General features: G+C 39.4%; 1 protein-coding gene across 1 annotated transcript; it reads right to left on the bottom strand.

Annotated features, from left to right (window-relative positions):
- Nucleotides 1-20,815: 20,815 nt before the first annotated feature.
- Nucleotides 20,816-48,785, bottom strand: LOC308667265 (uncharacterized protein; the record flags this gene model as incomplete). The annotated part of the gene is made up of 3 exons (XM_081326409.1): nucleotides 20,816-21,117; nucleotides 47,864-48,569; nucleotides 48,687-48,785. The coding sequence occupies 3 exons, from the start codon at nucleotides 48,783-48,785 to the stop codon at nucleotides 20,906-20,908; spliced, it is 1,017 nt and encodes a 338-aa protein (XP_081182535.1). The 3' UTR covers nucleotides 20,816-20,905.
- Between the last annotated feature and the right edge of the window lie 23,304 nt (nucleotides 48,786-72,089).

The following is a 72,089-nucleotide window of genomic DNA, read 5'->3' as shown; positions in this document are numbered from 1 at the left end:
GTTTCCAGCATGCACATTCTTGAACACTACTACTGTGTTGTTGTGGAATGGAGAATTAAAGGTTCAAGAAAAATGGGAAGTGCAGTTTCACCAAATGCCACTGTGGTAGCCTTAATTAGTTCAGCACCTATGAATGACTTGCAGGGATGTGGGTAATCCAGGGTAATTTGAAAATTAGAGGTCATTTAGACAGTCTTAGTATAGTTCATTCCTTATTAGAATCCACCTGTCTGGTTAACAGTTAAAAGAGAATGCAATTATTGATGGGAGTTTGTAATTATTTGAATATTAGGTCATGGATTTGCACAGCTTCTATTTGTAAAAATAGGTTTGAGCTGACCTGAGTTACATATACTCATTCATTCATTCATTCATTCATTCATTTTCAAATCATCTTGACTCCTGGCAAGTGTTAGTACCACTTTATACTACACTAGTGAGACCACACTTGGAATACTGCATCCAGTTTGGGTGACCACAGTTCAAAAAAAAAAAAGATGTGCAGAGAAGAGCAACAAAGATGATTAAGTGGGCTACAAGCTAAAGTATACAATAAAAAGTGGCAGGAACTGGGTATGTCTAGTCTAATCAAGAGAAGTACAAGGGTTATATGACAGCAGTCTTCTAGTACAGGGGTGCCCAATCCCTGGTCCATGGACCAGTACTGGGCCATGGCATGCCAGCAACTGATCCGTACAAACAAAAAAAGCCCCATCCACAGGCAGCACACAAAAACACACACTCTCTGGTTTGTGGAAAAATCTCTCTCCACAGAACCGGTCCCTGGTGCCCAAAGGTTTGGGGCCTTCCATTCTAGTGTACTTAAGAGGCTGTCACAGTGAAGAGGGAATTGACTTATTCTTCAAGGCCCTTGATGACGGGAGCAGAAGGATGATATGATGATGATAACTTTATTGTCACTTTGAATGTACACCAATCGGCATACATCAAAATGAAATTTCGTTGCATACAGCTCTCAAAGGGTCGCCACCTCCGATATATACTTCTTGTTCGTGGCCTGCTCAAATTTCACATTGTCCATTTTAGTCTCTAGGGAGTGAACGATGGCAAACAGGACAGATGGAAATGGGGCTCCATGTGGATTAGCCCTCAAATTCGCTTGTGTTCTGACAACCTCGCCTTCTTTCCTTTTTCTGATCCTGACTCTTCCACCCTTTCCTTAAAGAGGCCTTGCTTCTTTTCGCCCCTGGAGCACGCTGCTGCCGCCGCCACCAACTTCTCCAAAAGCCTCTCTCTCTTCCTCTGGGCCTGCCGACAGCCTCATCCAGTTCCTTTGCTCCATAAGCTCCAGGTCCTCTCTGCCTCCTCTGGAAACAGCCCTGATTTGCAATACAATCCATCACTGGGCCAGCAGTCAGATCTTGCTGCTGGTAGAACAAATTCAAACAGCGCCAACGACTTTTAACGGTCTCACCAACAGTTTCAAAACAACTAGAAACTCACCAGGCCAGCAAAGATTGTCGGTCGTATGTTGTATGTTACCTTAGTTCCACCATGTTGCTCAAACACATTAAAATCTTCCTGATCATGTGGCCTATAGCCCTTACTATCCCTCCCAAAACTATTCACCTTCAAGAGCCAATGCAGCCGCAGCCATTCCAGGCACCGCCATCTATGAGGAATGAGTAGAAGATCATTAAAGAGAGACCCAAAGTGAAATTAAGGAAATATATCCCGACAGCAAGAATAAATAGTAGAATGGCTTGCCTTGAGAAGTTGTGGATGCTCCATCACTGGAGGTTTTTTTTTAAAAAAAAAACAGACTGTAGAACCATTTCTCTGGAATGGAATAGGGTCTCTTGCTTAAGCATAGGATTGGACTACAAGAAATCCCAGATCCTTTCCTATCCCATTACTCAATATTCTAAGTGTCTGCAGTTTCCTTGTTCAGATTTTTTGGAAGTGATTTTTTTCATTGCCCCCTTCTTCCTAAAGCTGAGAGAAAATGACTGGCCCAAGGTCACCCATCTGGCTTCATGCTTAAGGCGAAGGACTAGAATTCTCAAGTTTCAAACCTTGTACTTTAGGCAACCGGCAACCCTATCCACTACATACATATCTAAGCATAATGCTGTGAATGGTTGTTTCATAGCACCCTCTAACAGTAGCCCCCCCAGCTACAGAAGGCATTTTATTCTGGAGAATAAAATAAAGGAATGAAGGGAAAGTCCTATGTCAGACATGTCAAACACAAGGCCCGGGGGCTGGATCTGGCCCGCGAAGTGGTTTCATGCGGCCCATGAAGCCATCCTGGAAACAGTGAGGGAACGGCCCCCACTGCCTTGGTCCTGGCCCAGAGACCCTCCTCCTGCCAGAGACCCTCAGATCTGACCCACTCCTGCCCAGGCCCCCATAGGCACCCTTGATGTGAACGATGTAGAGTTGGCCACGCCCACCTAGTAGGCCATACGGACTCTAGCCATGCCCACCCAGTAGGCCACGCCCATCCTGGCCATACCCACCCGGCCCCCTGAGGGCAACCACAATGCTGATGAGGCCCTCAGTGAAATTGAGTTTGACACCCCTGTTTATGTCATCACACCAATCTCTTTGGAAGAAATAGAGTTAAAGAACTAATGATTTGATACATGTTTATAAGACAGATTGTGGCCCTGTAATTCCCCCCCACACACATTAATTTATATAGTAGATTGCATTTGAGGAAGCCTCATATCAGGGGTCTTCAAACTTGGCCCTTTTATGACTTGTGGACTTCAACTCCCAGAATTCCTCAGCCGGCGTGCCTGGCTGAGGAATTCTGGGAGTTGAAGTCCACAAGTCATAAAAGGGCCAAGTTTGAAGACACCCTGTCTTATATCTTTTTATATTGAACAGTTGGAATAATCTACTTGTTACTGAGCTTCCATTGTCTAAGGGAAATGGGAGATTTCCTTTGAGGATAGTATATTTTTTTTAGATTTCAAACCTTCATATTTATAGCTTTTGAGTAACGAGCTGCAAAATTGCTGTGTCAATTCATCAGCCACCAAAACCATTGACTCCTCTTCATGTAAAATTTTCAGAAATGGAGCTACGTAGTTTCCTTGGCAATAGGCAACTAGCTTGTCACTGCCTTTTTTTCACAATTCCCTCCCCCCCCCGCCTTTTCAGTATCTCCAATGTCATGGCGGTCTACTGATCAGATCTGGATCTCCTGATCTTTTTCCTAGATCAACTCTGCCACCTCATTTGAAGATGAAATACATCCTAATAGCCCCCGTTGAAGTGACGATTTTCAGGTCAGGATAACTTTGGTTTAGAGTAAAATTCTTGTAGACATCAAACTTTAGTAGATCTCTGGCCTTGGAAAACTGCATCTTCAGTAATATGTAGTAAATGAAGATATAACAAGAAAGTCTGGGTTTTCTTTTAAATCTAAAGACATCCTGGAGTTAAACTTTTAGTTCTTAGTGATACTATTTTCGTTGGCAACATTATACGGTAATTTTTTCCATTATCAGCTCCTCGGATATTTATTTATTTATTTACATGGCCCATCTAGCCACTAATATTGGGATTTTCCAAAAATGTTCCCAACCAAGGACTGTATAGCCAATCCTGTTTACCTTCTGAGATCTCCCAAGTTTTTGTAATGCTTCATGAGTAGAAATTGCTCATAAAAATCAAAAGTTGGGGGGAAAAAAGAAGTTTAATACAAACCATCCCTGAAGCCCACATATCATACTTTTACACAGGATGGCATTGTTCAGAAACTTGCACAGAAGGTTTCGTGTTTCTTTCTTTAAAAAAAAAACTAACTCAGAAAGAAGGTTGCTTTTCTTTTCCATCATGAATCATAGTTATTTTTGAAAAGTGGTGGCGGTGTGGAATCAAGTTGACCCCATTTATTCTAGTTAATGTGACCCATCATTACTTCAAACACTAGAATCACGGAGAGGTAACGAAGTGAAAAAGAAAGCAGAAACAGGAAGTGGGCATGGAGCTCTGAGAGCATCTTTTTCTATGACAAGGGAGAGATCACAGTTAAGACTAGAGCTTTCACTTTTATTTTATTTTTTATTTTAATTCCATTTATATCCCACCCTTCTCCGAAGACTCAGGGTGGCTTACAAGCTTAGCAGTAGCCTTCATTCTATGTATATGCCTGCTTATTAGGGCTTTCACCACCCCCCAAGCGGCATTATTACAAAGTCAGCTTAATTGCCCCCAACAATCTGGGTCCTCATTTTACCTACCACGGAAGGATGGAAGGCTGAGTCAACCTTGAGCCTGGTGGGATGCGAACCTGTACTAATCGCAGGTAGATGGTGTTACTTAAGGAGGCATTAGCCCACTGCTCCACCAAGGCTCTTTTGAACCACAGAACACTATAAAGGGGATCTGTTCTCACCTGTGGGGGAAATGGACATTTCCTTTCCTGTTACTGAGACAACCAATGTATGCCAAACCTGATTTGGTTGATTATGCTCTAGTGACCAAAGAGACGAACAGCATCTGCTCTCTATTTTAAGTCAAGTCAAGTCAAGTAAGTTTATTACCATCATAGACCAGAGACCAGAACAAGTTAAAAACACTCAATGACAAGAAGCAACAGATGGCAACCAATCAAAGAGAGAAGCAACCTAGAACTAAGGAGAAATTTCCTGACAGTGAGAACAATTAACCAGTGGAACAACCTGCCTCCAGAAGTTGTGGGTGCTCCAACACTGGAGGTTTTTAAGAAGAGACTGGACAGCCATTTGTCTGAAATTGTACAGGGTTTCCTGCCCTAGCAGAGGTTCGGACTAGAAGGCCTCCAAGGTCCCTTCCAACTCTGTTATTCTATTCTATTCTATTCTATTCTATTCTATTCTATTCTATTCTATTCTATTCTATTCTATTCTATTCTATTCTATTCTATTCTATTCTATTCTATTCTATTCTATTCTATTCTATTCTATTCTATTCTTTCCAGTTAAAAATTCTAGAATAAAATAATAAATAACAGATAAAGTCTATATTAAATTCACAATTTGGCATGCAATCTGTCAGTTGCATGTGAGCAAAACACAGCACGGCCTAACTATACTATAATATCAATACTTAAACTGTGAGTGCCATAGTCATTAAATACTAAAATGCAAAAAAGTACTAATGCAAAAAGGTTTCCTGCATTAGTTGTGCAAAATAGCTATGGTGGATTAATCATGTGTCTCCAGTGAATCCCCAGTGCTGCTGCACAGAATCTAGCCATCTGCATGGTAATCACAGTTTGTTTATCCTTAAGCAGCCAGTAGAGATGAACAGTGTCAGAATGACCAGGATACCTATTGATTAATGGGAGATTATGTGGGTTTTTTAATATCTCTATTAGAAGAATAGAATAGAGCAGAGTAGAGTAGAGTAGAGTAGAGTAGAGTAGAGTAGAGTAGAGTAGAGTAGAGTAGAGTAGAATAGAATAGAATAGAATAGAATAGAATAGAATAGAATAGAATAGAATAGAATAGAATAGAATAGAATAGAATAGAATAGAATAGAATAGAATAGAATAGAATAGGACCTTGGAGGTCTTCTAGTCCAGCTCTCCATTCAAGCAGGAGACCCTATACCCATTTCAGACAAGTGACTGTCCAGTCTCTTCTTAAAAACCTCCAGTCATGGAGCACCCACAATTTCTGAAGGCAAGCTGTTCCCCTGGTTAATTGTCCTCATTGTCAGGAAGTTTCTCCTTAATTCCAGGTTGCTTCTCTCTTTGATCAGTTTCCAACCATTGTTTCTTGTCCTGCCCTCTGGTGCTTTGGAGAATAATTTGAACCTCTCATTGAAGGAGTATGTCTCCAGTGGTCTGCACCTTTCCTGAGCCACAAGAATAGAGTCTTTCAGTTCAGTGATATCTTTTTATACTTGTCATGCAGGATGACTAATGGTAGTGCATGGCACTGTGCAAGCAAAAATGCTTTCTGGTGGTTCACCATCTAAAATTGGCTAAAACAAACTGGCAGGAGTAAATTTTAAGTCCTGTACTTTAAGATCAGGTTTCCAGCAACAGTTTTAAGACACCCACCATGGGTCAAATATTTGCAACTTGAACGTATGCTTTAGATCCCCAAAGATCTTTGCCTAGCATAAAATTATATTTTTCTGGGAGCCAAAATTATATTTACATGAAGCCAAAGGCATGCTCCCAGTAACAGATGTACATTCTGGGGCAAAAAAATGCTGTTTTTTATTTCCAGAATGTATGATAATTTTATTTATTGCCTAAAGTTATTTTTTTTTGTGTGAAATCTCTTTATTGTGTTTACCTTTTTTTAAAAAAAATGTGGATAAAGTCTGAAGAAGGTACATATAATTGCTCTCTAAAGAAATCAGCAGGCTGCTGTGCTTCTCTTGAAATAGTGCTGCAACATTTCTATTTTATTCAGATTACTATTATTTAAAAAATACAACTAGGCAAATATTTTCTACCATTTCTACTGTCTCTTAATGTGGTTGCATTTAGAGAAAATAATATTAAGGATGCTTTGCAGTCCATGATTTGCTTAGTAGCTAGATATCTAATGCTTGCTTTTTTTTCATATAAGGTATTGTTATTATGGTAGGGACGCGGTGGCTCAGTGGGTTAGGACGCTGAGCTTGTCGATCAGAAGGTTGGCAGTTTGGTGGGTCGAATCCCAAGTGCCATGTAACTGAGTGAGCGCCTGTTACTTGTCCCAGCTTCTGCCAACCTAGCAGTTTGAAAGCACGTAAAAAAATGCAAGTAGAAAAATAGGGACCACTCCAGTGGGAAGGTAACAGTGTTCCATGCGCCTTTGGCATCTAGTCATGCCGGCCACATGACCACGGAGACGTCCTCAGACAAGCGCTGGCTCTTCGGCTTTGAAACGGAGATGAGCACCGGCCCCTAGAATTGGAAACGACTAGAATGCATGTGCGGGGGAACCTTTACCTTGACCTTATTGTTATTATACCTTGTGAGAATTTGCCAATTAAAGCTAAGAATTAAGATGAAGACTATTAAACATTAGAATCTCATAAGATTAAGATAACTTTAAAAATGTTAATGAAGATAATGTCTCCTCTATCCCAAGATATTTGACCTTTACTTATTGACATGTGCAGGGGAACCTTTACCTTTTACCTTATTGACAGGATATTATATAAAACACTTCCATATACTGTAGACATCTATACGATCTGTCTTTCCAGAAAGTCAAGCAAGTAAGTCAAGCCATTCCATTGACAGGTAGTTGAGCAGAATTCAAACCATTAAACTCTTATGAAGTAAGTGATTCCACCTTTTTTTCAGCCAACAATCTTATTTATAATGTTGAGATCATGTTCAAACATCCTACCAGAATAGTCCTAAGGTGACATTAGAGAATCAAGGAAACTAATCAAGGAGAGAAGCAACCTAGGACTAAGGAGAAATTTCCTGACAATTAGAACAATGAATCAGTGGAACAACCTGCCTCCAGAAGTTGTGGGTACTCCAACAGTGGAGGTTTTCAAGAAGAGACTGGTCAGCCATTTGTCTGAAATGGTATAGGGTTTCCTGCCTGAGTAGGGGGCTGGACTAGATGACCTCCAAGGTCCCTTCCAACTCTGTTATGCTGTTACTGTGTAGAATGGCCCCACAGCAAGATAGATGGCAAATAAATTTAACAAATAAATAAATAAACCCATATGAATTAGAACATAAGCTATTGATTCAAGGGTCATGTGTCTAAATCTTGGACTGGCAATCTAAATAAAAAAAAGTCACAAATTCCACTTCCATAAGCATCAGCAGTCCAGCATTAATTCTTATTGAATAGAATCAATGGCTTTAACGCAAGAATAAAGTTGGGAATAACAAGAGCATTCCGTTAAAAATCCTTTGTCAACCAATTTGTCCATTTTCATAAGTGTGCATATGGTATTTGGGACTCACATTTTTATTTTATTTTTTAAGAAAAAAAAACATCAAACATCCCTACCTCAGTAAATGTACGTTTGTCCCTGCAATAAAATTTATTAAAATGGAAATCAGGAACTGGGATAATTATCAGGCTATTGTAGCTGAACAAAAATGAAAACTGCTAAATCTTTTTAATCCATTTTTTTTAAAAAAAATAAAGATACACAAATTTATCTGTGTTAACTTTTAAGTAATGACTATATATATTCATTACTTAAAATATATCAGAGTGGATTTCAGACGTCCAAATTTCTATGCTTATTATGAAACACTGGAGGTTTTTAAGAAGAGATTGGACAACCATTTGTCTGAAATGGCATAGGGTTTCCTGCCTGAGCAGGGGGTTGGACTAGAAGACCTCCAAGGTCCCTTCCAACTCTGTTATTCTATTATTCTATTGTGTTATTCTGAGGTTTTCCATTTAGGAAATACGGTATGGTTGTTAAGAAAGGTGAAAATCAAAATCTGGGTTGAGGCCCCAGTGGGATACTGTGAGATATTAAAAGCTCTTTATTCCTACCAGACACTATTAAAAAATAAAACCTTTGAAGCCATCAACAATCCTTTATAGAGTGCTAATTTTAAAATCTTGGTGAAATGGCCAAACGCTCTCCCTTGTTCTCCTTTTGCTTCTATTTTTATCATACTACATCTGCTGCTGTGTTTTATAAACCAAAGATCAACTGGAAATTATACAGACTGAAGGGTTTCCATCGTTCCAACAATCCTAGTAATTTAGAGCAGATAATTAACGAGTTAACATCTTCCAAATGTGCTTGACTTCTTCGCCCACAGATCTTTAGATCATCTTAGTACAGAAATCAAAGCTCAGGTGGACAACCTTTGGATTCATCTAAAGCAGTCAACTCTAAATGACATAATTTCACTGAACAAAACAAACTTACTAGCCTTTAATTGGTTCGAAAATAATTTGGGGAAATAAGATCTTCAACAAGAGGTTTTAGGAGCTGAAACTGAATTCAAATATGAAAACCAGCATCCTCCTCCTCAACCCAAATTAAAGGGGAAAAAAATACTTAAACTATTCCATCAGTGGTGTATGATTTCTTTCATTTTTGTTGGAACAGTTCTGAAGATTAAAAAAAAAGAAGTTATTTCCACATATTGTAGTCAAGTGAATTCATTTTCAGCAGCTTTCCGGTCAAGCTAAACTTAAAACTTTCTCAAGCATATGGTCTAAGGCAGGGGTAGGCAACCCCGGCTCTTTTATGACTCATGGACTTCAACTCCCAGAATTCCTGAGTCAGCATAGCTGACTCAGGAATTCTGGGAGTTGAAGTCCATGGGTCATAAAAGAGCCGAGGTTGCCTACCCCTGGCCTAAGGTGTTGTCTCTTATATTATTTAAGGAAACCACAATTGTTTTATGCCAAATGAATATATTTATGTGTGGGAGGAATGCTAAGGCAATAATAATTTATTTTCTTTCCTGAAATGCTATTCTCACCTCTTTTCAACCATTTTATTGTACTGTTTAGTGTTATGGTAAAAAAAAATCATAAATACACAGTATGTGTGAACGTGTGTATGTTACAAACGAGCAAAATTAATTTGATCACTCGAGTAACATTTAAGTGCGCCATCGACTCCTGAGATAACGATTTCTAAGCATAATTAAATTCCAAAATACATAATTGTCTTTAGAGCTAACTCACTGAAATAATATAGTCACCATTTGTTTGCTATCCGAACTAGTGATTTCTGTCTTAAGATCCTTAGTAAACCTATAGTGTCTTCTATCTAACCTTTTTTTCTTTTCTTGAGTAGATCCATTTTTGCCTATGATTCCATAAATGGATGTTCTTGGTGTTTTCATCTAATTGCTAAACAGGCAACCATGCCTCACTCGACTGATTATTCATGAGTAATCCATATTTTGGCATCATACTGCAAACATTGGCAAATACCAGCATTTTTTCATTATGTTTTGGCCATCTGCAGGCAGCATTTACTTTATACATGTTGAGTATTATTTACAATGGTTTACTCTTGTGTCATAATTAAAACAAAATTAATGATTCAAATGCCAGACTGAGAAAGAGCAGCCTGATTTGATTATGGCAACTAAATTACAAAGCAGAACCCCTAAGCCAACATTCCAATCTGAATTGTCACATCCTGTACTCTGAGTTAGTTCAGAGAAGGCTGTCCTTCGGTAACCATTTTTAGACAACTTTAAAATGTACAGTACTTTGTATGAGTAGAGTCTCATGACTAGAAACTTAAGTTAGACACATTCGTAACATAATCTTTCTCAAAAGATTCTGAAAGAACAAAGGTGTGAAAAATAATCAGGAAAAGAAATAGAACAACCTGTCTCTTAAGGGATAGTAACCACTGGAGCCTATCAACTTTGGCATATAGTTTGTTAGAATCTGTCTGGGTTTGAACAAAAGGTCTTCTCAAACTGATTTAAACAACCATTCTTGTCATAGGATTCTACCACTGCTCAAGAGAAGTATGCAAATTAAAACCATAACCCTTATGAAGTCATTTCAATTTTCACAGGATAAGTGAGTTAAAGAATCAAGATCACGTGAAGTGTTAATACCACTTTACAATGCCTTGGAAAGGCCACACTTGGAATACTGCATCCAGTTTTGATCACCACAATGTAAAAAAGATGTTGAGACTCTAGAAAGAGTACAGAGAAGAGCAACAAAGAGGATCAGGGGACTGGAGGCTAACACATACAAGGAACGATTGCTGGAATTGGGTGTGTCTACTCCAATGAAGAGGAGGATGAGGGGGGACATGATAGCAGTCTTCTAATATCTCAGGGGCTGCCACTGAGGGCAGTCAAGCTATTCTCCAAAGTGCCTCCAAAGCAACAGATGGAAACTAACTAAAGAGAGAAGCAACCTAGAACTAAGGAGAAACTTCTTGACAGAACAATTAATCAGTGGAACAACCTGCCTCCAGAAGGTGTGAATGCTCCAACACTGGAAGTTTTTAAGAAGAGACTGGATAGCCATTTGACCGAAATGGTATAGGAGTTCCTGCCTGTGCAGGGGGCTGGACTAGATGACCTCTAAGGTCCATTCCAAATTATTATTATTATTATTATTATTATTATTATTATTATTATTATTATTATTATTATTATTATTATTATTATTATTATTATATAACTTTTATTCACTAAACATGAAACTCAGTCAACTGAACACTCAAATTGACTGGCCAGCATCCTAGGTATCAACCAGATATCTCCTTAAAATGTAAGATGTTCCGAGTAGCACAGTTTTTTGTAGCTTTGCTGGAGTTATTGCAGGAAGCTGCAATTTCTTGATGCATTTTGCAAATGTTTTCCCCTTCCAAATTATTATTATTATTATTATTATTATTATTATTATTATTATTATTATTATTATTATTATTATTATTATTATTATTATTATTATTATTATTATTATTATTATTATTATCATTATTTTGCTGCAACAGTTACATTGTCCCACAGAATAACAGCAACATTTAGCCCTAGTTCAACATTTAGCCCTAGTTCAACTATGCCCATAGGTTTTTTTCATTCTTGCTTCCTCTGACCTCTTACGTGATCCAGCTCACGAGAATCAGTTAGCTTTCAATTTTTAATCTATTATGTAAGAGCAAAAGTAGCATTTTTCCCTATAGAACTTTTTTCCCCCTATTCCAGGACTGATTCAAAGTGTGTGCAATATCTTTTTGTTATATCACCCATTGATTTGGAGCTGGAATTGAATGGACAGCAGAGACACACGTTAAAAATATTTTAGGAGACAAGGTTGAGCTTGATACGCCCCTTCTTTGGTGCTCTCTAGTCAACCAGGGGGGAAAAAAAGGGAGAGAGAATGTCCCCATTTTATCAAGGTCTTCACATCTTTTTTATGTTTTTGGAAAAGGTCAGATTAGAATGCCTAAGGAGATTCTCAGTCATAATTGTCCCAAAGATGCTTTTTCAGGAGGCAACTGGACTTTCTTGTTTTTTCTTTGCAGATGTTTCACTTCTCATCCAAGAAGGTTCTTCCATTCCCCACATCTGGTCAGAGTTGTAGATGTTTCTGGGATGAGAAGCAAAACATCTTCAAAGAAAAACGAGAAAGTCCAGTTGCCTCATGAAAAAGCAACTCTGGGTCAGATTAAAATGCTTAGTTTAAAGTATTTAGAAGATAATCAGTTAAGTCGTGTCAAAATTAGCCAGCCAAGAATTCAACTCTAAGGTTTCTTTGTCTCTTTAGAGACTCAAGTGCTTAACTGTCCATGATAGATTTTAGATAGAGAATTACAAGGAAATAATAGGCTATAGTATAAATGGGGAGGAGGAAAAGTGATCTAGTTCTATACTATTGCCTACAAAACCCCATGGATGGATCACCAAGATACAAACATAGCTTGAAGGAGACTGTTCCTAGTTTGGTGGCCATCGAGAACTTCACGAACATTGTGAGTTTTTGTAATTTTGCCACATAGTTTATTCACTGGTGATTTTCTATGATGCCTTCTTTGAGAAGACATTGAATTATAGATTGGATTCTATCATTGAAATTAATAATGGTTCCATACTAAAACTATCTAAAACTCAAATACTTTGGCCACCTAATGAGGAGGAAGGACTCACTGGAGAAGAGCCTAATGCTGGGAAAGGTTGAGGGCAAGAGAAGAAGGGGACGACAGAGAACGAGGTGGCTGGATGGAGTCACTGAAGCAGTAGGCGTGAGCCTAAATGGACTCCAGAAGATGGTAGAGGACAGGAAGGCCTGGAGGAACATTGTCCATAGGGTCGCGATGGGTCGGACACGACTTCACAACCAACAACAACAACAACTAAAACTATACCAAGCTGGTTTGAACTGGTTCTGTCATTTTACAATGACCTGGCAGATTAAAAACACAGAGAAAATAGATATATTTGAAGAATTACTTAACAAGGATAACTGCTCAGCTGGAATCGGACAAAGGTAGTAGAACCTTATTTGAAGTATTTAGGTAGAAATAAAATAATTACCTTTTGAAATTTCCATAACAAAAGCCTATGTTGCAGATTTCATATTGTTCAGGATACTGGACCTTTGATTTTCAAGAGTCTTCCAAATCTTTAACTCTGTGATTCTATAATAAATCCATCTTCTATGCTGATCTTCTTGGCTTAATTTTTGGACCCTGATGTTTCTTGGACATTTTCTATGAATATTTCAAGATTTTTTTCCCCCTAACATATCAGTCTGTCTAATAGGATACACAGTTTTCTTTATCTCATAGATATCTCTGAACTATTTTTTAAGGGAATGCTTAAATCATAATGTAATAAAGGTCACAGAAACATTTTTGAGATTTAAGAAAGCTAATTTTTAACAACCTTCCCTAAAGAAATGCTCCTAGGTACTTCAAACTATAATACTTACTAGATTTGACGTTTTATAACATGGGCTGGGGATGGAAGGAATTTTAATCAAATAATATCTTGGAAGACACCTCTTTTGGGGATGCTGTTTGAAGAACTGTCCTTGTACACATTTTTGTTTTGTTTTGTTTGATTTTCCAGACAATGCTTCATTCGGGTGGGGGTATTGAATATAACAAGTTATCCATAAAGGCTTTAATATTGTGGAGATCCTGACATCCATTATTCTGTGCTGGAAGATAGAAAACATATTTGTGAGGGAAAAACCAATCTAGGCACAGCTGTTTCCTTCTCAAATTGTTGGAACTCATTTATCATCCCGGCCTTCAACATTATGGAAAAGAAAATTAGCACAACCTAAATAAAATTAATTCCTTAATAACAATTAGCACTTTCTTCTTTCAATGATGAGTATATCCATGCAGATGTATTTTTCCTTTCTGGCAACAGTTTTCAAAAGAAGGAGGAGGAGGAGGAGGAGGAGGAGGAGGAGGAGGAGGAGGAGGAGGAGGAGAAGAAGAAGAAGAAGAAGAAGAAGAAGAAGAAGAAGAAGAAGAAGAAGAAGAAGAAGAAGAAAGAGAGAAAGAAAGAAAAAAAGAAAGAGAGAGAGAGAGAGAGAGAGAGAGAGAGAGAGAGAGAGAGAGAGAGAGAGAGAGAGAGAGACCTACAAGTTTCTCAGGATTTGTTTATGAAAGTAGGATATTTGTGATAAGAAAAACTGATTTTCCATCTATGTTGATTACATGTGTATTATTTGAATGTGTATTACCCATTATTTGGAATGGGTAAATTTTCTTAGCATAAGTTAGTTTGCAGATTTGATTTTTGCAAAGCATGTCATGGCTACCCTAAAAGGAACATCCCCAACTGTTGTTTTTTTTGCAAAAATTGGAATGGCCACCAGATGTCAGCAAAAAGACTAGAGTTTTCTCTATCTTCTAACTGCCACCCAGTGGTCATTACAATATTTGCAACTCGAGTACAGTAAACTTATAAGATTGCAAGCAGTGGTTTAGCAGAAGACAAACTGATGAAGATATGCTTTATGAGCTATATTAGCTTTTTAAAGGACTTTTATTATTAAAAAAACAAACAAACATCAACATCTGACTTCTCTCCATTACTTTCAACAGATGGCTGCAAAGCAATGCACTCTGTACCATCCATCATTCTAACTTACATCTGCAGGGATTGTGTGGAAGCTAGAGATCTTTGGGAATTGAGGACATCAAATTTAGCAAGATCCCTTATAATTAATGTGACTTATATTCCAGTCTGATAAGTGCTGTTGTCAGTGGCCAAGATCATTTATTTGGAGTAGTGGAGAAGTAGTATCTCTTTCTTCCATTTACCTGAACAGATGGTCAGCACTCCAGATGACAAATTATCCAGCTTTGGGAATATGAAAACCCGTCTAAAGCCATTCCACTCAATCCATTAGAAGAATGGAATTTCAATCTTTAAAAGAAGGAGGAAGAGGAGAAGGATATATTTTAAGATTCTTCCCCAAATTCTCATGCATTTTTTAACATTCTCTGTTTTTACTCTACATTTTATGCATACTTTTCCTGCACACATAACAAAAGGTATCAAAACCTACATTTTCCAGGGAAACACTCTTTTAATGAATTCCTTGTTTGTGCATGCAACTTGAAGAGTACATTCTATTTGAGACTTTAAAACAGAATTATATTTTGGTTAGGAATAATAGGAGCCAATTATGAGAAAGATTGCAGATATCAAGTACTACATATATTAACAGCAGCAAGAATTGTATTTGCCCAACATTGGAAAAATGAAAACTTATACCAACTGAAGAAGTATTAATTAAGAAAATTCTAGAGTGTGCAGAAATGGATAGATTGACTTTAAAGATTAAAGAGAAAAAAGACTCAGTGTATTTTAGAACATGGGATAATTTCTATCAATGGCTAGAAAAATGAGTCAGAGAGAAAGGAATGTGATATGTAATTTTGAATATATATTCAAAATTGGTGGAGCAGTGGGCTAATGCCTCCTTAAGTAACACCAGCTGCCTGCAATTAGTGCAGGTTCGAGTCCCACCAGGCTCAAGGTTGACTCAGCCTTCCATCCTTCTGAGGTAGGTAAAATGAGGACCCAGATTGTTGGGGGCAATAAGCTGACTTTGTAAAAATGCCGCTGGGGTGGTGGTGGCAAAAGCCCTAATAAGCAGGCATATACATAGAATGAAGGCTATTGCTAAGCACGTTGATTTGTGCTTCTTAGATTGTAAGCCGCCCTGAGTCTTCGGAGAAGGGCGGGATATAAATGGGATTTTTTTTAAAAAGGCTATTGAGTGATTAATTAACATTCTGTTTGTGAGAATTAACTATATTTATTATTGTTAGTTAAATCCATGTACCCAGACACTATGGTGTTTGCTAAATATTGAAAATGTTTCTTGGAAAAACACTAACCCTAACCCCAACCCTAACCCAAATCCCAATCCTAATCCCGACCCCACCTTATCCCTAATCCTATAAAAACTAATCTATCTATCTATCTATCTATCTATCTATCTATCTATCTATCTATCTATCTATCTATCTATCTATCTTTATATATCTATATCTATCTATATATTATATCTATATCTACCTATATATTATATATTATATCTATATCTATCTATATCTATATCTATCTATGATAGATAGATAGATAGATAGATAGATAGATAGATAGATAGATAGATAGATAGATAGATAGATAGATGAGTACATTGTATTTGGATCAAATGCTGTAAAATTGCAAAAAATGGTGTCAGCCCTTCCAAGTAAACCAGACAGGAGACATGGTTAGATGACCCAGTTCTGCTTTATTATAAGGCTACTGTACATTAATGGAATCTTGCAAGTCCAGAGCTGCAAACGTCCCACCAAATCTTTTAACTGCCTGAGCAATCCAGGTGGGGCCTTCTTATGTTTCTTTCTCTGACCATTAACCCACTAAGGGTTCCTCCCTCTCTTGTCTGTTTCCTATGCAACCATCTCTTCCCTTCATCCCCCAAGGCCACCCACTCAATGCATTACAATTTGGATGCATCTCAGTGTAAAATAGATATGGGGGAAAAAAGATAGTCTAGCAATCTCGACAAAAATAGATGTTAGTAGTCTTGATTCTGTTGAACTGTCCACACTAAAGAACCTTGGATTTTTTGGAGGTAAAGGGAGATATGAAGGGGGCATTGCTCATAAATTCAATCCCGTAAAAGGTGGGATTATTTGGTTGTTTAATTCTCTTTTCCTTTTAAGCATTCTAATTTTAGGCAAGGCATAACTGGGTCCACCGCTGTACTTTGATTTTGTACCCATAGCTGAATGTATCCAGCTGGTGAAATGGCAGACTCATTATTTTAATTCGCATAGAAATTCAAGAAAACCTCTAAACAAAATAGTCTAGATATTATCCGTGTCTGGAATTAGGTCAAATGTAAAGTTACCCATTGTTGATTTCCTTGTTCGTGGAAGGACATAGACAATTGGAAGTTAATGGAGACAAAATCATCAGCCCAGAATTCCCACTGGATCAAATTAAAGATTATAACACACAATTCTGCTTGTTGAAGAATAAATTGACGATGGCAAGTTTATGTAGTTCAAGCCATCAGTGTAGAAGCCTCTCCGGATCAAATTAGCGATTGCAAATCGGAATAAATATTTATGCAAAAATAAGGCAATGCACATTCACCAGATGTGTTTCAACCTGCTGAGGTTTTTAACCAGCATTAAATTTCATGTAAAATGAATCCGAATAAGAACAAGCAGATTGAATCAGAGTCTTCTATCCCTCGAAAACTGAGACAAGCAAAGGACTTATTTTACATAACCTTGCAAAATAAATGTACAGTACCTATCCAATCTACCATTCTGAATTTTCCCTAAGGTCTAACTCTGTGCCTAAAGAAACATTTATTTGGATCTCCACTTTTCTGCTAATACTGGGTTCCCCAAGGTTCTGCTATGATTAGAGATACTTGAAATAGTTCATCCAAAAACAATTTAGTGCCTTTCCAGTTTTGCTGGCATTTACATGCAATAGTAAGCATTCAATAAAAAAACAAAAACAAAACACATCCTATCTCTCACAAAACTACAGCCTGTCCTGATTGGAAATAAATCAGGAAAGGGTATGCCCCCCTCCCATATGCACATTCCTGACCAATAAAATAATTTTGGATAGATGCCGATTCCATTACAGGGTGTGTGTTTTTTAAAGTAATCATAAATAAAGTTTGCAACCGCCGGTGAGAGATTGCCGGCGGGTGACACCCAGGGATAGGGCCTTCTCAGTGGGGGCGCCTGCCCTTTGGAACCAGCTGCCGGTGGAGCTGAGGACTGCCCCCGACCTCCGATCATTCCGCCGGGGCCTGAAGACCTGGCTCTTTGAGCTCTCGGGCCCAGGCTGAGGAGATATTTATTTTAATTGGGGTTTTTAATAGTACAGGGTCGATTTAATATTTTTTAATTTGGTTTTTTTTTAACTTTTGTATGGTGGATTTTTTAATTTCCTGTAAACCGCCCTGAGTCCTCAGGGAATAGGGCGGTATATAAATGTAACTAAATAAATAAATAAATAAACTATGCAAAGATGGGGAAATAGCTAGAAGTGCGCTTCCACTTCCAATCTATGTGGTGCTCTCTGAGCTTGGTGATTTTCTTGTAGACATTTCATTATCCAGCTAGGTTACATCATCACTGTCATCACTTGTGGGAGTGTTCTTGTTAATTCTTTGATTGTGATCTTGTTGCTTCTTGATGATTGGACTAGGTCAGGGGTGTCAAACTGCTGGCCTGCGGGCAGGTTTCATCATACTGAAGCCACGCCCACCCTATTGCCTGCAATACAAAATGAGTCGTGATACATCGCAACACATCACGTGACGCGGTGAGTTTGACACCCATGGTCTAGGTCAGACATGTCAAACACAAGGCCCGGGGGCTGGATCCGACCCGCGAAGTGGTTTCATGTGGCCCATGAAGCCATCCTGGAAACAGTGCGGGAATGGCCCCCACTGCCTTGGCCCTGGCCCAGAGACCCTCCTTCTGCCAGAGACCCTCAGATCTGTCCCACTCCTGCCCAGGCCCCCATAGGCACCCTTGATGCGAACGATCTAGAGCTGGCCACGCCCACCCAGTAGGCCACGCCCACCCTGGCTATACCCACCCGGCCCCCTGAGGGCAACCACAATGCTGATGCGGCCCTCAATGAAATTGAGTTTGACACCCCTGGTCTAGGTGGTTAATCCTGATGTTAAATCTCTGCTCATCTGAACAACATGTGAATCATCTCGGTGATGATTTAAGGACATAATTTCACCAGGACTGACAGGTGGTGATCATCTGTTTCAGTTCCTGTAAACCAGGGGTCTTCAAACTTGGCCCTTTTATGACTTGTGGACCTCAACTCCCAGAATTCCTTAGCCAGTGTGCCTGGCTGAGGAATTCTGGGAGTTGAAAACCACAAGTCATTGAAGGTCCAGGTCTGAAGACCCCTGCTGTAAACTCACATATGAATGATGTGAAGATGATCCAGACATCTTGACTTCTCATCTTTGAAAAAATAATAATAATGAAAGTCTTCATCAAAGTAGAAGTCAAGGTGTTTGGATCATCTTCACATCATTCATATGTGAGTTTACAGCAAGGGTCTTCAGACTTGGACCTTTTATGACTTGTGGACTTCAACTCTCAAACTTTGTATGTGAGTTTACAGGAGCTGAAACATATGATTTTAGTCTTTGGTGATGTGTCCAAAATATTAAAGCTCATCTTCATTATTGGTGTTTCTAGTTAGCACAGTTTTGCTTTATCTGATGTTTAATTATGTGTTCTTCTTGCTGATCCATTTTTTTCCAGCACCGTAATTCAAAGACTTTTTTTAAAAAAGAATAAAACCTTTCTGATGATCCGTGTTTCATAGCATACAATCATAACAAGATTAGTAACCACAGTTATAGTCTTGCCTTGCATGGAGAATGTACAATTCTAAGATAAAAGTATATTATATAAACTGAAGAAAGGTAAGGGGGGAAAAAGCAGAGAATATCTGAAAAGGGGTCAAAGAAATAAGGAAGACAGCAAAATTATCATATACTAATATATGAATGCAAAATATACATGAGAGATTTACAATTTTGTAACAGTCTAACTGGAATTAACTAGGACACCAAGGAACAAAGATTATTTTTTTACAAGTACTTATAAAATGTTCAAGTCCTGAGGTCCAGATTCATTCAACATTGTTTCTAGTTTAAAAACTGGATTTTTAATTCAAGTCCAGGACCATCAAAACTTCAAATGTACATTGTTCCTCCTCTTTTTTCTTTAATCTCCATTGGCATAAGAAGACCACAGTATATGTTGATGAGTTTGAACAGCTAAATGACAAAATGGGTAGTTGAACCAAAATATTTTCTAGTGACCCAGACAGATAAGGAATCATTCTTTTGTAAATAAATACTCCAAAACTGGGACAATGAGCTTCAAATGTTATAGAGAAAGGATCTTCAAACTTAGCCCTTTTATGACTTGTGGACTTCAACTCCCAGAATTCCTCAGCCAGTGTGCCACAACATGTCACATGACATTATGAGTTTGACACCCCTGCTCCAAAAGAATGCAAATGACCAACTGTCTGCAAGGAATATAAATCCTTATATCTCCCACCATCCAGTCACAGCTGAAGAAACTTCTTGGTTGAGAAGTGAAACGTCTTCAAAGAAAAGCAAGAAAGTCCAGTTGGCTCTTGAAAAAGCACCTTTGAGTCATCTATGGACTGTTTACTCAAGGATTATTCTCTATCTAATACTTTCATGTGTAAGGTGTGTAATCCTATGTAATCAAGCTTAACCCTTAGTGGCTTTATGGACATAATTTTGTATAGTTTCTGGTAGTAATTCAGAAGCTGTTCTACTTGCCTTAGATTTGATCTCCATATGTGGTCTCTCCCCTACATTTCCTGTGTATATTCCATCCTTCTTCCAAGTGGTGTCTTGGCCTAGAAGTGGAGCTTTCCCCTCATAATCAGGAGGCTGTGAGTTAGATGCTAGTGGTAGATATTTCTCTGTCTGGGCAAAATAAGTAATTAATCTGCTGCGAACTCCATGTAGGCATCAGGAAGGGAATCTGGCCAGGAAATGCTCAGCTCCATTCAGTCACCACAACTCCATCCCAATGCAAGGAATTACAGGGTCATTAAAAATAATAATAAAAAAACCCATCCTTTCCTGTCTAAGTCCAGACAGGGTCAGGCATTGTAAACAATTGACCAAACAAACAAAAATGTCAATGTCAATGTAAGTAGAGAAGTTACACACCCAATTTATCAGATTTTTTTTTTTTTTTGAGATGGAGAAAATCTATTTTACCATAATGATCAGCTATAATCACTGAGTGATTTAGAGTGATGTAGAAATGAAATGCCATATAGCATAACAAAACCAAGACATGGAGAACAGTCATAGTACAATCAGTGAAAATTGTCTCGTTTCTCTCTTTGGTGTGCAAAAGGGGAGAGGAACAGAAAAAAATATACATTTTTTTCTTTCTGAGCCAGTCCCTATTCTTTCTTTCTTTCTTTCTTTCTTTCTTTCTTTCTTTCTTTCTTTCTTTCTTTCTTTCTTTCTTTCTTTCTTTCTTTCTTTCTTTCTTTCTTTCTTTCTTTCTTTCTTTCTCTTTCTTTCTCTTTCTTTCTTTCTTTCTTTCTTTCTTTCTCTTTCTTTCCTTCCTTCCTTCCTTCCTTCCTTCCTTCCTTCCTTCCTTCCTTCCTTCCTTCCTTCCTTCCTTCCTTTCTTTCTTTCTTTCTTTCTTTCTTTCTTTCTTTCTTTCTTTCTTTCTTTCTTTCTCTCTCTCTCTCTCTCTCTCTCTCTCTCTTTTTCTTTCCTTTTCTCTCTCCTTCCTCTTATCCTCCTCTTTCTCTTTCTCCTTCCCCCCACCTCTCTCTCACTCTCTCTCATACACACACAGCTTGCATTAAGAGGTCAAAATATAAACGATACCTGACATTGTAATGATACCACACAATATTATTTAATTGCATCATGTATTTATAGAAGAAAATTAGACAATTACAATTTATCCCTTATGTTTGTCTTCCTCTTTTTTTGTCAATCTTTTCACTGTTAGCCGGTGGGTAAAAATGAGTTAGGACATTAAGATGAAGCAGCATTTAGCAATAACATTACACATATTAGGCAAAGTAAATAAAATGGAGCACAGTTATTTGCAGGTATGCAATAGAGTATATTGACAAAGCAGATAACACAACTGTAATCAGCCATAAATACTTAGTATATTAGTAAATTGATAGCACCAGTGCCCACAAAATGCAAGTGATTCAAGAGAAATTTATGGATTTGAACTATCATATACTGCTGCTTTAAAAAATAATATTTAATAATTTAGCAACATTCTCAAAGGCTTGTCTTTACTTTTATTCTAACTCTTCATGATAAAGTTCTGCAGATGTGAGAGAAAGCTGGAAATGTAGTTCTTTTAATGTACTATACATAATTGTATATGGGTTCAGGGCAAACCGCAGAGCATATAAAATAGTTGAGGAATCTTCAGCAACAGAGGTGAAGCAATGTCATCATCTTAACTTATTTATTACTTGGTGTTGTAGCAAATGCAGGAAGAAAAGAAAGAAATCCAATAGCTTTGTTATGTCAACAGCCAAAGGTATCTCTAAAATTGTGTTGCAATAGCCCACAGCTGAATTGCTTTTCATTTTAGATTCAGTATAGTATTTGTTGACTAAAGATACAAAGAAGATCAGGTTTTAGAGTCATAATTGACATCAACAACCATAGGCAGAAACAAAAACCAAACCCTTTTCTATTGTGTTAGTTAAAAAAAAATATTCTAGAATGGGAGACGTTTTGAACGATGATGCTTCCATTTTGACTAATCCTCAAACTTGTTACTGTAAAATATAGTTAATTAGTGGGTAACAGCAGTTGCTTAAAAAAAATCAATATCTTATCACACTGTCCTTCTCTGTCACAAAATACTTTTTTAAAATACACTAAAGCACACTGAGCAATCCCATTAACTGTGAGTCTATAACTTCCTAATCTCATCAGCAAAGCTAAAATACTTGATTACCACTATGATTATTGGAATCTAAGTTCCCATTCTATTAAGTTAGATTTAATTCCATCAAAACATACTTACAGAATCTGGCAGGAAGCTCTGCTGAAACAAATTAAACTTTCTTATGAAGGAAGATGAACAAGCTTGCGCTGTTGGTCAATGTTAAAAACTACCCAGTTGTCTCGGATAGAAGTATGGAATAATGGTGATGCTAAATACCTGTGTAACCTCAATGAATTTTAGCTTTTTCTTCCTGCTTTGTTTCTCTCTTATGAAGTAGTTGCCTGGAAGTTGTCTATGTTATGAGCAGATAGCATGGCTACTAACGTCTTGTCTTCTTGACAAACATAGAGCCTTGGTGGAGCAGTGGGCTAATGCCTCCTTAAGTAACACCAGCTGCCTACAATTAGTGCAGATTCGCATCCCACCAGGCTCAAGGTTGACTCAGCCTTCCATCCTTCCAAGGTAGGTAAAATGAGGACCCAGATTGTTGGGGGCAATTAAGCTGACTTTGTAATAATGCCGCTTGGGGGTGTGTGTGAAAGCCCTAATAAGCAGGCATATACATAGAATGAAGGCTACTGCTAAGCTTGTAAGCCGCCCTGAGTCTTCGGAGAAGGGCGGGATATAAATGGAATTAAAAATAAAAATAGAAATATTTCTGAATATTTGACCTAACAAGGAATTCAAAGTTCTGTTTGTTTATTTCAGCTTTAATACCCATCCAGAATAGAGAGGTCCAACAACGTTAGGGTTTGTTTGTATTTCTTTAAACTTACATCTTCTCAATAAAGTATCCATGCAAACATTAAACAATTATCGATAGAAAATTTGCTTAAAAGATTACTTCTCAAGTTTTTGCAGGTGTTTTCCTCCTGCAATAGAGAAGAAGACAAGATGGCAGGAGTAGCCAAACTAGCAGGAGTAGCCAACACCTCAGAAAACAAATTCAGGATCCAAAAAGATCTTGACCAACTTGAACAATGGGCCCTGGCCAACAAAATGAGTTTCAATATGGAGAAAAGCAAAGTCTTACATTTAGGCACTAATACCGATTGGGCGAGACCTGGCTTCAAAACAATAACTGTGAGAGGAACCTTGGAGTCCTAGTGGACGATCACTTGACTATAAGCCAGCAATGTGCAGTAGCAACCAAAAAAGTTAATACAATCCTGGCTTGTATAAACAGAGGCACAGAATCAAGATAATTATTACCACTTTATAAAGCCCTAGTAAGACCACACCTGGAATACTGCAGCCAATTTTGGTCACCATATCACAAAAAAAATGTTGAGAGTTTGGGGGGGGGAAAAATCAGAGAACAGCAACTAAGATGATCAAAGGTCTGGAGACTAAAACATAAGAATTGCTACGGAACTTGGGTTTGGCTAGTCTAAAGAAAAGAAGAAATAGGGGAGACATGATCGCAGTGTTCCAGTATCTGAGGGGCTGCCTGCCACAAGGCAGAGGGAGCCAGGTTGTTCACCAAAGCATCAGAGGGATGGATGAGAAACGATGGTTGGAAACTGATCAAAGAGAGAAGCAACCTGGAATTAAGGAGAAATTTGCTAACGGTGAGGACAATCAACCAGTGGAACAGCTTGCCTCCAGAAATCATGGGTGCTCCATCGCTGGAGACTTAAGAACAGACTAGAGATTCACCTGTCTGAGACAGTATAGGTTCTCCTGCTTGAGCAGGGGGTTGGACTAGAAGACCTCCAAGGTCCCGTCCAGCTTCTATTCTATTCTATTCTATTCTATTCTATTCTATTCTATTCTATTCTATTCTATTCTATTCTATTCTATTCTATTCTATTCTATTCTATTCTATTCTATTCTATTCTATTCAGATGTAATTGATGCAAGGAAGAGAAGGCTAGGCTTGAGTAGAAGAAAGAGGACTTGGTTTGACTTATTTGAGATGATCGTTATCAGCTCCTTCTGATGACTTCATGGACACATACATATTATTCTCTTGACACGGCTTGTTGACCCTTGCCTCCTTCCAGGACCTCCTTTTCAACTTTCCAATCTAATCTACAGTTTATAATTACCTGATGGTTTCATAAGGTAGGTTTGACCCTGCTTAGGTTCTGTTATATCAGCCAAGGTTGGAAGTTCCTGGTTATTTCTGGACCAAAGAAAGTTAATGTTTATTATCACCATCGCCATAACCAATTTAGCACTAAAAAGTGATCTCGGAGAAATAATTCAAAACCTGTATTTAATGTCGCTTTGTGTGTAGGCTGGATGACAAATGACAGCTAACCTCAGGCCCCATTAGATATGACACCTTCAGTATTTTTACAAGGAAGTTCCTATCATGAAAAAAATAATAACAGGGAGTGCGCTTCTTATAAGAGTAAAAAGACATATTTCAGACTTTTCCTTGACTTTCTATCTAACAGTCTCTCTCCCATTTGCTCCCCTTATTTTATTTTATTTTTTTTATTTTTATTTTTTGCCCAGCAAGGATTCTTTTCTTATAAGAGAAGATAAAAAAAAGCCAGAAAATTGTTTTAGGAAAGGGTTCTGTAGTTTTCATTAGTTCAAACCATCTTTCTTATCCGAATTGGCTCCTGGTTCTCATTTCTACAGCAGCCTTCTGTGTGAGTTGCCCTCTGGAAATTTTGACCTCAGATTCGAAAAAACCAACCACCAATCCTGGATAAATGATTTGGACATTTCCTGTTTAAACCAAGCAGAACAATTACTGCCTTGTCCCCTGAAATCGTCCCCAAATGTCAAGCTATTTATGTCCAGAATCTCACTGAGAAAAGATGAACCTTGGAACATTACTTTTCTTCAAACTGAAGGTACAAATAACTTGACATCTGACCCAGTTTGAAACCAACACAGAGGAACGGCTTAGGAGCTATTCAAGTGCAATTATTATAACAAATCTGGTTTAGAAGCATCCCTGCTTCAGACAGGAAGGCGGTGCAGAGAGTGGTAAGGATGGCTGAAAAGATCATTGGCAGTTCCCTCCCCTCCCATCCAGGACATAGCACAGAAGCGTTGCTTGAGCAGGGTCCGTAAGATTATCTGGGTCACTACTCATCCTCTTCACAACCTGTTTTTCCCTTCTACCTTCTGGGAGGAGGCTTTGTGGTTTCTGAAGCAGAACATCCAGATTCAGTCACAATATTGTTCCATACAGCAGGGGTCCCCAACCCCCAGTCTGTGGATCAGTACTGGGCCAAGGCATGCCAGCAACTGGTCCACACAAACAAGCAAAGTCCCATCTGTGAGATGCAGGCAGCATACAAAACAACACCTCCTCCGGTCCACAGAAAAACCTCTTTCCACGGTACTGGTCCCTGGTGCCCCAAAAGTTGGGGACTTCTGCCATACAGTATTAACTTTGTGAATCCTCAAGCTTCCTCCTTCTGTTATGTATTCAAGATGGACAGTGATTAATATTTATATGTAAGGCTGTAGGTTTATAAATATGTTGTATATAGCATGTTTAAATGTGTGTTCTTTATGTGTACCCTTTTGAGAGCAAGCAACAAAATTTCATTTTTAATGTGTGCCAATGTGCTCACAGTAAAAAAAAAAGACAATGAAGGTTATCTATCTATTCTACAGGGACGCGGTGGCTCAGTGGGTTAGGATGCTGAGCTTGTCGATCAGATGGTCGGCAGTTTGGCGGGTCGAATCCCGAGTGCCGCATAACAGAGTGAGCACCTGTTACTCGTCCCAGCTTCTGCCAACCTAGCAGATCGAAAGCATGTAAAAATGCAAGTAGAAAAATAGGGACCACTACGGTGGGAAGGTAACAGTGTTCCGTCCGCCTTTGGCGTCTAGTCATGCCAGCCACATGACCACGGAGATGTCCTCGGACAAGCGCTGGCTCTTTGGCTTTGAAACAGAAACGACTAGCACGCATGTGCGGGGGAACCTTTACCTTTACCTTTACTATCTATTCTACAAGGCAATCAAACCGGTCAGTCCTAGAGGAGATCAACCCTGACTGCTCTTTAGAAGGCCAGATCCTGAAGCTAAAACTCAAATACTTTGGCCACCTAATGAGAAGGAAGGACTCACTGGAGAAGAGCCTAAGGCTGGGAAAGATTGAGGGCAATAGAAGAAGGGGACGACAGAGAATGAGGTGGCTGGATGGAGTCACTGAAGCAGTAAGCGTGAGCTTAAATGGACTCCAGAAGATGGTAGAGGACAGGAAGGCCTGGAGGAACATTGTCCATAGGGTCGCAATGAGTCGGACATGACTTGGCAGCTAACAACAACAATCTATTCTACCTTTTGGCACACAGGAGCTTTTTTTGATCGGTGGTACTAAATAATATCTAGGAATGTGAACATGTGAATGCATTCTTTTAAATGCCTTTTTGTGCATCTGACTGTAATCCCTGATATACGTATAGACATCTAATTGTGCTCCTTGAATACACGTATGCAATTTAGATATTCTGATATATTGTAATCACTTAAAACAACGCTGGATAAGCGTGAAGCCTCATCGTTGTATGCAATCTTTTAATTTTAATATGGAGTCAAGGTTTTTATTTGAAAGTGTTAAACAAACTTTTCCTTGGGTGAGAAACCGTGATTACCTCTCAGGGGTCTTCAAACTTGGCAACGTTAAGACTGGCTGAGGCATTCTGGGACTTGAAGTCCACAAGTCTTAACGTTGCCAAGTTTGAAGACCACCGTCTTAAGTCATAAGTTGCAACCTTGATTACTCTACTACTTACAGCCACTACCTTTAGTGGCTTCGACTTATTTAACCTTCTCAGTCTTGCATCTTTCCTTCTTCTTCTTTTTTTTTTTTTACTGCTAAGCTGGTTTTTGGCTCTTTTTGCTGCTGAATGATGGTTTTGCACTTTTATTTGCAGCAGAAGGTCCCAGTTATTATTATTTTTTTAATATTCTGTGGGCTTCTAACATCTTCAGAGCTTTCCAACTTTATTTGTTCATGTTCTATCTTTTTCCCCCCCTCTGGACAAACTTTGGGGAACATAGAGTTGCATAAGGAAGACATCTGTCAGCTTATGGGGCTAGTTGAGATGAAAAGCAGAGTCTAACAATAAATGCACATTAAAAGTTGCTATCTTAAGAAGGTTAATAATAATAATAATAATAATAATAATAAAACAACTTCAAGGAACCCCCTAAAGGCTCAAACTAGTTTGTGCTGACACATTTTAATGTTGTGATACAGAGGGGCCTTTAATGATACAAGAGGCATTAAGGAACCTCAGGGGACCAGTGAATCATGACTTTTTATTCTTGCCATCAAATGTTGCATAATAAGAGTAACTATTCTGTAAAATGTAATAATATCCATACTGGACTTGAGGGGAAAAATCCAGAAGCAATGTTTTTTATTATTATTATTAACAAAATCTGCAAGCTTTCAAAGGTCTTGGGAGATCAAAGGGTTAAAAGGATGGCTTCTCTCATTGTTAGAGATAGGTTTAGGGTAGGGTAGGCAACCTTGGCTCTTTTAGGACTCGTGGACCAACTCCCAGAATTCCTGAGTCAGCCATGCTGACTCAGGAATTCTGGGAGTTGAAGTCCACAAGTCCTAAAAGAGCCAAGGTTGCCTACCCCTGGTTTTGGTTCTCCCCTTTCTCCAAGACCTAAAATTGCCTGATATGAGTATCTCTCTTAATTTAATTCCCAGAAACATATTTGCAAGTTAGGTAGGTCCGACAGGCTGATCCAAAGACAGTTTCCATGGCTGAGAGTGGTTTTGAACTTAGGACACTGCATTTGACCCAGGCAGGGAGAAAGAGTGATTTTACAGCCAAGTATATGAAGTCACATCCTTCAATGGAATGTTGGAAGTCTAGAGACATATTAGAAGTTTAAGGTTGAAGCTTTTGAGCCCACGTTTTGTGTGCTGTCATGATCCTGTGAATAAATTCTTCACTTTTGTTGCTGTAGCCCGACAACATTTGCTAGATTTTATCTCTGCCATCAGCATGCAAGGAACCCAACTAACACAATCTTTTGACACTGAAGAACATAGCCCACATATTCTTGTGAAATGCCACCGCTGGGAAGCAATTTCTGTTTGAGTGATCTGCTGATTGTCGTTAATGAGTTCATCAAACTTTCTCCTGCAAACTTGCCAGTTGCTGTCACAGGCCATTCACTTTGTTCTTGTTTGCACAAATCAGCTCTGCCTGGGACATTGCATTTATGTTTTTTGACCCAGCAATACACAGTACCCATGACAACACACTCATTGGTATAAACAACTTGCATTTGGTGGTATGTTTCCATTGGAGAATTTCTTAGGCTATCAAAAATTCAAGCACAGTACCTTCCTTAAGGCATACTGATGGAAACTCACCCTAGGCTTCCATTTCATTATGAATAATATACAACTTCTTCTCACAACACCTTCCTGACAACTGAAGTGAAACAAGAAGGCTAGGGTGTGCAGTACTGCCAACTGCTGGCAAATTATAACATTGGAGGCAATACTTTCCATTCAACTCTTAACTGAGGTGGGGATAATGCAAGCTGCTTAAAAGTGTCGATAACAGTCAAAACAAAATGGGGTAGAATTTTTTGGGGGGGAGGAATTAGCCTTGTTATTTTTACTATACAAGTACAAAGTCAATCTCTCGGTGTTTGAGACGATCATAATTGGGTAGATACATTGTGCATTATATATGCATGACATACCTTAAGAAAGAGCAGCTGGAGAATATTATTGGAGCTTTAAACGTGAACTTCATTTTATGATAGATATTTGGAGCCTGTTTCCCCTTCCTCGTGATGAATTGTGGTAATTATAGCAAAGACAGTGATCATTCTTGGGTTATTGTTCTTCTCTGAATGTTCTTAGAAGAAAGTTCCATATTGAGTTGGATGCACAGTTCTCACAACAGGGTGATAGAAGCACAATTTTATGCCATGCTGTACTTCACACTGACTTCCCAGCTCAAAATTAGCATAACCTTGCTCAATTTTATCCTCTTATTACTAGTTTGCAAGAAGCACCATTCAGCACTTCCTGTGATAGATATATTTGCAACAGATGTTCCTTCAATGTCTTTAGGGCTGCCTCAGATTTACCATTGTTTCATTCTGTTGCAATTCATTAAAACTTTGGAAATAAATCAGCAGCAGATGCTAGGATGCAGCACGTAGCTCACTGTCTATTTTACATTGCAGTGGATGTAATAGTAATAATAATAATAATAATAATAATAATAATAATAATAATAATAATAATAATAATAATAATAATAATAATAATAGGAGGTGAGTAGCTGACAGATTTCCCAGTAACTTGGTCAAATGATGATGATGATGATGGAAGGGACCTTCGAGGTCATCTAGTCCAACCCTATACCATTTCAGACAAATGGCTGTCCAGTCTCTTCTTCTTAAAGATCTCCAGTGTTGGAGCATTCACCGCTTCTGGAGGCAGATTGTTCCACTGATTAATTGTTCTCACTGTCAGGAAATTTCTCTTTAGTTCTAGGTTGCTTCTTTCCTTGATTAGGCATCAACTTCCCTCCGCCCTGTGCGTTCCCACAGAGAGGGCCTCCTCAGGGTGCCACCGGTCAGAGAATGTCGTCTGGTGGCCCCCAGGGGGAGGTCCTTCTCTGTGGGCGCCCCGGATTTATGGAATCATTTGCCGGTTGAGCTCCAGATGGCGCCCGACCTTCGCTCTTTCCGACGCGATCTGAAGACACACTTATTCGTACAAGCCAGCCTGGCCTGATGGGGGGATGGGTTTGGGATTTTATTGTTGTTTTTCAATATATGTATTTACTGTTTTAGTTTGGGCATTGTATTTAATTCTTTTAAAACTTTTGTATTTTTGTATTTTTATATATTTGCCCTGTTCATCGCCCTGAGTCCTTCGGGAGAAGGGCGGTATATAAATAAAATTATAAATATAAATTATAAATAAAGTTTCCATCTGTTGCTTCTTGTTCTGCCTTCAGGTGCTTTGGAGAATAGCTTGACTCCCTCTTCTTTGTGGCAGCCCCTGAGATATTGGAAGACTGCTATCATGTCACCCCTCATCCTTCTCCTCATTAAACTAGACATACCCAATTCCAGCAACCGTTCCTTATATGTTTTAGCCTCCAGTCCCTTGATCATCTTTGTTGCTCTTCTCTGCACTCTTTCTAGAGTCTCAACATCTTTTTTTTGCATTGTGGTAACCAAAACTAGATGCAGTATTCCAAGTTTGGCCTTACCGAGGTATTGTAAAGTGGCATTATACTGACTTTGAAATATTGAAACATTTGTAAATATTAACTGGGCAGCTGTTTCAGTTGGTAATAAGGAAAGTATTGCTTGATTGTTCATTTAAATGCAATAAAGCCAAATATAAGTGAATCTGAGGAGGTGAAATGAAGCCCCATGAGAAATGTAACAATCCAAACCCGTAGTTTAAATGCAAACAATGTGTCATTTAGCCTTTTAATGAAACCTTTCTGTGTAATATAAGCCAAGATTGTTTTTCCCCCCACCTGCCAGATGTAAAATGAATTGCTTATCATTTTGATTTAGAGAAAGTTCATAAGCCTATTTTTAAAAAAATAAAAATTAGAAAGTGTCAGTTCAGGATATTATTTGTAAGGAGAGAGAAAAAAATATATAGAGAGACAGGAATCTTCCATTATAAGCTAGTTCATATACATAGAATAATTCCTAAACAGCGTAAATTGCTAACTAACCAAAGATGCAGATAAATGACAAAAAACCTATTTTGAACATCAATATATACGAATAGTGTATTGCAATATCACTGGAATCTAGTGACAATACATACGTACATAAACACACATATACATGCACACATACATAGATGTTACATGCATGCACACATGCATGCACACACACACACACACAAAACATGCCTATACTTATAATTTTCTCAAGGAAAAAGGAATGTAATGCATTGATCAGGAAAGTGCACCATATATAAAATATCGACAAATATTATTTTGGTCTAAGTCCAGCCCAAGGTAACACTTTGCCAACTGTGTCCGACCTTAAAAACAGCCAAATTGAGCAAACCAGATTGATGTTTGCTTGGGAGACCACACAAATCCCCAGAACGATTGGATAAACTACCAGAATTGACAGTGCCAAATGTTCTTGACATACCTCTGAAGTTGCCAGAAATCAAACTTGACTCAAAGGAGAGATTACTTTACTTTAAGCATTTAAGAACAAGAGGAGAATTCTGGAGATCAACATTGTTTCCCCTGACATAATTGCAACTGCTGTTCTCAAGTTATATCAGATCTAGAAAAGATCTGCGTAATAACGAGAAGCATGCAGAATTACTAGATCAAAATTAAACCCACCGACTCCCTTTGATCAACATTTAGGGGCTTTTTGCTTTGATCAACATTTAGGGGCTATCCCTATTTTCCTAATAGGAAAAATTGCATTTGGTTTATTAGAGAAAGGAGGAAAAAGGCAAGAGTTTGAGGTGAGAATTTCAAGGCAGAAGAACTGTCCAGTGTCTGTAAAAATAGTAAAAAAAAATATTGAAATGTTTATGTCTCCATTCTTAATTTAATGAAATGTGTACTGTGGAACCATTTGTGGAAGTGTCCAGAAAGGAAGAAGCAAGAGCACATATCTTACTCCTCATGAATGAAATCTTGCTGGGAATCTCACAGGTTCACAGTGGTTTGTGATATCTTGCAGAAGAGGGGTGTGATGGCTCAGTGGTTAAAGACCTGAGCTTGTCAGCTGGAAAGCTCATGGCCTGGATTCAAGACTCAAATGCTGCATGATGGTGTGAGCTCCCGTTACTTGCCTCCAGCTCCTGTCCATCTAGCAGTTCAAAAGCATGCAACTCTGGGTAGATAAATAGGTACCACTTCAGTGTGAGCTCCTGTTACTTGCCCCCAGCTCCTGCCCATCTACATTAGCAGTTCAAAAACATGCAACTCTGAGTAGATAAATAGGTACCACTTCGGTGTGAGCTCCTGTTACTTGCCCCCAGCTCCTGCCCATCTACTGTAGCAGTTCAAAAACATGCAACTCTGAGTAGATAAATAGGTACCACTTCGGTGTGAGCTCCTGTTACTTGCCCCCAGCTCCTGCCCATCTACTGTAGCAGTTCAAAAACATGCAACTCTGAGTAGATAAATAGGTACCACTTTGGTGTGAGCTCCCGTTACTTGCCCCCAGCTCCTGCCCATCTAGCAGTTCAAAAGCATGCAAATGTGAGTAGATAAATAGGTACCACTTCAGTGTGAGCTCCCGTTAGTTGCCTCCAGCTCCTGCCTATCTACCAGTTCAAAAGCATGCAGCCGTGAGTAGATAAATAGGTACCACTTCGGTGGGAAGGTAACAACATTCCATGCACCTCGGCATACAGTCATGACCATTACGCTGGCTCCCTCAACTAAGAAATGGGAAGGAGCACCACACTCTAGACTGGACAAGGAAAACCTTTATCTTTATCTCTCACAGAAAATTACTCCAGCATCATGTCAGAAAAAGAAAGAGAGACGTTTTGGACATGATTGGTTGTGATGCTGAATGAACATCAACCAACCTTAAGAAAAGGCAGATTAATTATTGTAGTTTCTAGAGCTAAATTGTGGATCACCATCTGCAAATTCTTTAGGACAATAAAAGTCAAAACAGAGCTCAAGATGAGCCTGTGCAAATTTTGAATTATATGTCTCCAAGCAGAGAAATTATTCTGTTGCCTTTAATGGGGTTGGTTTTATAAATTGGTCTTAATCTGTATTAATTTATTACGGGCATTGCTGTTTAATTACTTTTTAATTTTTGTATCTTGTTTTTTATTATGTATTGCCCTGTTCACCGCCCTGAGTCCTTTGGGAGAAGGGCGGTATACAAAATAAATTATTATTATTATTATTATTATTATTATTATTATTATTATTATTATTATTATTATTATTATTATTATTATTATTATTATTATTATTATTATTAATAATAATAATAATAATAATAATAATAATAATAATAATAATAATAATAATAATAATAATAATAATAATAATAATAATAATAATAACAACAACAACAACAACAACATTTGGCCCAGTAGAGAACTAAGTAGAGAAAATGGCAAAAATTCACTGCATTTTAACAAAAAGGGCCCAGCCCCCAAATGAGATGTTAAAAATACCAGGAATTTCAAGATTTGATAGGAGGAACATCCAGAATACACACAATGGATGGAAAAGTATCCTTTGGAAGGGGATCAAAGTAGATATGCTGAGAGAAAAATAATAATAATATAGTAGACTGAATAAACTGAAAATTGTATAGATTTGTCACAATAAGATTTTGTGAAAGCTTTAAGCAGTGAAAAAAAAAAAACTTGTCTTCCAGGATCTTGAGGTGTCCATCATTGGTGGATCCAAGGAAAAATTGGGAAGCTACTTGACTGGGATAGAAACTCTGTCTAGGGCAAGAGGATGATTGGAAGACCTGCAAGATCCTGTCTAATCCCATGATTCTATGATGGTATGATCAATCCAGCCCTGTTACTGAAATCTCAGGTCATTCCTTTACATTGTGGCTAGCTTATCCTTTACCCATATGTTAGTCTATAGGCAACATATTGTACACTGCTCTTTCGTAAGTTGATTTGACATAGCACTTGGTCCCAAGTCTAGGTTCCTAAGTGGAACCTAGAAATCTGACCTCATCACAACCTGTGGTGGTACAGTTGTTAGAAGGCAGTGTTGCAAGCCGACTCTGCCCACTGCCAGGAGTTCGATCCTAACTGGCTCAAGGTTGACTCAGCCTTCCATCCTTCTGAGGTTGGTAAAATGCCCTCAGTAAAATGAGGGCAATATGCTGATTCTGTAAACCGCTTAGAGAGGGATATAAAACACCGTTAAGTAGTATATAAGTCTAACTGCTAACTGCTATTGCTATCATCAATATATGATGTCTTCCAATATGTCTCCGGGTCTAATTCAAGTAGAAATTTTGATCATGTGCTTTGTAAATTGCTAGAGGGATGACTGTATTTGGAAAATGTTTTTCAGGAACTCCATGTGACTACTGATTGAAGAAGCACCTCATGGGCTATGTATTTCTTTGGGGAGGGGGCATGAACCAGTCTTTGTAGAAATGTTTGCTTGGAGCCAATTGAGGCCATTTGTGCAGTCTTTTCTTCGAGATGAAAACCTTTCTATGAATTCAGACCTTCTAAATAATTCATTGTCTGGGTCTTGCTTTTAAGTGTGTGCATAATTGGGACGTACTATGGATGCTGCTGTCATCCTTTATGTTGCTTTTGATTCGACGGTTTTATGTTTTTTTGTATTTTGTATTTAAATTGCTTTTATGTTGGTTTTCTGTAAGACGTCCCGGGAACATTGTTATGGGGATAATATACAAACATTGTAAATAAATAAGAAATGAAGCCTCTCTGCTAGGAACTAAATAACTTAATGCTGCACCAAGGGAATAACTATTCTCCATAATAAAGCTGAGTTTTGCCACCACAACAAGTAATTTAAATGGGCAGAATTTTTCTTAGGTTGTGCAGTCCTGCTGAACATAGCCAACTGTGCAAAACACCACAACCCATCATTTAATATTGGAAATTATATTCTATTATTACTCTGGCTCCTGATATTTTAGCAGAGATGGACCACAATAACGCTAATAAGATATAAATACAATTAGATGAATTGATAGATGGATGGATATAGATGGTGGAAGGAAGGAAGGAAGGAAGGAAGGAAGGAAGGAAGGAAGGAAGGAAGGAAGGGAGGGAGGGAGGGAGGGAGGGAGGGAGGGAGGGAGGGAGGAAGGAAGGAAGGAAGGAATTACCGGTACTTCCCCCCTCCAAATGTTCAGTCCTGCATTCTGTACATAACCGTATGTTGTGACTCTGTGGCAATTGCAGAATGTTGTCTTCCCCCCCTCACCACATTGTCTCCTTCTTACAAAACCCTGTGCAATATACACATGCACATTGTGATGATTGTGCATGAGACACAAACTTACCTCTGTTAATTAGTTAGCCCTAACTAGCAAAACTCGCTGTGACATCTTATAAATGAAGACATTAATTGCGGCACAAACTTTTGATGTAAGCAAGATGCCACTTCATTAATCGTGCAGCTCCATTTGAAACATAGCTTCGACATTGTCTGTTGTTGTTGGTTCCCCCCCCCACCTTTGCTCTGACAGGGCCCATCATGCAGCATGACTAATTTGTGTCATGCCTTCACTTCCATCTACCAAGCAAAATCTCCATTATCGTTGATCAAACCCTTCACCTATTTATGTTGCCTATGGCTGAGGGTTTCTTGCAACCTCTGCAGTTTCTTGGCTTGCCGGGCAAATCACTCACCCATGTGGAACATGCCTTTGGGGAGACAATGACCAACTCCGTGGGGTGAGACGGGAGAATGTCTGCTTAATAGCCTCTTAGCCATCCAGAACCAAATCTTATTTGTGTATTTCATACGCTACAGGAGGAGACCGCATTTAAAAGTGGCTTTTCTGCACATAGGTAGCCAGCTCTGGAAGCAAATAGATAAGACTTGTAGCAATGAACTTCAAAAACAACAAACTTTCCTTGTTTATGGTGATATACATTGTGGCAGCCGCAGATTTGTTTTAACTTGTTGTGTTCCTGTAATCATATATATGTGTGTGTGTGTGTGTGTGTGTGTGTGTGTGTTGGGGCGGGGAGGAGAAAGAAAGGAAAGACATGCATATCCTTATCCCAGAATGTTTTTTTTTAAAAGAAAACAAAAATAAATACACTGCTTGTATTTTTACTTAATGTCATCAGTTAAACCTGTCAGTTTTACCCATTCGGGTTTCTTATCTGTATCATATGATAAATTGCACTATAAATTCATGCCACTTGGCATTTAGTGAGCCTAGATAACATTAGATGCTATTTGAGCACACTTCTTTCCTTGTTCTTGTTTTGCTTCGCCAATGTCTGGCTTTATCTTGTCTATTATCATTTAAAAAAAAAAAAGTTTTGAAATTTAAGTTTTCAAAGTTGCAAAAAGAACAATCACCACTCAACATTCACTAAGAATGTTTACTTTATAGTCCGGTGTTTTTTTTTCCCCACTTCCCTCTGTCATTGACATTTTTATACTAGATCCCCAAAGGAGGCTGCTCAAAATAATTAAAAAACAAAAAAATCTGTCCGAAGCTAATCTGAATCAGTGGCTAATTAACTCCTCCAGGTCAAAAGAGGGGGATGGGTGGGTGTTTGTCGATTTTTTCATTTGCTTAGCATTCATTTTGTTTCCTTCTCTCTCTCTCTTTTTTCCCCCCAAACGGTGTCTTTGTTTTTAAAGGCAGAAAAATGCAAACTGTACATTTACAGTCCAGGAGCTTTAGAAGACATGGATTGTCTTTTGGCCTGATGTGATAAGAACATATTGTAATTAATTAGATGTAATCCTCACGCTTCTTCCATTTATGTTTTCCAAAGGGATGAGACAGCTATAAATGAGTATATCTAAATCCTATATAATAGTAACAGCACTTAGACTTATACACTGCCCCATAATGCTTCACAGCCCACTCTAAGTCATTTACAGAGTCGTTAAGGGCTGTGGTGTCACAGTGGTTAGTCTGCAATATTGCAAGCTAACTGTGTCCACTGCCAGGAGTTTGATCCTGACCAGCTCAAGGTTGACATAGTATTCCATCCTTCCGAGGTCAGTAAAATGAGGACCCAGATTGTTGGGGTCTAAGTCTAAGTGCTATTGCTATTGCTAGCAGAGTCTGCATATTGCCCCCGAATATCTGGATACTTATTTTACTGACTTCGGAAGGAGAAGACTGAGTCAACTTGAGCCGGTCAGGATCGAACGCACGGCACTGGGCAGAGTAACCTGCAATACTGCATTCTAACTATTGTGCTACTACAGCCCTTGCCACTGAGTGGTCACTCTTAACGTTAGTTAAGTTGAAGTTGATGAAACTTCAAAATGCTTGGCTTTATCTACCTGATGCCCTGATTTGTATTTCCCACTAGGCTCTTGTTAGCTTCTCCAGGCTCAAAACAGGGTGGGAGATCTTTGCCTTCTTTCCTCTCACTCTTAGCCTCTAAGCTTCTTGCTCTCATCATAGTTTACTTAGAAGTTAGGATGACATCTGGCTTTGAAAGCCAAAGTTCTTCATGTCTGGCCTGGATGTCACTATTTGCTACTGGGCCATCTTCATCATGGGGCTTGGTGCAGGCCACATTACTCTCTGTAGTGACGTGGGATCCCCATGTTGGTGATTCTTCCTCCCTTTATCCCAAGTTGGGGTTGGAGGGAGAAGGAAATAAACCAGATTCCTAATTAGCAATCAGCCCAGAAATAGTAATTACCAGGATAGTCTTGAGATTAGGACTGTGCTCTGAATAGCCTTGAATAATTCATGACCTGACATTGTTGTTTAGAAGGGAAAGTAAAAAGTTTCTCATGCTAATCTCAGCAGAGAAACTCTTCACAAATGGGGCTGAAATGGAGCACACTTTTGTAAATTATAAAATCCAAGCACTTATTAGAATTATACCAAACTTTGTGTATTTTATGGCCCCACCAGTTTTTGCTCGTAGGCAAATAACATTTCTTGCGGACCTTCCAATGTACCAAAGAAAAAGAACAGCCAATGGTTGAAGTGCAGAATAGTGAATTTGGAGTGCCGCAATGTAATTTATTAGGTTGAGAGACAAATTGATGCGTACCAGTTCTACTAAGAGGATGCAAGTATCAAATTGTAGTCTAGTAAACAAAAAAAAAAAAAAACAACAGAAGCTTATATCTTCTGAGAACACCCTTCAAGCAATCTGGATGATATCAAAGACCTCTCTAGCAAGTAGCAAACATTAGAATATCAGATTCGCATTTATCTGAAGCTTAGCTCCGTGATATCAATCACCAGGCAGAATGCTGCCAAATATTTCCCTACGCCAATGTACATATGTATTACAGTTCCATTTTGAGATGGCACTTGAAGGCTTTCAAAGCGGGTAATTCGGTATCAATTTAGGTTAATCAAAATCACACCTAGAAGCATCTCTTGTGGTGAGCTGGCAATCTCCTGCCTCTCCCTTGGAGATGAGATCAAAAGATTCCTAAACCCTCCTGCTGCTGTGGAATTCTTACAGGCTTTGTGTTTATCTGATAAGCCACAGCTCTGTTGTTCTCTTCAACAACAGGAGAAAGGAAAAATGAAGCCAGGACATGTCTCTGCCCTGCTTAGGTCCAAGCAGAAACATGGCCTCAGAGAGGTCACTGGGTTTTGTCTGAAAACACCTCTAGATGCGTCTTCAGACCTACAGAGAAGGAAGACATTTTGTTAGCTTCGAAGGAATCTTGAACTGAACATACTTGGAGAGCACGGATTAAAAAAGAACAAGATTTTTTTTTTGGGAAATAAACATGTATTAAAGGTAAAGGTAAAGGTTTCCCCGCACATGTGTGCTAGTCGTTTCCGACTCTAGGGGCCGGTGCTCATCTCCGTTTCAAAGCCGAAGAGCCAGCGCTTGTCCGAGGATGTCTCCGTGGTCATGTGGCCAGCATGACTGGACGCCAAAGGCGCACGGAACGCTGTTACCTTCCCACCATAGTGGTCCCTATTTTTCTACTTGCATTTTTACGTGCTTTCGAACTGCTAGGTTGGCAGAAGCTGGGACGAGTAACAGGCGCTCACTCTGTTACGCGGCACTCGGGATTTGACCCGCCAAACTGCCGACCTTCTGATCGACAAGCTCAGCGTCCTAACCCCCTGAGCCACCGCGTCCCCTTAAACATGTATTAGCTTATAGGAAATAGGGATTTTAAGCAGTATATTATCTTTTTACTTTATTCTTTTTTTTCTTATTCTCATTCTTCTTCTTTCTCGTTTTAGTTTTAATTATGCCTTAAGAAAGGTAAAAGTGTTGGTTTGGTTTATATGAGGAAATATATATATATAGATTTAAATATTTAAATGTAGTTAACTCGGAGAAAATCTTATCCAGTAAAAAAAAATGTTTAGAACACTGTGGGAAAAACAAATGTAAGCAAGAACTGTAAACAGGATATATGATGAGACAACCAGAATGACTAGATAGAAAAGGAATATTATATTGCTGTGATTATTATTTCTAGAAATATTAGAAAACTTTTATCCTTAATTGTCATTTATTAAAACAATAGGAACTGTATTAACTTAATGTTGGTAAAAGAGAACACTATGGGGAAAAGAGGAAATCACGTAAAGCTATCATGTGGATTATAGATGACAGAATTTAATTGTTAGTGAATGTCTGTTAAATGTAAACCCAGACAATGCACTGTTTACCGAATATCAAGGTAATAATGTTAAAACACACACACACACACACAAACAAACATAAAGGAAAATATTTTGTTAGCTTCGAAGGAATCTTGAACTGAACATGCTTGGTGAGCAGGGATTAAAATGCATTAACTGAGGGCACAGATACTACAAATAACAGTATATATATTCCTTTTTTTCATTTGTACAGCTACTTGTTTTCATGCTCTGAAGAGGCACCTCTTTATTTTCCAGTGTGCTGATCCTTGGCAGCTTTGGAAAAATGAAAATTTCTAAGTTAATTCCCTAAATTCACTGTTGGATTCATTTCCTACCACTCCTGCTTAATATACAGATATTTTGAGGGCCGGAGAAATGACGGACAAGCAAAAGCAAAGGATGGATTTTTCTGCCATGGTCCATTACTTCACTAAGAAATAGAACAGAAGAGATAATCCGATGTGGTCTTTGAGTATAAATAGAGTCTCCTGTTTGAACAAGGAGTTGGGCTAGAAGACCCCCAAAGTTCCTTCCAGTTTGGTTATTCTAGTTACTGTATAGCTCCAGGGTCCCTTTCAACCCTATTATTCTGTGTTCTATGTTCTAGAACCTCTACCATTTTTTATTACATTTCCAGTGACTTTTTTCATGGTAAAGGTAAAGGTTCCCCCACACATGCGTGCTAGTCAATTCCAACTCTAGGGGCCGGTGCTCATCTCCGTTTCAAAGCCGAAGAGCCAGCGTTTGTCTGAGGGCATCTCCATAGTCATGTGGCCAGCATGACTAGATGCCAAAGGCACACGGAACGCTGTTACCTTCCCACCAGAGTGGTCCCTATTTTTCTACTTGCATTTTTACCTGCTTTCCAACTGCTAGGTTGGCAGAAGCTGGGACAAGTAACAGGTGCTCGCTCTGTTACGCAGCACTCGGGATTCGACCCGCCAAACTGCCAACCTTCTGATCGACAAGCTCAGTCCTAACCCAATGAGCCACTGCGTCCCATTCTTCATGGTACTACTATGTAATTTCCTAGCCTGAAAAAAAAATGATTTTTTTTTCCAAACCCAGTTTGTAGACGCCTCTAATTCAGAGTGCCTACACCCCCATGTTTCTGGCTTTAACTAGTCAGTTCACACATGACATTGAATTATTTATTTTATGAGAAATCGAATCATCCACTAATATAACTTTTATGTCTGGGTAGATCAAGCCCAGCTTATGTTCCTCTCCTTTTACGTGATTCAAATCCAGATATTACCCACAAATCCAGATATTACCCATGGCTTCCTTCTGGAGCTGTACTTACTGGGAAAAAAGTAGTACTGCAGGTGATACAAAGGCAGATCCACAGAATAAAGTCTGCATTTTCAATGCTAATAATTTTCTAAAACAGATTTTGCTGTTTGGGGCTGTGTTTGTAATGCTTCCTTTTTACATCTCTGGCCTTGGACTAAAATCAACATTATTTATCCCTCCATCCTCATCCTGAAAGAAGATGGTAGAAAATCATATTTATATACAGCTGCCATGAAATTTCATCAGGAGACTTGATGGGAATGAAGAAGACTTGTTAAAGTCTATTTGAGATTCAGCAACAATACAGTCATTCATCCGTGTTATCTTCCTGATTGTTACCAGAGAATGTGTAATCTCTTTCCTGACAAAGTTGGGAGAAGATAATTGAAGAATTTTGAGGCATAGCTTTTGAAAATGAAAGATTTTCAAAAGTGGGAATTGAATAAATTTATTTTTAAAAAATGCCATTTTTTCCATTCCATGTTATTTTATGTTATTTTATTTTAAAATCTCCTGCGTGTGGTTCATTTTTAATACGTGCAACTCTTTGCAGCAGGGAAAGAACCATATTTTCCGGGGGCATCCAAGACATATGAAAACGGAAGAATCTGTCACAAAAATAATTTGAAACCTAATTAGAAAGTGAAAAACGATACAATACAAACCCATTCATCCCAAACTTTTTGAAAACAAGTGCTCAAAACTCTCTTTCTCTCATAATCTTTTTTTTCTTCCAAATCTCAAACTCTTTGCAAGTGTCAAAATTTCCTTGAAAAATAGACTGATTTCTCTGCTAACACTCCAAACATGTGTGTGTTTATTTATATATTTACTGTAGGAATTATTCTGATATATATTCTGGTTTACAAATAGCAGGACGTAGCATAATCTGAAGAGGCTGAACTAGGAAGGTAAACAAACAAAGATTGTAGAAGATGATTAAGCGCAGTGTAGGAGCCATGTAGTGCAGTGGTTAGCGTGCAGTACTACAGTACTGCAGGCTACTTCTGCTGACTGCTGGCTGCCTGCAGTTTGGCAGTTCGAATCTCACTGGCTAAAGGTTGACTTAGCCTTCCATCCTTCTGAGGTTAGTAAAATGAGGACCCAGATTGTTGGGGGGGGGCAAAATGCTGAAACTGTAAACTGCTTAGAGAGGTCTACAAAGCACTGAGCTATAAAGCACATTAAGAAAACCAAGATCATGACATCCGGCCCTCTCAATTCCTGACAAATAGATGGGGGGAAAATGGAAGTAGTGACAGATTTTATTTTCCTGGGCTCCAAGATCACTGCAGATGGGGACTGTAGCCAAGAAATTAAAAGACACTTGCTCCTCGGGAGGAAAGCTATGGCAAATCTAGACAACACACTAAAAAGCAGAGACATCACCCTGTCAACAAAAGTGCGTATAGTCAAGGCTATGGTCTTCCCAGTTGCAATGTATGGCAGTGAAAGTTGGACCATAAAAAAGGCTGAGCGCCAAAGAATTGAGGCCTTTGAACTGTGGTGCTGGAGAAGACTCCTGCGAGTCCCTTGGACTGCAAGGCAATCAAACCGGTCAGTCCTAGAGGAGATCAACCCTGACTGCTCTTTGGAAGGCCAGATCCTGAAGCTAAAACTCAAATACTTTGGCCACCTAATGAGAAGGAAGGACTCACTGGAGAAGAGCCTAATGCTGGGAAAGATTGAGGGCAAGAGAAGAAGGGGACAACAGAGAATGAGGTGGCTGGTTGGAGTCACTGAAGCAGTAGGCGTGAACTTAAATGGACTCGAGAAGATGGTAGAGGACAGGAAGGCCTGGAGGAACGTTGTCCATAGGGTCGTGATGGGTCGGACACAACTTCGCAACTAACAACAACATAAAGCACAGAGCCGGAGGGAGGGGTCAAATGCCTCATCAGCATCGATTCCCTTCGTTCCCTTAAGAGATCTAAGTCCAGCCCACCTTGAATTCCTTTGGCTCATATCTCCTGCCAATTTGCTTTCACTGTTAGTAGTTCAGAGATCATTAGCATACAATAAACCCTACATTCAGTTGGACCTCCAATTTCCTGCACTTGACATGATATTTCACCGTGTTTTATGTGGAGTGACCATTTCTGGGATACCATGCTAAAAGATATGAGCATTTCAACTGAACCTCAGGTGGGACTAAATTAAAACAGCATCCTAAAATATACTTGACAGACACGGAAAACAGCATTAGGCCTTTTATATCTGATGCTGTTTTTACTCTGCCTGGCATGCATGGTAAGCAATGTTAGTGGAGAAGTGGGTCAGAAGTGGAGCTGACCTTCCACAGTGGAGGTGGAGAACTATCCACCTTACAGATGTTATTCAACAAACAGCATTCAGCCAGCATGATCAGCATTGAGAGAAGCTGTATTTGGGGAGCCACAAGTTGTTGGCTGCTAGTCTATGCAAAAACTATTTGAAGGAGCCTTGGTGGAGCAGAGGGCTAATGCCTCCTTAAGTAACACCAGCTGCCTGCAATTAGTGCAGGTTCGCATCCCACCAGGCTCAAGGTTGACTCAGCCTTCCATCCTTCCGAGGTAGGTAAAATGAGGACCCAGATTGTTGGGGGCAATAAGCTGACTTTGTAATAATGCCGCTTGGGGTGTGTGGAAAGCCCTAACAAGCAGGCATATACATAGAATGAAGGCTACTGCTAAGCTTGTAAGCCGCCCTGAGTCTTCGGAGAAGGGCGGGATATAAATGTAATAAAAATAAAATAAATAAATAAATAAAGTACCAAATATGCAACAACTATTTGAAGTACTAAAAATACTATGGAACATTTCTCCCCTCATCACTGAACTAAGTTCTCCCACTCCTTCTTAAGATTTCTCTCCAGCTCAAGTGCATCTCAAGATTTGAGAGTGCCTTGACTTACTTCAATAAATGACGTTAATATGGAGAGAGTTGGTTGGGTCTGATTGGATGATGAGGCAGCTATAATGTGCTCCTGACCACTTTGCCTTGGCCATTAGCTGTTCAGATTCTTGTAAGAGAGTGTTACCATGCAACAAACCAGTATTTATTTGAACTGCTTTGGTCCCTGATTTCCTGCACTTGAAACAGGCCTGCTTAATACTCAGACGGGAACCTCCAGGCAAGGCCAAAATTTAAGAATAAAAGGAATGTTGAGGAAAAAGAAAAAAAAAAAAGAATCCCAGAAGAAGACAAACTATTTCCATACTGAGGCCATATGAACCATATCTATGAAATTACCAGAAATCCTGAAGAAGGAATTTCCTTATTTCTAATGAAACATGACCCATGTTTTTCAAATTATGCTATTGATAGATCTCCTACATGAAAAGAGTTCTCGGTAACATTCTTGTAACATTTAACTCTAATCCATCCACGTCTACTTGGAAGTAAGTTATAGTGTACTTAGCGAGATTAATTCTCAGATGAGAATTAGTTTCAAACCTATAGCTCTTGCTGCTTTTCGTTTTTCCTGGTGAACGATGTATTTGCGGAGTGGGGGGAACTGATGTAAAGATAAATAACATATGAATCAGCCATCAGCCTCAGGCCCACATCAAAGTGGTATTCATGTTCTTGATGATTTAGATAATCTCACCTGCCCACTTTTTTTTTTATTCCCCCCTTTCTTCCTTAACAAGGGATATGTTAATTTCTTAAAGGTCATGAATCACCACTGTTAGAACAATATTAAACTTTTATGGCTGCATGAAATTTTAAGTAGGATGTTCTCAATCATCCCTCTGTAGAAAGAGGTCAAGACAGAGGAAGGAATATGTGCTTTTCTCATGCGACGCAGGGGCTGCTGTGCCCACTTCACCAGTTTCTCGCTGTTGAGCGACCAAGCCAGGCCTACTAGTGAAATGAACTTTTGTTAGTCAAGGACTACCTGTACTTAAAGGGAGGCGGTGGCTCAGTGGGTTAGGACGCTGAGCTTGTCGATCAGAAGGTCGGCAGTTTGGCGGGTCAAATCCCGAGTGCCACGTAGCAGAGTGAGCGCCTGTTACTCGTCCCAGCTTCTGCCAACCTAGCAGTTCAAAAGCACGTAAAAATGCAAATAGAAAAATAGGGACCACTACGGTGGGAAGGTAACAGCGTTCCGTGCGCCTTTGGCGTCTAGTCATGCCGGCCACATGACCACGGAGATGTCCTCGGACAAGCGCTGGCTCTTCGGCTTTGAAACGGAGATGAGCACCGGCCCCTAGAGTTGGAAACGACTAGCACGCATGTGCGAGGGAACCTTTACCTTTACTTAGACTTCATAGGATGTCTTTTTTGGGGGGGTGGTGTAGGCGTACCTACATTCTGGTTCAAAGTAGAATTCCTGGTTTGTTTCGCATTTGGGACCTACCTTCCGAGGGAGCCACCGATGAATTCGATGCTAGAAAAAAAGTATGACGCAACCAGAAAACTGACTAGGATGGAGAAAAAGGCTTGCGGCTTCATTTAGATGGCAAGAACATCCTTGTGCCTGTTTTGATGATAGCCTTGGTGAATGTGCCCTTGCAGCCTATATTTAGATATGTGAGTTTTCTAACCTTGCAGAGTTAATTTCAAGAAAGTTAGAGGCAAAATTCCCAAGTTGGATCTGTGGAGAATTGAAAAGCGGGAGTCTATGTTAGCTCAGCTTATCAAAACAGAAGGGTTGCATCTGGTAGCAGGAGGATCTGATTGTCCAGAGAGATCCGGCAAATAAATAACTAAATTCAAATGTTGATAAATGGGATTTCTGGCCCCCTCATCCCAAATGGCTGTCTTTGTTCAGATGTGTACTTTCTGATAAAACTGTTAACTTGAATGGCTGATTCACTCCCCTTCTTTCCCAAGTCCTCTCCTCATGTCTTTCCATAGCACACCCAGACATCCAAAGGACGCAAGACACCTCGACTTACAACCGCAATTGAACCCAAGCTTTCTGTCGCTAAGCAAGATAGTTGTTAAGTGACTTTTGCCCCATTTTATGACCTTTCTTAGCATAGTTGTTAAGTGAATCATGGCAGTTTGGTTAAGTTAGTAACATGGTTGTTCAGTGAGTCTGGCTTCCTCATTGACTTCGCTTGTCAGAAGGTCGCAAGCCATGATGACATGACATTGCAACCATCATAAATGTGAATCAGTTGTCCGAATTTGGGTCACGTGAATGTGGGGACATTGCAATGGTTGTGTGAAAAATGGCCATAAATCATTTTTTCAGTGTTGTTGTAACTTTGAACCATCACTAAATAGGGGAGACATGATAGCAGTATTCCAGTATCTGAGGGACTATCACAAGTAGGGGGACAGGTTGTTTACCGAAGCACCAGAGGGAAGGACGAGAAACAATGGTTGGAAACTGATCAGAGAGAGAAGCAACCTGGAATTGAGGAGAAACTTCGTGACAGTGAGGACGATCAACCAGTAGAACAGTTTGCCACCAGAAATCGTGGGCGCTCCATCGCTGGAAGTTTTTAAAAAGAGACTGGACAATCATCTGTCTGAGATGGTATAGGTCCTCATGCTTGACTGGGGGACTGGACTAGAAGACCTCTAAGGTCCCTTCCAGTTCTATTCTATTCTATTCTATTCTATTCTATTCTATTCTATTCTATTCTATTCTATTCTATTCTATTCTATTCTATTCTATTCTATTCTATTCTATTCTATTCTATTCTATTCTATTCTATTCTATTCTATTCTATTCTAAATGAGCTGGTGTAAATCAAGGATTACCGTCACCCTAAAAAGAAGTGGATTCAGACAGTGGCGGGATTCAAATATGTGAACAACCGTTTCTCTGTGTGGATGCTGGATTCTGGGCCTGGGCAACAAAAAAAAATAGCTACCGGTTCTGCTGAACTGGTGCGAACTGGCTGAATCCCACCACTGCATTCAGGCTCTTCCATTGTTGTTGCAATCACCCAAATGATCAAGAAGTGGAGAAGTCCCCAAATGGTGATCATGGTCCACCAGCCATGGAAGAAGATCTGCAGAGACTGGTTGCCTTCATTCCTTGGCCCTCATTAACTCTGGAAGCAGGAAGAACTATTACTTTCCCCCAATACCTGACCTTCTTATTAAATGAGGATTAACGTTTATGAAATAAACGGGGGGGGGGGGAGAGAACAATTTGAAAGACCATTGATTTCTCTGCCATGCAGTAAAAGCTCAAAATTAGCATCACTTTGCTGACAAATTTCTCGTAGCAAGGAATCAAATTGCCTCGTGCCAACCCATTGGCATTTCCGTATGTCCTATGTTTTCCCCATTCCTTTTTCATTTCATTTCATAATTTATATTTTTTATTCTAGGGTGGGTTATCAAAATGTGATTTGAATGTGCCATACAATAAAGACATAATACATTCAGTTGAAAAGAAACAAAGAACAGGTGATCAGCCAGTGTCAACTACATTTGTGGGGTACTAAAACATATACATGAGTAATATTAGGTGCATCTTGAGGAATTGATAAAACTAGGCTGCGATTATGTAAATCACCTGCAGTGTTAGACTATCACCAGGGGCAAAATTAAGGAGTCGAGTGACAGGACAGCTGTAATGGGTGCAGAAGAATTCTGCTTAAATTTCAACTTTGTTACAAGAAAGCTGGGAACATTTCTGCAGTTTCTAGTCCATATTATCAACCAAGGGCCAGTTGTAGCAATGAGTCAGTTTCCTGTGTTTCCTTGATGGAATTCCAGTTTAAGATGCTATCTTTTATATATACACTAGGCATGTCTTCAGGCAAGTCTCACTCAACAGATTAAGAAAGTCTCATATTAAAAGTGTTCAGAGATAATCAAATAAATTTTATATGCACACTGCTTTATCTGATGCAGACAACTAAGATAAGGTTCACTGTAGTAAAATTCTCCATAATTGAAACTGGGCATTTACCAGAACTTTCTTTCTTTCCTTCTTTCTTTCTTTCTTTCTTTTCTTTCTTTCTTTTTCTTTCTTTCTTTCTTTCTTTCTTTCTTTCTTTCTTTCTTTCTTTCTTTCTTTCTTTCTTTCCTTTCTTCCTTCCTTCCTTCCTTCCTTCCTTCCTTCCTTCCTTCCTTCCTTCCTTCTCTCTTCTTCCTTTCTTTCTTTCTTTCTTTCTTTCTTTCTTTCTTTCTTCTTTCCTTCCTTCCTTCCTTCCTTCCTTCCTTCCTTCCTTCCTTCCTTCCTTCCTTCCTTCCTTCCTCTCTCTCTCTCTCTCTTTCTTTCTTTCTTTCTTTCTTTCTTTCTTTCTTTCTTTCTTTCTTTCTTTCTTTCTTTCCTTCCTTCCTTCCTTCCTTCCTTCCTTCCTTCCTTCCTTCCTTCCTTCCTTCCTTCCTTTCTCTCTCTCTCTCTCCTTTCTTTCTTTCTTTCTTTCTTTCTTTCTTTCTTTCTTTCTTTCTTTCTTTCTTTCCTTTCTTCCTTCCTTCCTTCCTTCCTTCCTTCCTTCCTTCCTTCCTTCCTTCCTTCCTCTCTCTCTCTCTTCTTTCTTTCTTTCTTTCTTTCTTTCTTTCTTTCTTTCTTTCTTTCTTTCTTTCTTTCTTTCTTTCTTTCTTTCTTTCTTTCTTTCTTTCTTTCTTTCTTTCTTTCTTTCTTGTCCTAGTGAGCAGGCATTTTTATAGAGGGCATCCTATTATTATTATTAATTAATATTATTATTGATTTATTTCAAATTTTGATTTCCCTGTTACTTCTAGCCTGTCTCAGCATATTACACATTAAACATAAATACTTTCTTGTTTACTACCTGGCATATGTCCTTAGGATGTTCTGCAGCTATTAGTAACACTACTGTACTGTGATCATAAAAAATAAAGCTGATTATGGCACCTGTGCTACCCTTCATCTCCTGAACTGGAATTGCTTTGTCTATACCATTAATTAACCAGGGTGAAGCTTTGATCTTGTTGTTTTACAAGTGACCTCTCTATGCACTTCCTTGCTTGTCCTTGACTGGTTCTTTTTTCCAGTAGACTAAACACAACTAGTGTTTCCTAACATTTACTCTCCCTAGGCTGGAAATGTTTCTTCTCTTTCCCACTAGCTCTTTCCGTGCGTGCTAGAATACCTAGAACTAAAAACAAAAGAAGGAAGGAGTTTCTCTGTTAGATAAGGAGCGTGCTGTCTTACTGGTGGGCCCTATCTAACAAAATGAAATTCAGCATAGAGAAAAGTAAAGTCTTACACTTAGGCCAGTGGTGGCGAACCTTTTAGAGACCAAGTGCCCAAACTGCAACCCCAAACCCACTTATCTATCGCTGGGTGCCAGGTGGGCGTGGCCCACTGGGTGGGTGTGGCTGTGATGGTCATGGAAGATAGGGTGGGTGTGGCCAAAGTGGATGTGGTCACCTCAAGGTTGCTCGTGGGGAGGGACACCTGTGTGGGGTGGGCAGGGTTGGGAGAGCTCCAGGAGGACTCTGGCGGGTGGGGCGGTAGGCAGGAGACTCATCCTGTGGGGTGAGGCAAGGCAGGCTGGGGGTGCCATTGTCATGGGGCAAGGCAAAGGCTGGAGCAGCTGGTGCCTGACACCATCAGCCCCGGCACACAGAGGCCAGCAAGCACATGGGGGCCAACGGTGTCCGTCAGTAGCCACAGCCTGCCGGCCCCTCGACAGGCACACTCTGTTGTGATTCAGGGTCAGCCTGTGGGTCCGGCAGCCAGGTCGGATGACTCGGATGACTCAGACGAGGGGGAGGAGGAGGGTGTTGAAGACAAACTTGCTGATGATGGCTTGGAGGCTTCGCAGAGCCCCCAGCCAGGCCCCTCTTCTCAGCTGCGCGAGCCCGACAGTGCGGATGATGATGACCCACAGCTGGCCCTGTTCAAGGACGCCCGACGCAGGAGGCAGTCAAGCAGGAGCAAGCAGAGAAAGGCTGTGGGACTCCTCGGAAGGAGGCACAGGGAGGCCACGCCCTGAACTCTAATAAAGGGAGTGTTTGGGGAAGGGCTGGTTGCTGAAAGCAACCGCTCCGTTTGAGGATCAAAGTTCCGGTATCTTGTTTCATGTTTTGTTGCTTGTTTGTATAATAAATCTTGGCAGACGTTTTCCAGCCTCAGACGCTCTCCAGCCTCTGCCGTTTGTACAGGGGTTGCCTTTCTGCAAGGCCGGTAGCAGGCTGGTACAGAACACACTCTGGGACTCTGCAGCCCGTTTCTAGCAGTTCAAAGAAGCTGCCTCCGAGATGGATGGTCAGCCAACAGCTGAGGAGGGGATGCAGTGGGTCGTTCCTAGGAAAAGGAGAGCATACAAGGCCAGGAGGGATGTGGGGGGGAGAGGGAAACCAGCCATGCCCGGATGCATTCAGCCATGTGGGACCTCGCCAAATTAGCAGGTGGCTGGTTGAAGAGAGACAGTTGCCACCTCTGGGGCATGGCACCAATGCCCACAGAGAGGGCTCTGAGTGCCGCCTCTGGCACCCGTGCCATAGGTACATCACCACTGACGTAGGCAATAAAAAGCAAAAGTACATGTATAGATTGGATGAAACCAGGCTTAATAGCAGCGACTGTGAGAGGGATCTTGGAGTCTGAGATGATAATTCAATTAAATAGGAGCCAACAGTGTGCGGCGGCAGACAAAGAAAGCCAATGCAATCCTAAATTGCATTAACAGGGGGATTCAATCAAGATCATGTGAGGTACTAATACCACTCTACAAAGCCTTAGTAAGACCACACCTAGAATACTGCAATCAGTTTTGGTCTCCACACTATAAAAAAGATGTTGAAATTCTGGAGAGAGTGCAGAGAAGAGCAACAAGGATGATTAGGGGACTGGAGGCTAAAACATATGAAGAATGGTTACAGCAACTGTGCATGGCTAGTCTAGTGAAGAGGAGGACCTGGGGAGACATGATAGCAGTCTTCCAATATTTGAGGAGCTGTCATAGAGTGGAGGGGGTCAACCTAGTTTCCAAAGCATCTGAAGGCCAGACAAGGAATAGTGGGTGGAAACTGATCAAGGAGAGAAGCAACCTGGAAATAAGGAGAAATTTTCTGACAAAGAGAATAATCAACCAATGTAACAGACTGCCTTCAGATGTTGTTGGTGCTTCATCACTGGAGGCTTTCAAGAAGAGACTGGACTGCCACTAGTCAGAAATGGTGTAGGGACTACTGCTTGGGCAGGGGGTTGGACTAGATGACCTATAAGGTCCCTTCCAACTCTGTTATTCTATTCTATTCTATTCTATTCTATTCTATTCTATTCTATTCTATTCTATTCTATTCTATTCTATTCTATTCTATTCTATTCTATTCTATTCTATTCTATTCTCAGGAAAATGAGATCTGCCTGCTTGGCAGACATGGAGACTTGGCTTTCTAATGTTCTCTTTTTAAGTCAAAGCAGTTGAAGCTGGTATATCAGGGAGATAAAAGGCTGCATGAGCAAGGGAAGTAGCCTTGGTGGAGCAGTGGGCTAATGCCTCCTTAAGTAACACCAGCTGCCTGCAATTAGTGCAGGTTCGAGTCCCACCAGGCTCAAGGTTGACTCAGCCTTCCATCCTTCCGAGGTAGGTAAAATGAGGACCCAGATTGTTGGGGGCAATAAGCTGACTTTGTAATAATGCTGCTTAGGGGGGGGGGCGAAAGCCCTAATAAGCAGGCATATACATAGAATGAAGGCTATTGCTAAGCACATTGGTTTGTTCTTAAATTGTAAGCCGCCCTGAGTCTTCGGAGAAGGGCGGGATATAAATGGGATTAAAAAATCTTCTACAGTAGCTTTATGAATGGACCTAGCCTTTGAAATGGACCTAGCATTTTTGAAACCCAGCCAAGTCTTTCACTTGGAACTGGAGAAAAAAAAAGGAGAATCAAGACCCTGCAATGAATTAACTCCATGGAGAAGGAAAAGGAATAGGAAAGGAAACAAAGCTGTTGAGGACCTGCGGGAAAAGTACTGATTCATAGAAGAGGTATCCTTCCTGGAAAGGGGATGTGGGGTTAAATTTACAGATGTTTCAAAGATTTCATAAATGAAGGAAAACCCCAACATTTTTCACATGAAGATAGAGACATGACCGAGAAGCCAAGGGGGTGTTCTTAAATAAAAATCATCATCATCATCATCATCATCATCATCATCATCATCATCATCATTCATAATGAAGAACGTCATCCAAATGAAAACCCTGGAACAATTATTAACATTTGTAATTATGTTTAAGCCAGACTTTCAGCCCATTTTATATCAGATGTAAAGCTGTGGGCATGAATGAAGTGTAAGCTGTTATAGATGTCCAGATGTTTTGACAAAATCTTTATGGTGACTTTGGAACTGTGCATATATTCTGCATTGCTATACTCTGTTTGCTGCAGTATGGCTTGAAAGATGCCAATCTAGATCTGGTCCAAGTCCATTTAGGAATCTTACAGGATGCTTTATATCCTTCACTTAGGGAGCCCTGCTGGCGCAGCAGTTAGAATGCAGTATTGCAGGTTGACTCTGCCCACTGCCAGCAGTTCGATTCTCACTGGTTCAGAGTTGACTTAGCCTTCCATCATTCCAAGGTCGATAAAATGAGGACCCAGATTGTTGGGGGAAATATGTTGACTGCTTACAGAGGGCTGTAAAGCACTGTGAACTGGTGTATAAGTCCAAGTGCTATTGCTATTGCTAATACTTGTCTTAACTCTTAAAAAGTCTTCTAGGGCAGTACAGTGGCAATATTCTCCACCTCCAGAGATCTTTAGACCTTCAAGGCATGGACAAGGACAACTAAGACACAATTTTTAAAAGCATTTTATACCTCCAATCTCCTTTTCCTCCTTTATATGGAACGTGATGCCTCTTGCAATATCCTTCAACCTGAAGAACATTAAGCAGCAGCTTAAGTTGAAAGATGATTGTGTGCAATCTGCCTTGGGCACCTTAGAGAATTGAGCAAAATGCCCTTAAAGAAATTTTTAGCCTTCCATTTCCCCCCACCCCACATACTTTATTTATTCATTTACTTTTTTTAAAAATAAATGAAGTTATAAAAAGCATGTCATTAACATAAGAAAAAAGTATTGACCCCCCCACCCCCAAAAGTGATTAGGCCATTTGTTAAATGCCGTTAGTCTTTCTGCTAACAACCCACAATTTTCAGTTAACAACCACAACAGGGGCAGAATTGTAGCCATTAAGTGATAGCAATAGCACTTAGACTTACAGTATATGCCACTTCACAGTGCTTTAAAGCCCTCTCTAAGCGGTTTACAGAGTCAGCCTGTTGCCCCCAACAATCTGGGTCCTCATTTTACTGACCTCGGAAGGATGGAAGGCTGAGTCAACCTTGGGCCAGTGAGAATCGAACTGCTGGCAGTCAGCAGAAGTTGCCTGCAGTATTGTTCTGTACCAGCCTGCTACCGGCCCTGCAGCAAAAGCAGGGACAACCCCTTTACAAACGGCAAGAGGCTGGAATAAAGCCTGCCAAATTTATTAACATAAAACAGAGCAAGACAAGACACCAACCATGAAACAGGAGCTATGAAACAGGAACTATCCAAGTGGTTGCCTTCAGCAAACCCGCCCTCCCACACATTCCCCTTAAATACAGTTCAGGGCATGGCCTCTCTCTGCCTCCTTCTGAGGTGCCCCATTGCCTTTCTCTGTTTACTCCTGATTGACTGCCTCCTGCATCGGGCGTCCTTGAACAGGGCCAGCTGTGGGTCATCTTCATCCACGCTGTCAGGCTCACACAGCTGGGTCTCCATCGTGACCAGGTGGGAGGGGCCCGGCTGAGGGCTCTGTGGAGCCTCAAGGCCATCATCAGCAAGCTCTTCAACACCCCCCTCCTCCTCCTCTGAGTCGTCCGACCCAACTGCCGAACCCACAGGCTGACCCTGAATCACAACAAGTATTGCATTCTAACCGCTGTGCCATCACAGTTCACGCATGCAGTCACAATCCTTGTAAGTCAAGGATTATCTATAAATTGCTACCTATGACATGGGCAGATGACATAGTGAAGCTATGAAGGTTACAAACCAGCCACAACATTCCCCCAAAACTCAGAATGTAATTATATCGCTTATTACTATAAACTGATGAAAGAAGTTGATGACCCAACAAATAATCTAATTTAGATATGGAGTGAAACAAATGTGCAGGAAACTAATCAAGGAGAATTTCCTCATGGAATTCAGGAGAAACTTCCTACCAATGAAAAGAATTAACCAGTGGAACGGCTTGCCGTCAGAAGTTGTGGGTGCCCCAATACTGGAGTTTTTTAAGAAAAGACTTGACAGCCACTTGTCTGAAATGGGATAGGGTCTCCTGCTTGAGCAATCAGTTTGACTAGAAGACCTTCAAGGTCCCTTCCGGCTCTATTATGATTGATTCAAAGTGAATTTTTTGCAACTTACAAGAGTTAGGAATTTACATAAGGTTAATTCAACTGAAAACTTCAAATTAGCTGTTCCATTCATTTGCAAGACATTTTGTAATGATTAAGAAGCCCAGCTATTATACAATAATAATAATAATAACGATAAAATGATTTGTCAGGAATAGGAAGAATTTTAAACAAGCCTTCCCAAAGTTAATCCTCTCTCTGTGGACTGGAGTAAGGCTTCCCCGAGATCCATTCCAAGTAATCTGTTGGAAGAATCTTAAAAATACCCTGAAATGAAATATTCTCACCAATGTACTTTATTTTCCATGCTTTCACTTTTTAAACGTGATGAAACCATCTGTTGAAAAGGTGAGATTCACAGTGTAAGCGACATTCTGTGCCTTCATCAGCCTTATCATACGATTCCCTATGTTTTGTGTCTGCCACCCAAAAAAGAGTTTCAGAAAAGGAATTCGTCATTTCACTAGTAAATCTTACAATAAAAGTTGGCAATGTTCATTCTCAACGACCCTTTTGCGTATTGCAAGCATCCTACTTACCAAATTCACACACACACACACACACACACACACACACACACAAAGTTAGCAAAGCTGACAATTTTTGGTGGGACATTTTCTTCTCAGTGTTTTACAATTCTAAGGTGTAATATGATTTTTTCCCTATGGCCCATTGAAAACAAACAAACATAAAGCCTTAACAATGCTCCTGAGTAACATCATTAATGGCACCTTTGCAAGCCATGAAGCGCCCATAGGAAAGATTGACATTTCTGTGGAACAAATTTATGGGTCACGCAGTTTTGTAAACATGTCTGAGTGTGTCCCTTCGTCTTATCCTTGATTCCTGGCAACTACCTGGAAATGTCCCTGTAGTTTTCTTGGCAAGATTTTCAAAAGTGATTTGCCTACATCACCCAATTTGCATGGTGCCTAAGACAGGATTAGAACTCATAACTACTTAGTTTCTAGTCTGGTGCTTTAACCACTGCAAAATACTGCTCTTTTGTAGACAACTGCTGTGATAGATCAATCTATATACTACCAAAATTTTTAATGTAATGTCTATTGGTATATCATAGGGCAACCATTTTGAACAAAGGTATTACAAATGGGCTAGCTTACAGAATGTGTCCAAAATCCAGGAAACATGACTCCCAAGGAAATAAAACTTTGGAAAGTTATAACTAATTTGATGTTACTGGTGGGTTGCTGTATTCCTGGGGTATTGTTGCGGTCATGTGATTGACATTTTTGACATTCCATGACAGTTTCCCAGCCAATCTTGCAATCCTTTGCTCCCTTCCCTACTGCCACCCACTTACATTCCTTCAGGGCAGGGCAGGGGAGGGGAGGGGAGGGAAGGGAAGGGAAGGGAAGGAAAATTTGCAATGGATCCTGCCAGGATCTCAGAAAGATACTCAGTGGGGAAGCCAGCAGAAGTTGGAAGTCATTCCTACTGCTTTTTTGCTTACCCTTGGTCATTCTGTTTCTCTGTTAGGTATGGAAATATATCTGAAACAATGTCCCAACAGGACGGGGGTTCTCTAGTTGGTTTCTAAGATGCCATAATCCATTTCATCCCTATTTAATAATCATAGAACAGGAAATTACACTAAGATGCAATTGAGTGTCTGGTGTCTCTTGTTCTGAAGCATTAGGTTGAGCCCTTTCTCTTTTGCTCGAATGAACATTTTGTATGAACATGTATGTCATCTCCCCTTGTAAAACAGCACTGAAAGCCATCAAAGTGGCATCTTTGTTGCTCCACAGTGGCTCAGTTGCAGAACGTAAGTGCCGTGACCTTTCCTTTGCCGAATCACTTCAAAACGGTCTTTTTCAAAGACTTCCTTGAAGCAAAGCCTCAAGACTATATATATATATATATATATATATATATATATATATATATATATATATATATATATATTGCTTTCTTTGGGGATATATTTTTCAGTTTCACAATAAAGTTTATTATCTTACCAGTGTTCTTCTATTCATGTACTATGAAGTTCTGAATCTGCTTGAGATAATCCAGCAGTAATTAATCAACCTCTTTCAGCAGAAAAGAAAATTTGGATCATTGGACAATATTCCGATGGGTATTTTCTAGTCCCAGTGTTGCTAGGTGCTTTACCCCTTGAGAGCCAAAGAACAGCATTGTCGAGAACAATTTGATCTACCCAATGATCAAGAGCCAGAATCCACAATCTAGTGTGGTTTGAGTAAAGTTCTTCAACTTCCAGAGATTTGCCAAGAAAGAGACAGATAATTCCGATAAATTTTTGATGCTGCTTCGATCAATAAGATTCACAGTAGAGGATCAGTCTTTCTTATAACTATTTAGCTTTGGGTAGTCTTTCTGGTCCTAGAATGAACCTCACCAAAAAACATCACTTGAAGTCAAGCTCACCAAAGAGAGGCTGTCATGTTTGGGTCATGTCACAAGAGCTGACTCGTTCAAAAAAGTCAATCATGCTGGGAGTGATCAATGGAAAAAAGAGAAGGGGCCTCCCTAATACCCACTGGCTGAACTATACAGGATGACACTGGGATGACTATAGCAGATCTGAAGGAGGCCCTGCAAGACAATGGAGAGTGCTGATCCATAGACAGGCCAAGGTTCGGACATATATTTATATATTTATATATTTATATATTTATATATTTATTAAATTTTTATACCGCCCTTCTCCCGAAGGACTCAGGGTGGTGTACAGGGCAATAAATATTAAAAACAAAGTACAAAAGTTAAAAAACAATTAAATATTATGCCCGATATATACAGTAATTAAAAAACCATGTTAAAACCCCAACCCCTAACCCATCAAACCAGGCCGGATTGCTCAAATCAATAAGTTTTTAGATCCCGCCGGATGGAGCGAAGGTCGGGGGCCATCCGGAGCTCGACCGGCAAGCGGTTCCACAGGTCTGGTGCTCCCACAGAGAACACCCTCCCCCTAGGGGCCACCAATCAACATTCTTTGATCGGAGGCACCCTGAGGAGGCCCTCTCTGTGGGAGCGCACTGGATGGAGGGAAGTTGATGCCGGCCGCAGGTGTTGCCGTAGGACATGGCTGAATGGCTGATGACAAGCCTCTCTTTTCCCAAGCATGGGCTTTAGATTCACTAGCTCATCGTCCCCTTTTCTTGAGGAGGGAGAAACAATTTCAAGGCAAAGGGGCAGTTGATCTCACTGGGTTCCCTGAGTTGCAAGGAACTAGAAACCTCCAGTCCGAGAATCTGATTTTACAACATAATCTATTGTATATTATGATATTCCCTTATTCTTGGTCTAAGTATAGTGCTCTTCCTCTAGGACAATTTGGAGAGAATAAACCACTATACGCATGCTCATTAGAGATGTAACAATGGGACTTAACCAGTGGTGGGATTCAAATATGTGAACAACCAGTTCCCTGTGTGGATGCCGCTTCTGGAAGTCCGTTCTGGGTCTGGGCAACAAAACATTAGCTACCGGTTCTGCCAAACTGGTGTGAACTGGCTGAATCCCAACACTGGACTTAAAGTATATCACAAAGTACTTCAGGTTTCTAATGTTGAGTATGACCAGCAATAAATACAGTTGAGAAGATGAGATTAACAATATTGATTACTTTCAAATATGTAAAACAGTTGAAAGCTACTTTCCATTGCAAAGCAATACAGGAATATTCCATGGCACAATTAAATCTGGAGAATTAGCATAGAAGCCCCAGATACCAGATTCCAATTGTGTGTGTGTGTGTGTGTGTTGTGTGTGTTAGCTTGAGAATGATCCAGGATGTTCCCCAGTCCTTTAGAAGAAAGATACAGTAGAAAAAAAAAATCTGAACGAGGCTTTCAAAATTAGTCTAAATAATTAGTGCAGAGAGCCATAGCCCCAGAGAAGCAGGACATGACCTTTAGGACATAATAGGATTAACCCACCGCCATTAGAATACCCAAAAGGCACAATCAAGCTTGGGTCAAAGTACAAAGCCACAGGAACAGGAAGAACCTCAGAGGACATTGCACAGGAGCAGGAAGAACCTCAAATATAAAGCCTAAAGATGGTATAAAAGCCCACCTATCCGAACTCCATTTTGTCAGCTTTCCCAGAACCACATGTTGTTGGTTCTGTTCTTCAATAAACAGAAGCTTATTCCAGTATCTGAGGGGCTGCCACAAGGCAGAGGGGATCAGGTTGTTCACCAGAGCGCCAAAGGGAAGGATGAGAAACAATGATTGGAAGCTGATCAAAGAGAGAAGCAACCTGGAATTGAGGAGAAACTTTGTGACACTGAGGACAATTAAACAGCTTACCCCCAGAAATCGTGGGTGCTCCATTGCTGGAAGTTTTTAAAAAGAGACTGGACAATCACCTGTCTGAGATGGTATAGGTTCTACTGCTTGAGCGGAGGGCTGGACTAGAAGACCTCCAAGGTCCCTTCCAGCTCTGTCCTTTTCTATTCTATTCTATTCTATTCTATTCTATTCTATTCTATTCTATTCTATTCTATTCTATTCTATTCTATTCTATTCTATTCTATTCTATTCTATTCTATTCTATTCTATTCTATTCTATTCTATTCTATTCCATTCCATTCCATTCCATTCCATATTCTATTCTATTCTATTCTATTCTATTCTATTCTATTCTATTCTATTCTATTCTATTCTATTCTATTCTATTCTATTCTATTCTATTCCATTCCATTCTATTCCATTCCATTCCATTCCATTCCATTCCATTCCATTCCATATTCTATTCTATTCTATTCTATTCTATTCTATTCTATTCTATTCTATTCTATTCTATTCTATTCTATTCTATTCTATTCTATTCTATTCTATTCTATTCTATTCTATTCTATTCTATTCTATTCTATTCCATTCCATTCCATTCCATTCCATATTCTATTCTATTCTATTCTATTCTATTCTATTCTATTCTATTCTATTCTATTCTATTCTATTCTATTCTATTCTATTCTATTCCATTCCATTCCATTCCATTCCATATTCTATTCTATTCTATTCTATTCTATTCTATTCTATTCTATTCTATTCTATTCTATTCTATTCTATTCTATTCTATTCTATTCTATTCTATTCTATTCTATTCTATTCTATTCTATTCTATTCTATTCTGCTCTGTTCTGCTCTATTCCTAAGCAGTCTCCATTTTGTTTATTCCCGACTTGGACTGGACCTGAAGATTTTTCTTTCAACAGTTTTTTGCCTACTTTAATCAATTTCCTAACTTTCCTTCGGTAGTGGGTGCTCTGAGTTTACAGGAAGAGGGTTTTCTGCACTCTCTCTTGGTTTCTTTGAAGACGATCTTCACGAGTGACCAATAAAACCTTTAGGGCAAAATATTTTTTGTTCCCCTTTTTCTTCCATGATGCATGGCAGGCAGAGCAGATAAAGTCAGGGGGGAACTCGGTGGTTCAATACTTTATCAAAGATAGTCAGAGGATGAACTATTATCTAAAAGATATATTTGGTTCAAATGGAAAGCAAAAGGAAGGATAAACAGCGTTTTATCTTCCTGTATGTGAAGCGTTTTCTCAAGGTCACATCCTGATGTGTGTTACATCTTGTGTGTTAAATAGCAGCCATAATTTTGATTTTTTTTTAATTTTTTTTCTTTTCATTCCCGGTTCCTTCAGGAGAGGAAAAGTATTTGCCATTCGTCAGGAATCGAAAATGGTTTTGCTCCTACACTGTCTCCGGCATTTAGCAATACTTGATGCATCAGAGAGAGGTAAAATATCACTATGTCCTGAGCGATCATATATTAGAAAAATAAGGGAAAAAAAGTCCCTTTAATGCCCAGCAATCAATCAGCTGAAGTCCTGGGGCACAAAAGTAGGTGTTAGCTTTGGCAAACTAAAAATAAATAAATAAATAAATAAAATAACTCATGGGTTCCACGCCTAAGGCCAGATGAATCCCCAAACTCTTACCCTACATCTTTGGCCTCTGAAGGAAACGGAATTATGGAAAGGTTAGCATCATTTACATATATATGTAAAAAGTAAAAGATCCCAAAGTTTAGAGAATAGGTTTCTGAAAACCTCTGTTTGTGGAGATGAGTGGGTGTGTCTGTCTGTGTCTGTGGCAGAAAGAGTTTGAGATGATTTTTTTTAAAAAAATGACAATTGAATGTTCTTATGTACTGTAATTTTCAGGCCCGCTGCAGTGGTTCTGCAAGGCATCTTATTTAGAGAATATTTGAAAAGTAAATGTTTAATTGACAGGCAGGTAGAAATAGACAACTTTGCAACTATGCTGAACACCTGAAGGTGCAGTTTGGGTTTCTATTTTAACACACACACACTCAAACACACACACACACACACACGCACACACACACACACACACACACAGAGAGAGAAACAGGCAGGCAGGTAGATAGACAAACAGACATATACACCTAGTAATATTTGCTCAAAACCATTTTTCTTTTGGAGATCTGGAAAAAAAATGCACACCATTTTCTTCTCTTCCTCTAGTACAATTTCTAGTCTTAAATTAGCCAATGTGGAATCACGCTAACTTTTAAAAAATACCACATTATTTTTCTTTTCTTTTCTTAAAGCCTGTAATGATTCTACTCTTCAGCAGAGTTATATAATATTTTATGTAAAAACCCCGGGAGATGTTTAAATCCTTCAGTAGTCCTTGTAGAAGTCACAAATGAAGGGTATTGAAATGGTGAGCGAGGCAGAGAATTTTGTGCAATGGAAATGTTAGGATCTGGCAGAGAAAACAATGTTTATACAAAATTATTCTTAAGTGATCTCAGGATTTCAATGCCCTAATCAGAATTGAAAGGCTCACTTACTGTTCTGGAAATAAATATAGATTGGCCTCGCAGGACCATTCATATTGAACTATGATTCCTATCATATGTTAGCAATCCCATCACTGGCTTGGGGTGATTTCATACAACCAGGTTGGAGAAAATAGACATAAGTAGTTACATATCAGAGCATCTTAGAGAAATTCACAAGAGTTTCTTCTTCCCATTGCCCCTGAAACACAATCTCTGGAATCATTTCTGGAGCAAAAGTAAGCAACACATGCTTTGCTCATTTGAAGTTCTTTGGGTCACTCAAATAGCAGTTGGAAACTGCAGGCTGTCTATTATAAATTGGAGGACTTAGGACCTAACCTCTGGTTTATTCAGTCCTTCTAAGCATTTTGGGACAGTTATTATTGTGAATCAACACAGCTACATCGTAACTCTAGTATTTCTTCTAATTAACCCATCCAAACCTAAATTCCTAAAGAACATAACATACTGTAAGGTCACTGGCCCTTACTTGAACTTGAGGTACCATATCAATCTCATCAGATAGCCCAAACAGAGGCTTCTTAGACAGCTGTTTATTTGATCAAATAAGATGGCTGGGTGGCAGACAATCCAGAGCACTGGCAAGGTTACATCCAGAAGTGCCCCACCTTAGAAAGTTAGTGTTGTGATTCCTCACCAGCCTGTGGATCCGGCAGCTGAGTGAGGACTCAGATGAGGAGGAGGGGCCTGAAGTGACATTAGAGTCAGAGGAAGGGTCTGAGGAGCTCCAAGACCTACAGTCTGACGAGGAGCCTGGCCCCTCTACTCGCCCTCAGGCTGAGACACAGCTGTGCTGGGAGCCTGAGTAGGACAGTGATGAAGCGCAGCTGGGAAATATCCAGGATGCGTGACAGCGCAGGCAAGAGAAGTGAGTAGGACAGAGGAATGCAATGGGGTGGCTCCAAAGGCAAAGGAGCAGGCATTAGGAAAGCCACGCCTTAGCTGAATAGTAAAAGGGAAGGTGTGCAAGGTGCTGGTTGCCAAAGGGAACTGTTCGTGTTCAGGATCGAGTTTCTGTGAACTGTGTTTGTTTGCCTTGGACATTGACTCAGGTCTGTGAATAATAAAAGGGGTTTTGGTTTTTCCTGCGGTTCCTGCCTGCTTGTGGAAAAGGGTTTCTCCTTGTGAGCATAACAAGGACTCACACGGGCTGGGACCGAACAGTTAGTAGCATTGCTTTATAAACTTTGATAGCCAATGAAAATCAGACAACAGAGCCATTACATCACAAGGAAGACATCAATCATTCCTATACACTCCCTCATTCCTTCTTTCAGTACATTGCATCCATGTACATGTTTCCCACGCTTGCATGAAATTTGTCCCTGACGCAAACGCCGATTACAAAAGCGAGATAGCAACAGTTAGGCTAAACAATTTATTTATTTATTTATTTTATTTTATTTTATTTTATTGGATTTATATACCGCCCTTCTCCCGAAGGACTCGGGGCGGTGTACAGGGCAGTTAAAACACAATATACAAGGTTAAAAATAAATTAAATTAAATTAGCCCCAACAAATAAATCTTTTTGTTCCAGTTACAGAGCTATTTAATACTGTACATCCAATGATGACATTAAATATAACTTTAACTACAACTGTCACTCACGCTACAATATTCAGAATTGAAGGCTTCCTCTCTCATTTAAAACAAGCAAACAGTGAAGGAAGTTCAGTTAGACAATCAGGAGAGTTCCTTAAGTGTGCCTGAATGGTTAAGAAGGAAATTGTGCAAACATCACAAACATCACAAAGGAAAAAAGACAGAAAAACTAATACTCCTGGGATCACATCAATATATTTAAATGCTAGCATTTGTAAAGCAGTTGAGACAGTAACTATCTTTTAAAAAAAATGCCGAAGAAACCACAGCCAGAAGCAAGCTAGAAATTGATTTAGTGGTAGCAATTGCGATGGAACAGCACCCTTCACAACCAGATTGGACATTTCACAGCTTATAATAAATGCCCTCCAGTAATCCACTGCCGTTCATTCACTGCTTTGCTGAATCCTGAAATCTCAAAGAAATTGCTGAAATCTCTGATTGTGTAGCCTATGCAGCCTTGGCTGTTCGTAACGGAAAAATTTAGTTTCTCAACCCAGTGACCTGACTACAGCAGTTGGAAATCTGAAAACAACAAAAAAAGTTATCCTGAATGTTTAGCCACTGTTTCTGCATTGTCCTGCTAATCTTCATTTTTTAAAAGCTATTTTCTCCAGCATTTTCCCCTCCCAGTAGGAAAAATGGATTTTTCCATGTGTTTCTCTAGTGTTTAAGTCTCCATCAGACCCATTTCTATGTCTGTCTGTCTGTCTGTCTGTCTGTCTGTCTGTCTGTCTGTCTGTCATCTATCTATCTATCTATCTATCTATCTATCTATCTATCTATCTATCTATCTATCTATCTATCTATCTATCTATCTATCATTAATGCTAAAGGCAAAATAATACAATTAGCCAAAATGTATCAACCAATTTCTATGACTTTGTTCTAAAATGGTAATGTTGATGTAAAATTCGGTTGGGTCAATTTCTCAACTCTGCCTACATTTTTACTATATAATCACAGTTCTTTCACACTGATAGCATGTGTGATGTGATGAAATGGATATAAGACAGCAATAAAAATTGCTCTATGGGTTTAATAACAAAACATAAGCTGATAATATTGATGTTGTGCCGAGGAGCCAGAAGCATTCAGTAATGCTGGTATTCTAATGATATGAACCCAATATGAATGTTGCTAGTAATTCAGTAGCCATTTGTCTCACAAATGTTCTTCAGTTTGCATGCTCCTGAGTATAAGATAATAGAACCCTGCAGATCCTTATTTAACAGTCATCAGAATTGGCATTTTACAAGAGATGGAAAATCAGGGTATTGATCTATCGTGGTCATATTTACAAATGCAAGCGAGATATGATAAAGATGTTAAAATTGTATGGATTTTACAGAGAGCAGATCTTGTCTGATCAGATATTATTAACCTCTGGTGAAAAACTAATTAAGGAAATGCATAACTTTTTATTGAATTTGAAAATGGAACAAGTAAAAGAAACAATGATAATATGGGCAAAGAATTTTGGATACAATACAGATTGAGGGAAATGGCAAAGCTTCTGGGAAAGAAATTATAAACTGACAATGTCAACTTCTAATAAAGAAAACGTCTATAAAATGTTGTATAGATGGCGCTTGCCACCAGCAGGATGAGCAAAAATGTTTTAAAATATGTCAGATAGATGTTGGAAATGTAATCACAAATCAGGTACTTATTATGATGTATGGTGGACATGTGTTAAAGCAAAGAGATATTGGACAAAAATACATACTTGGCTAGAAAGAATGTTGGGAAAATATGTAGATTTTAAACCTGAACTTTTTAAATTAGGTATAATGCCAGAAAAGCTTGACAAACAAAGTATATACTTAATTTATATACTTAATTTTACATGTGACAACAGCGGCAAGAATCATATTCTCACAATATTGGAAAAATGAAGAAATACCACCAGAGGAAGAAATAATTAAAAAGAAAATTAGATGGTGCAGAAATGGTTAGACTTACTTTGAGGTTGAAAGAAAAAGAAGAGACAGAATATTTTCAAACTTGGGACTTATTCTATCAATGGCTGGAGAAAAGAACAAGGGATTAGGAATTTAATTTGTATTAGTGAATGATAAACTCAGACAACACGTTTGTTGAATAAGTACTTTTGAACTGTATTTATAAAATCAATAATAAAAAGATGGCATTTTACATATTTGGACCATTTCTTTAGGTAGCATTAACAAGTGAACTCATATATGATTTTCTGGTGCCTGTCATTTGTTTCACACTGTAACTGTTTGAAAGCTATTAAAGTAATAAAATGGTAGGTGCCTTCTGACATTTGCCCAGGTGACAACATGTATTCATTTCTTAACTGATTTCAGAAGCTAAGCAAGGTTGTACATAGTTAGGACTTAAACAGGTCAGCAGAAATGATCAAGGCTCTAGACCAGGGGTCTTCAAACTTGGCCCTTTTATGACTTGTGGACTTCAACTCCCAGAATTCCTCAGCCAGCGTGCCTGGCTGAGGAATTCTGGGAGTTGAAGTCCACAAGTCATAAATGGGCCAAGTTTGAAGACCCCCTGTTCTAGACTATATTGGGAATGCAAAAGGATACCCCAAAGAAGGCAATAAGCAAAACTTCTATACCATTACCAAGAAAATTAAATGGATATAAATATGACCAGGAAATGGGCTTCCATAGAAAAGAAGGGGTCAACTTATTTTCCAAAGTACCAGAAGGGAGGACATGAAGCAGTGGATGGAAACTTATCAAGGAGGAATGCAACCTAGAACTAAGGAGAAATTTCCTGACAGTTAGAACAATTAATCAATAGAACCTCTTGCCTCGTGAAGGTATGAGTGCTTTAACACTGGAGGTTTTTGAGAAGAGATTGGACAATCATTTGTCTGAAATGGTATAGGGTTTCCTGCCTGAGCAGGGTGGGTGGACTAGAAGACCTTCAAGGTCCCTTCTAATTCTGTTATTCTGTTGAATCAGTTGAAGGAAAAAAAAACTTTAGGCAGTTTCTGGTCCTTACCTCCTAATCATCCTAAAATGTATAAGAGTAATGTCCTTGATATATTTAATAATATGTCAAAATGCAGTATGCATTTAATCATATGACAAAATGCAGCAAAGTGCTGGCTGAATTTCATATAGAAATTCATATTCTATTCTATATGAATTTCTCATAGACTGTTCTTTAATTTTTGCCTTTCCAGGATATGGAGCTTTGGTGTAAGTTGTTTTCATATCAATGAAAAAACAGGATCCATGTTGAGAGTTAATTTGGCTGTTGCACAGTTTCCACTGCAGATGGCATTGTTGATCTTTGAAAAGAAAATGAAAATAAAATTTGATTATGCCCATAAGTAGCTTATCTACTGTATGTAGAAACAGCGAGACATACACATGGATCCATAGAAACAAATATTAGGTGAATCGTAAATAATGTATGGATTAAGATTTGATGGAGAAAAGAATGATCATGGAGTTACCACCTGGCTGACATAAGGGTTAATCAGAATTAATTAGAGGTCCAAGCCCACCAGAATGGGTAATGTTAGCTAATTTTCCTTAAGGTTTTGCTGCATTGTGAGGATATGAAAACAATTTGAGATTTAATTGTATGGATGGCAGGCAGGCTTTAGCAAGAATAAATAAAAATTCTATGAAGCCCAAGAATTTGTTTTGGAGACGTTGAAGATTACATTGGAAAAAGGAAGAGAATGGCTATGTTTGCAACTGAGAAGCTATAGAATCAGTCTAATATTGGGAGAGAAAGATTCCACGGAAGGAATTTGCTTGAGGTCATATTAACCATAGAGCAGTTCCAAAACAGAGGCTTGAAGTGGCATATTCTAGGCAAGATAGAATAGTTAATGTATTATGAATTCTTCAAAGCTATTTCTTAAAACAAAATGAATTGGTCCAAGACACAATTGCAGTATTTATAGTTTGCTAAGAATGGAGACAAGTACAGTAGTCACTCTGCCTATAAAGATTTTGGCTTAATGTCATGGTTCCAACAGATGAAACTCTTCAAAGAACTTCGAGGCATTTTTTTACCTTAAAGAATCTTTATTCGAGTAGCATAGCATTGGCACGTACATGGGCAAAACCAAAATCTGAATTTCCCCTTCCCTGAGCACATAGTATCAAAGCACAATTCCCTCCTCCAATTAACAGTCATCAATCACATTCTCCAATTAGTTTGAAATGCAGTCTTTCCCTCCAGTTCTCCAGCCCACCAATTCTTATCATCACTTATTTCAAAAACCTTGGTTCTCACACTAGTTACAATATTGTTATGTGTAACTAAACTCCCATGCACATTCCTCCTCCTCCCCCCAGTATCATCTAATTCTAAATCTAATTCTAAGAGTAAAACATAAGAAGGAAAATGGCTGCATCTCCATATGTTGTCAAAGCAAGAACATCCGATGTTAGTAGCGTTGATATCAGACCTATAACCAAATTGATCTTTGTCCTGTGCTGATACTACATGGTTTGGGGAATCACAAGGAAGGTAATGACTGCAGGTGTTCCCAAAAAAGGATGGAGCATCATCCAGAACATCAGGCAAAAGACTGAAAGTTGAGTAAACAAAGAACACCTTTTTAAAATGGAGACTATTGGCAAATATCAACCATCCAGGTCATGATTGTCCTAAGGGTGCTTTTCCTAAAGGAAATTGGACTGCTTCTTTTTGCTTTTTTTTTCTTCTTCTTCTTAAAAACATGAACTGAAGAAACTTCTTGGATGAGAAGTGAAACATTTTCAAGGCAAAAACCACGAAAGTCCAGTTGCCTTTTGGAAAAGCACCTTGTCAATCTCGAAGCATGCCTATGGAGTTTCCACCATTATTGCTTCTCAGCTTGCCAACAAATATGGGGGGAGGGAAAGGGAGAATGGAATCTGGAATGGATTCCAGATAACAAGAGGCCAGCCCATGAGAACCAAGGACACCCAACAATTGTTTGTTAATGGCTAAAAACCTTTTCTCATAACAATATTTTAACACCTAATTGGATAATGTGACCTACGCAAATAGTGGGAGGGAGATTCCTATAGTTTAATATAGTGCCTTAGGTGGGAAAACGCTAGAGCTGGTTTTACTTTCATCTGTGCTGAAATGATGTACTCAATAAAGTTTGGCATTAGAGACTGGATCGTCTCAGCTGGACTTACTGCATTGGGTTTGTCAATCGTAACCTTGACACACCTTTAGGACAGACTATTGGCAACTTTCTTGCCCATGATGGAGAAGGAACAGGAGAATATCTGAGGAACACTCATCATCAGAAGCATCATTGTATTAATGGAAGATCTATATGATCTATTGCATTAAATTAGTGATGCCAAGTATTGTTGGGAAAGATTTTCAAAATTCTTTTAATGAGCGTTTGGGCAGATGTTTCAAAGAGCTGATACATGGGGAAGGGGATGTGGGGAAGGGAGGGAGAACTAAGATACTCTCTGAACTAACTGCCAAAGACCCAGGGGATGTAGTAATGGACAAGGTCAAATAAAACTCTAGTGCTTTCCTGGATTGCTTGCAGCAATATTTTTTTAATTTATTTTTTCACAGTTCCTTTAATATACCACAAACCAAACAATGACATATAAACATTTCTTCAAGTATTTAATGTTTGTTATATCAGTAATGCTGTAGGTAGTATATATCGCCATACATAAATACATACACGTAAGTTTGGGTGCTGCTCGTCCATTTCCCCTTTCACTGTATCCACCCTCCTTCTCTCTCTTCCCTCTTCTCTACTTTCTTTCTCCCTTTCTCCTTTCTTTCCTACTTCCCTCTTCTTCCTCTCCTCTCCTCTTTCCCTCACCACTCCCCTCCCGTTTCTCCCCACCTCTCCTCCTCTTTCCCTCCAACCTTCCTACTTCCTTCCCCCTCCTCTACTCTCTTCCCTCTCTCCTCTCCTTTCTTCCCTCCCATGCCTCTTCCGATACAATTCAGGGGTGATGTCCAAGCAGCTCCTCTCCTTGGATTTTCAATGGCTATATTAGGTATGATAATATCCTTATCTCCTCATTTTTCTTCCATCTAAATTAGTATTAGCTGTCTTTTAAGCATATTCTCTTTTTCACCCACTCGTAAAATTTTCCCCAAATTTCATAATACTCTGACTCTGTCTTATCTTTAATTATCATTGTTAATCTATTCATTTCTGCACATTTCATTATTTTCCTGATCACCTCTTCTTCTGGAGGAGCTTTCAGTGCCTTCCAGTTTTGTGCAAACACAATCCTAGCTGCAGTGGTTATATGAATCATCAAATATGTGTTCTCTTTACTATATTTCTCTGTTAAAATACCCAACAGGAATATTTCTGGTCTTAATTCTATACTTTGTTGTATCATCTGTTCTATCCATGATTTGATTATGTTCCAATAGGTTTTAGCTTCTGCACACGTCCACCACATATGATAGAAAGAGCCTGGTATTTGATGGCATTTCCAACATTTCATAGATCTGTCCTTAAACATTTTAGGTAGTTTTTCTGGAGACATATGCCATCTGTAGAACATCTTGTACACATTTTCTTTATATGCTCTCACCATTGTCAGTTAACATCTTGTACACATTTTCTTTATATGCTCTCACCATTGTCAGTTTACAGTTTCTTTCCCACTGACGTGTTGAGCATTTTACATCTTATATGACTGGGATCAGTGCTGGGATTCAAATATGTGAACAACCAGTTCTTTGTGTGGGTGCTACTTCCAGAAGTCCATTCTGGGCCTGGGCAACAAAAAATTAGCTACCGGTTCTGCCAAAGTGGTGAGAACAGGCTGAATCCCACCACTGACTCAGATGCACACTGTTGATAGGAACTACCTTCTAGTCCAGCCCCCCGCTTAAGCAGAAGAACCTACACCATCTCAAACAGGTGATTGTCTAGTCTTTTCTTAAAGATCTCCAGTGATGGGGCGCCCATAATTTCTGGAGGCAAGCTGTTCCACTAGCTGATTGTCCTCACTGTCAGGAAGTTTCTTCTTAAATCCAGGTTGCTTCTCTCCTTGATTAGTTTCCAACCATTGTTTATTTTCAATTCCCTTTGGTGCTTCAGTGAACAGCCTGGCCCCCTCTGCCTTGTGGAAGCCCCTCAGATACTGGAGCACTGCTACCATGTCTCCCCTATTTCTTCTTTTCTTTAGACTAGCCAAACCCAAGACCCGCAGCCATTCTTCGTATGTTTTAGCCTCCAGGACTTTGATCATCTTAGTTGCTTTAGTTGTGTAGCTATGAGAAAAGAGCTTAAGGGAAGCCAACTTTGGAAAGTAACCCAGTTCTATCACTTCAATGGCTTTATCCAAATGTTACAGTGCCAAAAGAAATAGGTGAGAAACAGTTAGATTTATTTTTATTTCGCATCACTGGACCCAAAGCATAGCTCTGATCCTGAAGCAAAATATAATTTCAGGAAAGAAGAAGTTGATTAAATGTGCTCTCAATTTACAGTAATAGTAAGAGGGTGCCTTCACTGAAAACTACTTATTTCTGTATTCCAAGCTAAGAACAGAAAGTTTGTATGCTGAAGGACACACAAGAAGGGCCATTGAGCCCATCTGCCACAGGTTAAGAGGTTGTCCATTTGCTCAAGATAAGAAGGCTTTCAAAACGGCTGAAGTTTTTAGTGGCCATAATCTTTGCGATGCTAAGCTAAAAATATAACTATAAAAGCAAAAAGGGACAAGAAAAATCAATACAAACTAAATTGAAAAAAGAAGAATGCTGGGACTGGTTCCAACTTGTCCTCAGAAAGAAGTCAGAAACCCTGTCATTGCTAAGCCAAAGAGCCAGCGCTTGTCCGAGGATGTCTCTGTGGTCATGTGGCCGGCATGACTAGACGCCAAAGGCGCATGGAACGCTGTTACCTTCCAACCGTAGTGGTTCCTATTTTTCTACTAGCATTTTTATGTGCTTTCGAACTGCTAGGTTGGCAGAAGCTGGGACGAGTAACAAGCGCTTACTCTGTTACGCAGCACTCGGGATTTGGACCCGATCCATCTCTAGCTAGACTTTGTTCAGTATGAATAATTGTGTTTCTAGCTCTCTCAAACTCTATCAAAGACAGTCATTATACTCAAAGATGTTTGATTTAAATGCATGTAAGAACCTAGCAGTTCGAAAGCACATACAAATGCAAGTAGAAAAATAGGGACCACTACGGTGGGAAGGTAACAGCGTTCCATGTGCCTTTGGCGTCTAGTCATGCTGGCCACATGACCACGGAGACGTCCTCGGACAAGCGCTGGCTCTTCGGCTTGGAAACGGAGATGAGCACCGGCCCCTAGAGTTGAAAACGACTAGCACGCATGTGTGGGGGAACCTTTACCTTTACCTTTAAGGACATCCTGTACTGGATAAGTGCAACATAGCAGACCAAGAATTATGAAATATTATTGTAATATAATGACCTATTTCATACAAAATGGAAAACAATAGCATCCCATAAAAAGCTATATTATTGAGGCTAAGTGGGCATCTATACGTCCTTTTCCATGTATTGCAGAAGATTTTATATTAATGCTCCACAGTTCAGTGTTTTTGTGTCTGTGTGTGTTTGTGTGTGTGCGTCTTTGTGTGTGTGCATGTTTGTGTGTGTTATGGAGAGACAGTTCTAGGTCTATCTATATGCTTTCCATCTAAATGTTTTAGATGACAAAGAAAGAAATAAAGCATGGATATGTTTGTTTGTGCATATATGTATGTCTGTGTATGTAAGGAAGTAGAGTTAAAATATAGTGATTTGGTTGCAACTAGGATCAGACACAAACAACCAGACCCATATATATATATAGAGTTCAAAATAGATATTTTATTGCTCTATGCCTAGTTCACAGGAATATTACCAGGCTGGCAGCATTGGGGAATACTAGACAACTACATTTAAGCTGGGTCAAAGCATGCCCTGTTATATCTACGAATGATTCCAGACTAATTCCCCATTTGATTCCTTCTCCAGATAGGGAGAGATGTTCTCCAACACCTAGCTAATTTTGACTGATCTTGAAGAACCTAAACAGGCCAGAGTTGGATTTTGGACAGAAAATCTGAACAAGATTTCAACCAAAAGAGCAAAAGTGTGAGATTCCTGGTGGACTGCAGTTACCAACTTCGATAGTCATGCCACATGTGGTCACAAGGAGTCGAGCTTGAATAAAAGGATATTTTATTTTTAGTTCACATACATACACATATACCATACATACATACTAGGGTGAGTGATAATCAACAAATCCACGGAGTTAAGAGTTATCCAGTAGCAATAGAAAGTTTAGAATTAAGGCATAATAATGGAACTAATTTTATTATTGGCAACATGCAGGGATATTCAAACAGAACCACATGAGGTGATTCAATTACTTAGGGTATCGG

This window comes from Vipera berus (assembly GCF_964194415.1).
Source record: "Vipera berus genome assembly, chromosome: 4".
In the NCBI taxonomy this organism is placed as follows: Eukaryota; Metazoa; Chordata; class Lepidosauria; order Squamata; family Viperidae; genus Vipera; species Vipera berus.
Note: the sequence above shows the minus strand (reverse complement) of the source record. Positions and strands in the feature narration are given on the sequence as shown.